Source organism: Eublepharis macularius, chromosome 9 (genome assembly GCF_028583425.1).
Source record: "Eublepharis macularius isolate TG4126 chromosome 9, MPM_Emac_v1.0, whole genome shotgun sequence".
NCBI classification, from domain to species: domain Eukaryota; kingdom Metazoa; phylum Chordata; class Lepidosauria; order Squamata; family Eublepharidae; genus Eublepharis; species Eublepharis macularius.
This window is the reverse complement of record NC_072798.1, coordinates 25,041,006-25,101,953: the sequence shown is the minus strand read 5'-3', so window position 1 is coordinate 25,101,953 and position 60,948 is coordinate 25,041,006. Positions and strand designations below refer to the sequence as shown.

The following is a 60,948-nucleotide window of genomic DNA, read 5'->3' as shown; positions in this document are numbered from 1 at the left end:
AACCCACTGAGTTCCACCACCTCCTTTCCCAGAAAAAAGGCCGTGGATATGACCTTACATGATCGAGGTCCACTCTGATATAAGAATGTTTTTCCGAAACATTCTTCTCTGCCTCTTCAGATTAGTGAGAGAGAACATGTTCCATGATAGTCGTTTGTCAGGTCTAAGATTGGTTGTGATGAAACCATTTTCTCCAAGGGCAACCCACTGAATTCCACCACCTCTTTTCCCTGAAAAAAGCCCTGATTCTCATCATGAACAAACAAAACCTTGGCTTGTTTGTGATGTCTTCCTCAGAAAGGCACATGATACAACAATTTTAAAAGCCAAAAGTTCACTTGGAGAACAAAATTGAGGATTTATCTTCAGTGATCTGATACATTACAAATAGGATGTCCAAAAGAACTTTAAAATTGTACTACAGAATATATCAAGAAAAAAATTAATCCATGGACAAGTTTTCCCAATGTATTTGTTTGAATTTCTTTCATGAGTCTGTAACAGTCCATACTTTTAATGGTTGGCAAGCTGGAATAATTATAGGAATTTCTTTTCCCTATAGCCAAACCACATTAATACTTATTGTAAAACAGCACCATTCGCACAACAATAATTTAAATTCCCTGTGGGATTTCTTTTCCCCATCATACATGGGGTAAAAGAAGTCAAACCATCCAGAAACTGCTAGAAGGTCCCATGGCAATGTGGTGACTTCAGCAGGCAGATTCTCCAAGTCTCGGCCATTCTCCAAAGCCACATTAAGATTTCAACCCATTGGCAAAACTACATAATCTACACATACACAGAGAAGGCCAAGCCATCATCATTTGTCACTTGGAGGCTTCTTCCTTGCTTCCACATCTCGTTTGATGTCTTCAAGCTTCTTCGCGATGTTTGGAACCTATGAAGAAAGAAGAATTGTGTCAGAATTGTTCAGAATGACAAAACACAGTAACTCAGAGGATGATCAGGAGAGACAAGCTTTCACAAAGCATTCCTAGGAAAACCATAAACAACAAGAAGTTTACAGTTCTGTTTCATCTTCGCAACATAATAAACATTCATGCCATCTCTCCTATTTCTGCTCGTACTCCGAACCAGGACTTTAAAATAGTTTGAAGTTGAGTTTGCAACCCTGGTTTGAAGAGCAAGCAATAACCATAATTTATTTTGGATGCAACAAACTATGGTTTCTCTTAACTAAACTGAAAATAACTAATACATTGAAGTGCGAGCTAGGGAGAGTGTAACAGTATGGCTTAGCATTACAGGTAAACCAACAGCGTGCTTGTCTGTATCATTTTTACCAAAGCAAGAGTATTCCAGATTCCTCTTATCCAGTTTTCACTATGAACATAAATATTAATTGCCAATTCTGGCAGTAACTGAAATTAATGAAGCACTCTAGCTCTAGTAATTTACATAATCCAGGAGTATTGTGAGAAGTAAAATCTAATCTGTCATATCTATGGTAATCAGTGTGATGCTGTAGTTACAGAGTTGCATTAGAACTTGGGAGACCAAGATGCAAATTCTCATTCTTTAATGAAGCTCACAGGCTGATCTAGGGCTAATTACTCTACCTAACCTGTGTGGGTGCTGTCAGGATAAAACGAGAAGGGTATACACCTTAAGCCCCTTGTAGGAAGACTGGGATAAACATAAAAATAAAATTTTAAACAGAGATTGAAATATAAAAGAAATCAAATGCAGTAGTTATCCTAATGGTAACCTGAAATTATCACAATTGAGATAATATACCCAATAACATCTTACCCTTGTAAGATGCATTTTCTTCTACTGGGGTCTTGCACCACCACATTGAGCCTGGATTCAACACCCCCCACCCCAGGGTTCATTTCGTAGAAAAAGAGCTGGAGGAACTCATTAGCATAACTCATTAGCATATGCCACTCCCCTTGACATCACCAGAAATGTGTCATTAGCACAACTGATTTGTATATGCCACACCCCCTGACATCAGCTATCCTGGCTGTTTTGGACCCAATCCTGGCCATTCAGGGCTGAAATTGGGCCCAAAATGGCAAAAAGGGGCTGAAAATGGCCAAAAAGGGGCCCAAAATGGTCAGAACTGGGCCGCTGCTGAGCAGGAGTGATCCATCACCCGTCAGAGGCCCAATCCGGACCATTTCAGCCCCAATCCAGGACGAAATGGGCCTAAAATGGCCGAGAGTCAGGTGGGCGGGGCCACCTGACATGTGACCTCTCTGGAGAACTGCCGGAACTGCATTCCTGCATGTTCCTCCTCGAAATGAGCCCTGCCCCACCCCCACCACCTGGTTACAAGTTTGACTGAATATTTCAACTTAGAAACAACATATTTCCAGATGTTTTCTGAGATTGTTTGACTGAATCTTTCTCCCAATCAAATCTAAACTTCTATTCAAGCCCAGCTGAATCCCAGCGTATGTCAAACTTACAATATTCTTCCTTTGGAATGAACACAAATGTGTGATACACTCACATAAGATTTTTTTTTTAATTAAAACTTTGTTTGTAGTTCTTTCCTTGAATTTATTGGGAGCTGAGCTGAAACTAAAAGCTGGATATGGCCCAAGAGACCATCACTTGTCATCTTCTTCTGTAAGCTTTTTTCAAGTCCTTCTGATTTCTAAGTATATCAGGTAAGGTTGGCGTTTTCTTCTAGCCTAGCATCCTGGGGTGGGAGCAGACATTCAGGGTCCCAAGCATGAGTCTTTTCCATCCTTAACACTTGAAGTCCTTTTAACAGAATAAGCTAGTGACTGACTTTTATACATAAACTCCACTATTATCTATATTCTTTCTCTACACTCCCATACTTTAGAATCAAATTAACAGGCGCAATGACTTCGACTTAAGCTCTTAATACTTTAACACCCATTTGGTTTTAAGGGAAAACAAAGCTCCTCTTAACAAAATATGACAATTACTCTCAAAATGAATGAGGCCCAAAAGTTTGTGAAATACAGGTCAAAGTCCCATCCATTTCCTGATCCTGCTATCATACCCATTTAAATCTGGTTGGAATGCACAGTGAGCCAAAAACAGCCATTCAGGGTCCTTGGAAACTTGAGAGTAGATGAGAAGGAGAAGCTGAAGTAAAATATACTCAAAATGTTTTTCCTTTAGAGTGGGTTAAGCAATGAGGCAAGGTAGGGAATTCTTTGTCTCAGGAGGAGTGTTCATCTCACAGTCTGACTTCTAGGAAAGCAGGCTGTAGAGTCACGCTTCATGTTTAATTATCTTTTGCTAGTCTTCCAAGGTTGCAGATTTAACGTACTGTAGTAGCTCTCATCTATGATTCAATAACCTAAGGTCCAGTCACTCACAATTTTGTTTCAGAGTGCAGATTGGTTATTTACTTACTATCCATAGAACACATTGTTTTATTAGTAACTGTTTTTTATGCCTTGTGCCCAGCAGAAAACTAGAGCTACATTTGAAAATATTTACAAGCCTTAGTGTTCTTTCTAAGCCTTTAACCCTTTCTGGGGGAGTAAATAAAAGGAAACATGTTGCGTTTGGGAATTAAATGGGAACAACAGGTCAGAAAACAACACTGTATAGAGTTTCTAACAAAGCTTTGGGCTGTGATCACACGGATAAACCCCTTGTTGACACACAAGGTCAACCACAGCAACATAATGAAAATACTTACGTCATAGTTCTGGGCCAGATACATCCCAACTACATTGCCAAGTGCAAAGCCAACCTAAAGAAGAAACAAGACAAGGAGGATTATACTTTTCTCCTGAATTTGCTTGAGAAACAGAACTTTTTCCAGTTTATGGATTCTTTTAAAAGCGTTTTACCAGCTTCAAAACAAATCCTGCTTCTCATTAAAATATCTATCATACTCTCCGCCAGTGCTACTGCCAAATGGTTTCCACTTTTTAGAATGCTTGCTTCCATCTAAGCCATAAACTATTCCTTCAAGTCAATATGCTATGCAAAAACACAGGGAGCATGCCATTTTGAACACTCTGTCCCATTCAAACACCCATGAGAAAGAACTGAAAGTGCAGGAAACTATGCTGGTACAGAGAAAACACTCAAGGACAAACGTTATATATATATTTTAGGATTTAGGATCTACCAAAATAACACCACAGAGTATGCAAACTTTTGAGCACTTCAGAACTCTCCATCATCTGGGATATTTAAAAATCCTACAAAAACGGAGATGGGGGAGAAGATGTTTCAACTACTTAAGACCTCCTGCCTGCATTCTCTTCAGAATACCAGACATATTTGAATAGTTGTACCTTTGCCGTCTAGGAAAAACAGGGGAAATGGCAACCTTCAAGTAATAATCTAAAAAACAGAAGTTGATCAAATGCCTCTCTGGCACCAAAAGGAACACACTGGTCCCTTAAAAGGCTAAGAGCAGAGGGAAAACAAAACGGTCATTCTATTAACAAAACTGGAGCACCCTCAAAACAAGTTAGACCAAGCAGCAGCAACACACTCTTCTACTCAGCAACCCCATTCCTGCTAGACCTAGCTCTATTGTTTGAACGAAAGGTGTCTTCAGTGACCAAAAATGCATATTATCAATTACATTTGACCTGTAACCTTCCCCCCTATTTAGAAACTGTTGATCTGGCCACACTGATCCAAGCAACCTTGAGGCTTGACTACTGTCACGTACTCTACCTGGGGCTGCCCTTGGAGCCAATTTGGAAACTGTTGGTTATTCATTTCTAAATCCAGACCTTCATGACCCACAGAATGCCATTCATGAGCCTACTGAAGCTACCTCCAAATACGTGCATGATCTGGAACCTTTAGACAACAGAGGATGGCAGTGAGCACTGCAAAGAGTGGAGAGGAAGAAGAGGAGCGACCGTCACATGGCATGACGCCCAGAAATTTGATGACAGAAGCCAGGAAGGGGGGCATCCAAACTGCTGGCTGGCAGGGCTAAAAGAAGGGGCTTTTGTAGGGAAAATAATAAATGCAGGACAGCAATTGGTAACACCGGCCTTTATACAATGAACCAAGGCGGATTCAGGGTGGCTCTCTCCAATGATGAACACTCAGCAGAAAACCACAACCTTACCCACACAAAAATTCCATATCCATTTAGCAGGTCATAACAAATTTTGAAGAACTGTCAGATGGTTAGCAGTCAGCAAGCACAATCCTTAAAAACTCACACTACTACAAGATCACAGCTTGTTCTCATGAAGATGTTTAGGGGCTGTAGCAAAATGAAAATATGAACACGTACATATACTTCCAGACAGGGCTTTTTTCTGGGAAAAGAGGTGGTGGAACTCACCCCCTGATCTCGACACAGCGGAATTTAGATTGCCCTCCGTGCCGCTCAGCGGCAATCTAAGCTCCCCTCTGTCTGGAGATCAGGGGGTGGGGCCACCAGCCATGTGACCATTTTCAAGAGGTTCCGGAACTCCGTTCCACTGCGTTCCAGCTGAAAAAAATCCCTGCTTCCAGATATAGATACTTGATTCTACTAATCAATATCCATCTAGAAAGAAGATACAATAACACTGAATAATACATACAGTTTGTGCTACTCTCACAGCCACACACGCATGTTCCAGTTGGCAAACGCTCTCTAAAAAGTTTTCAGGAAAATTAAAAGTGGTTGCTCATTTTTCCACATGGATACAGTTATTAACTTAATAAATGACCTGTCAGAACAATGACATGGCATTTAAATCCTCCACTCGGCCCGCACAGTAACTAGCAACATTTTAAAACATGTTTTTGTGTAAGGGGTTATATTTTACTGTAGAAGTTAATGAAACCTTCCCCACCCCTTATGTGGAGAGGAGAGATAATTAATGCATGCTACACTAAGATAAGGAGGATTTAAGCTGCATTTCAATTCTGAAAGTCAGAGACTAGACATGCAAGGAGTGGGTAGCTATTTGACTGCACTGCTCCACTGATGGCTGAGAAATTGCCTATTTTAAAAAGATGTACTAAATCTATGTTATTTCCTATATTTGTTTATCCCATTCATGCTCTGATTTGACTCAAGGAGCTCGATGCGGCTCCCAGGGAGACCCCTGTCTAAGCACTGCTCAGCATTAGTGGCCAAACTAGATCCTCTTAATTCTCTCTAAGACAATAAACCCAACATAGAGCCCAACTGTATGCTGAGTCAGACCATGGCTTGTCAAGGTCAGTACCTACTCTGACTGGGAACTGCTCAGGTAGATAGTTTTCAGGTCACCTTTTACCTGATGCTTTTAACTCGAAATGCCAGGGATTGAACCTGGGTCCTTCTGCACACAAAGCAGATGCTGTACCACTGAGTCACAGCCCCTCCTTCATATGCTTGCTTGCTTGAAAATGTCCATTTAACTCAGTGGGACTTATTGCCAACTACAGTTACAGGGCAATCCTTAGCAGAGTTAATCCCATCTAAGACCACTGATTTCAGATTTCAATGAGCTTAGACTGGAGTAACTCTGCTTAGGAATGCACTGTTAGTTACTATCCTTATTTAAAGATCAGCATGTCTGCACCGGCAAAAGTCCAAGGGTTAGATCCATGTTAGACTTATTCCAGGGCACATCCGACTTCCATGTTCCACATATTCCAGGACACATCCGATAAATAAAATATTTTTTTGGTTTTACTTCTTGTATCTTATTTATGATTGTGACCCGCCGTGAGCCTGCTTGCGGGGAGGGAGGGCTAAAAATCCAATAAATAAATAAATTCTATGTTACGTGAGAACATTATTCGTGTTCTGCCATCTTTATCAACCATTTCAGGCAGAGAGAGCACTGTTGCAATATATGTTCTTGGAATCAGAACTAGGCAGCAAGGAATAACTCGGGTTTTCCAGAAAAAGCAGGAATTGGAATACTTTCCAGTTCCCTAATTACAGAAAGATCCAATTTAGCATACTTATTTTGACCGCTATTGGTGAACAAAAGTTTAAAAGCACCCATGTCAATGTTATGTCCTACTAGCACAAATACTTGAATTGAAATATTCAGGGAAGAAAATTCAGGAAAATTTATTCAAGTGAGGTTCAGAAGATATATTCAAATCCTAAGCTTCACATTGGAAGAATACTTGTAAACATTTAAAGACAACATAGCATATACTTCCCTTACATTGTTTAAATTTAAAGGCAGGAAAGAACACAGAAAACTATGGACACACTAACAGTGTGTCAATGTCGAGCCACTCCACAGACCAAAACTATTTAGGGCCTTAAGGAACTAGCGCTGTGGATTGTGCCCAGAAACAAACCAGAAGCGCATGCAGATCTTTCAGAACACAGGCAGTAGGATCCCTGTATCCAGCCCCTGAAAGAAGCCTGGCTGCTGCCCACATTTTGAACCAGCTGAAGTTTCCAGGCAGTTTTCAAAGGCAGCCTCAATAAAGTTTGTTACAGTAATCTAATCTGGACGCAACCAGAATATAGATCACCAGATCATGCTTTTCGAGGAATATGTGCTACGGAGGGGACCTGAGCCTCCAACTGCAGGCCAGGATCCAGCAGCACCCCCCAAGCTACAAATCTTCTCCTTCAGGGAGAGTGCAATCCCTCCAGGACAGGGTGGCTCCTCAAGCAGCTTTGTCACTGGCCAACAGTACTTCAGTCATTTGTTCAGTTATATCTCGATTCAAATTCAAGCATTCTGCAGGGGGCTGCCTTTGAAGCATGTCCAAAAACTACAAATGGCTCAGAATGTGATGGCCAAAGTATTAACTGGGGTCAACTGCATTCATTGTATTAAGACGGTTTTACCTCTTCTTCATTAAAGGCCTGTTCACTACTAGGCCAAGTTAAGATGTTCTGCAGAAGCATTTGGTGATGTGGTGGGAAAGCACCCTTCCGACAGCCCCTATGGAACTCTCCCCCAAGAGAACCAACCCTGCTCCTGAGCATCTGGTGTTCAGGTGGTAGACTTTAGGAGAAACTTTGGGGCTTTCAGTTAGATTTTTGCTCCTTGCAATGGCGTTCTGTCCCATCTATTATGGTGGTATTTCTGCTGCAACTTTAGTTCAACAAACACAGGACTTAAGAGAACATGCCCTGCCTAGGATTTGCTGGATCCAGGCGGACATGAACATGCACTCACATACATGGTATACCAAAAATTCATTGCCACACTCTCTGATCAGAAACAGTTCTTGTGTTCAGACAGGGCCAGGAGCAGTTTTGCCTTAATGACAACTAGGGAAGTCTCTGCTTCCATCTCCCTACCCACAAAAGCAAATATTTTACATCAACTTGGTGTTAACTGACACTCAACAAAACTCTTTATGATCCAACTCCATGCTAAAGAAAACCCTTAATCCTGACCAAGCGTGCTTCACTGCTTTCTGCTCTCCATCACCATCTGGGCTTTCAGACTTTTACTGTCTGTCCTGAAAATTCTGTGGTTTCAGGACAGCCTTCCTATCATCCCTGAATCCTCCAATGCTCAGAGCGAGCTTTCGAGACCACAATGTCTTCATCCTCCTGAACATATTTGGGGCAAGAGGAGTGGCATCTATAAGCTACATCAACACAGTGTTCAGAATTAAGTCCAGCTCATCCCAGCTAGACCAAAGCTGGATTCTTTGCTGCAGACCAAATAAGCATAATACGCATACCGGCATTACTCCAAAGATTGGTGGTTGGAAAAACTGACTAATGTTTACAGGAAAATGTAAGCCAAGACACAAATGAGGGGAGGGAAACCTGGCCTTCTAAGCTGGACACACACATGCCCATCCCAAGCCTTGCCAAAGCTGCACACACGCCCAGTCTTTATTTTGTATCTCCCCCTACCATTCCCCCTTCTATGCCACATACCTCCGTTCTCTCCCAGTAATTTCTGAATACGCCTGCCAGCGGCTTGCGGCTGCCCGCATTTTGGCTGTGAAGCCTGTTTTGCTGGTTTCTGGATAAAGGGAAGAGAGACAAACCATTCTGACTGCTCATGAGCCAGCGCTCTCTGAGAAACTGTGTGCAACCGCTAGGATTCTGTTCCCCAGTTTGGAATCCACCTCTGAGGGATAAAACAGGCCCATAGATGTGGGAGCAGTTAGCAGATTGCCTCGAGTCATTCCTCAAAGATGAGTGACGCGTAAGTTAGAATCACAGAACCATAGAGTTGGAAGGGACCTCTAGGGTCATCTAGTCCAATCCCCTGCACAATGCAGGAAATTCACAAACACCTCCCCTCCACACACACATACCCGGTGACCTTTTCTCCATACTCAGAGGATCGGTATCCCATATCAAACTGGCCTGGGGGAAATTGCTACCTGACCCCAAGATGGTGATTGGCCTAACCCTGGGCATGTAAGAAGGGGCCATGAGAACTAAGCACTGATGTAATCCTTCTTGCCTCCCCCCTCATAATCTGCCTAGGTTCAGAATAAGCACTGCTGTCAGAGGCCATCCAGCCTCTGCTTAAAAATCTCCAAAGAAGGAGAACCCACCACCTCCTGAGGAAACCTGTTCTACTGAGGGACCGCTCTGTCAGGAAGTTCTTCCTAATGTTTAGCCAAAAACTCTTTTTAATTTCAACCCGTTGGTTCTGGTCCGACCTTCGGGGGCATAGGAAAACAACTCTGCACCATCCTCTATTTGACAGCCCTTCAAGTACTTGAAGATGGTTATCATATCACCTCTCAGTCATCTCTTCTCCAAGCTAAACATACCGAGCTCCTTCAGCCTTCCATAGTCTGGGCTATGGCATGCTGGTTTTGAATTTTTACACACTCAAGATTAGAAACTTCTTTACCTTGCCAATCCAAATGGCACCAGGATTGCAATATCGAAAATACACAGGAAAAATGGGAGGAAATATGGTAATCTTCAATATTCACATCAAAAGTAATTTCTGTAAGACTGCAAACATTTAAAATTATTCACAGGTGGCACCTGACGCCTAAAAGATTGTCTACAATGCCATCCTCTTGCACTCCCCCGTGTTGGAAGGGTTGCAATGAGGTAGGTTCCTTCTCTCATTGTTGGTGGGTTTGTCCACAGATAGCCACATTTTGGAAAGAAATATTGGAAGTAATAAAACAGATTACAAGTTACGATATTCCAATATCGCCTTCAATTATATTTCTTGACCAATGGAATATTCCGCAGATCCCAAAAGCTATCAGGAATCTTATAGCAATATTTTTTGTTGCAGCGAAATCAGCGATAGCTTCAGTCTGGAAACTAAAGAAAGTGCCAACAAAAGAGATGTGGCTTTCTACGATATGGGACCATTTCATCCTGGATAAGATTAATGATAATATCCTCAATGCTGAACGCTTTCCTGCCAGGTCTAATTTCTATGAGAAATGGTTCCCTTTTCTTGAATTTATAGACATGCATGATTTACATCCAAAAATAAGAATTGCTCAGACGTTGACTCAGTTTTCTGATATTTGGTAATATTATGTATGCTTTGTTTAAAAGTTATTGTAATGTTCATATTCTTCAAAACTTATAAACTATTGTTGATTAGTTGTTGTGTTACAGTGATGTTCATTGTTGATTTCTATTTGTTGCATGTTATAAAGCTTAATAAAAAAAAAGATTAGAAACTTCTGAGGTTAGAAAGTCTTTAAACCTTGACTTTGCTATCTCAGCCCTCATACGGGGAACCATTTGTCTGTAAACAACCAATTGTGAATATCACTGCAAGTACCACTTCAGGAAGACTTCTTGTTTAAAAAAGTATTTTCTCTGGGGTGGTAAAGTTTCAAGCCATTTTCATAGGACAATGATTTGGAAAAGTAACTGGGCAATGGTTTTATATTGTTTCAAAAACAGAACCAATACACTGGTCAATTGAATGACCAGTGTCAATTTACAATCTATTATTAAAATAATCAAGCTAATGTATTGATGGCAGGTAATCTTTTCTACTTATATGGTGACAACTGTAAACACAAGCAGAAGTAATAAAACCAGCAGCAAAGTAAAACTCCTAACGGCGGTCCCAAGCACTTGTTTTTAATCATTGCTGCCATTTTTCTATTATTTCTAATTTAACTGCCTTTAAAAAAATAATTTTATACCCATTGTCTGATTCTGGCGTTTTGGGAGAAAAGGCATAGAAAAATAGCTATGCAGTTAATTGTTCACATTTGTAGAAACCTTAAATAACATTGTTAAAAGTTCTAACGCTCCATCACGATTTTTTTCTTAAAGTCAAGACTGCTGATTACAGATAAATCTATTAAAGCACACAATACTAGCTTAAAAAAAGAATGAATGAATGAATGAATGAATGAATGAATGAATGAATGAATGAATGAATGAATGAATGAATGCAGAAATCCGCTTCATACATCCCCGGCTTGTGGAAAATGCTCCCACCAGATCGTATTTCATGTTCCAGCACATGGATCCATCCAATTAGCCTCCCTGCCGGTCTCCTGCCAGTGGCGGGGAGCATATGGTCCATCTGCCTCCCCATGCTTGAGGAGTTCACCAACCCACACCTCCACCCTTTTCTTCCCTTGTGTATGGTGGACAGGGAAAGGGGAAAGGGTGCACTACCTGGAATGCTGAAATCCATGTTGGTACTGAGTTGTATTTTACTGGTTTTATTTGTTGTAATTTATATCTATGATTGTAACCTTCCCTGAGCCTGCTTGTGGGGAGGGTGGGCTAGAAATCCAATCAATCAATCAATGGATAGAGCTTACTGCGTAAGTCAATTCAAGAGAATCAAACTTGTCTATGCCTCTGGAAAGAGCTTGTGCAATTATGCGGATTCTTGCGCTAACCACAATAAAGCGTTACCCCTGCCATGCTGAGCACCCAACAGGCCACATCGAACCAATGACTGGTCCTGCCACGATTCCTCCAGAAACCCCCTACCCTACTCTAGACCTCCAAGAAGCTGATGTGCTCAACATCACGATGTTCCCACAGGTACGTAACTGAGATGCAAATCTGAGGTGAGGATTCTGCTTCTCACCCTTCGCTGTAGCTCCCCCAGCCATGCGTCTTTTCCTCTGGGTGGAACCACAAGCATCCGCTTCTCAGACCTCCCAGAGGTTGGAAGGTGGAAGGTGAAGAGAAGAGCTCTGCACCAGCAAGAGCATTCTGCTGCCACTTCCATACATTTCATCCAAAGCTGTTTCCAGGCAGCCTCCGTAAGTGGTCAGCAATGCAGTAGTTGCGTGACCTCACCTGATTCTGAAGTGTTGAGGGGAAAGCCAACTCTGAAGCCGAATCTCCCTTGAAGGGAAAGGTTTTGTGAAATGTTTCAAGTGCCTGGCATCTTCTACCTCTGAATTAAAACATTTTTTAAGAGAAGTGGGGGTGGAAACTGTCAACACATTTAGCAATCAGCAAGAAAAGATGAGGGACAATGTATAGGGCTTCCCATAGTTCCCCTAATTTCACGCAGAGCCATTTGAAAAAATGCACAGCTACTCCCGCCTTTTGAAAAAACGGAAAAAAAAAACAAAAACACATTTAGAAGATTATCCCTTTATCTCTCAGCAGCAGTCTTAGCCACAGAGAAGGCAAGCCAGCCTCTTCATCTACCTAATAAGACAGCATATAGAAAGCTTTTCCTTTTTCCCATTCTCCCAGTTCTTAAATACTCATCAGAAAGTCTTAATTAGAAATGATTTCTATTTTAGATTTGCTAGAGTTGCAGGCAACTACAGAGTCTGGAAGCATTTAAGACTGTGCCCTCTATGAAAGGGCCTTACATCTTATTCATTGTTGTCTCAGAAGAATGAAATGTATCTTGAAGAACTGAACCTAATGATAGACCAAAATCATTTTTTAAAAATCCTCTAATTTTGTTTTGGACTGTGACAAGTGTGAAACAACTGATAACACCAGCACATGCTAGTTCCCACCAAAGATGGGGAATCTGAGCTATGCGGCCATATATACAAAGACAAAACAACAAATTAAGAGTACAAAAGAGTCTGATTAGTTTTGAAAGTTCACACAATTGTTCAATTGACAGGACTGATAATAATGAAACACTAAATCAATACACAGTGCATCGGCCAGTGATGCCTAAATTGAGAAAGAGGCTGAAGTGTGCCTTGAAAGGCACTGTCACCAGAAGTAACCTATGGAACTCATTGTCATAGGATGTAGTGGCGACTCACTACAGGATAAGAGTAGACAAATTCATGGAGGATAGATCAATGACTATTTGACACAATGGCTGAACAGAATCTCATGTCCAGAAGATGCATGTCTATCAACACCAGTTGCTGGAGGGGAAAGGTGGGGGGGCTACAACGGGCTTTTGATACTTTGCCCCACTTGTAGGTCTTTTGGGGGCATCTGGTGGGTCACTGTGGCAGAGATTTGAACTGGGACGTCCAGCACATTCTCTTAGCCACTGCACTATTAACTCTTTATAACACAGTTGCTGGACTACATGAACCACTGGTTCGTTCCAGTGGAATATCTCTTAGGTTCACAGTGGAGGTACCTATGTCAAGGCGGAAAGGTCCATGTAACACTGATCTACAGATCTCTGTGCCACTCTTAAGAGCCATATTTCCACTCTACCATGAAGTTCACTGAGTGACATTGGGCTAGTCTCTCACTGTCTTGGCCTGACCTAACATATGTTGGTTGCGAGAATAAAATAGGGTGGTATTTCTTAATCTCCACTACTTTGGGTTTCCTAATCTCATAAATATAATGTATTTATTTAGAAAATTTGCACACTACCTCTCCCGCCCTGCTCAAGGCTGCATAAAAATAAAACAAACTCAAAAACTCAAATAAAACAGCTCAATAACATAAAACAAACCAGGGCATAAAAGCACATAAAATGATACCAATAAAACAGTCATCAGGCTAGCGGTAGGCCAGAAAACAGCTTTTTAAAAGATGGAAACCTTTAATTAAAGCCTGGGTAAAGATCAAGATGGGTAGTGGAGTTAGTCTGTCTTTAGCAGTGGAAAAGAGCAAGAGTCCAGTAGTACCTATAAGACTAACAAAATTAGTGGTAGGGTATGAGCTTTCGTAAGCCACAGCTCACTTCTTTAGATACCAATCTGAAGAATACATATCTGAAGAAGTGAGCTGTGGCTAACGAAAGCTCATACCTACCACTAATTTTGTTAGTCTTATTGGTGCTACTGGACTCTTGCTCTTTTCCCCTGGATAAAGAGAAATGTTTTGACCTGGCACTTAAAAGAAAGTACGACAGGTGCCAGGCAAGCCTCAAGGAGAAAGGAATTCCAAAGGTGAGGAACCGCTACTGAAAAAGCCTCTCCTCTTGTTACCATCTGCCTTGCCTCTGCAGCCAGGGGCACAGAGAGCGGGGCTTGTGAAGAAATTCTTAGCTGGCAGCTGGACAAGACGGGAGGAGGAAGTCCTTCAATTACCTGGACCCAAGCTGTTTACAACCAGCACTTTAACAGTGAAATCCTAAACAGAGCTACTCCAGTCTAAGCCCACTGAAATCAATGGGCTTAGACTGGAGTAACTCTTCTTAGGATTTCACTGTGAATTGTGCCTGGAAACAGATGGGCAGCCAGGACAGATCTCTTTCAGCACAGGGGATGATACAGTCCCTGTGTCCTGCCCCTGACAGCAGCCTGGTTGCCACATTTTGGATTAGCTGAAGTTTCTGAACCATCTTCAAAGGCAGCCTCATGTAGAGTGCATTACAGTAATCTAACTTGTATCTATATCAATAAGCAAAGTACTTCATTTCCATATTGGCTCTTAAGAAGTACAGACATTATCACCAAGACTCTTCTGTACGCAATCCCCAAGACCTTTAACCCTTTTCAGCTGTTCCCTGAGGTAAAAGTGAGAGGGGAGGGGAGAAAAAAGCTTAACAAAAGCAAGTCAGCCATGTCCAGGGTGGATTTGATTTAATCAAATTGATTTAAATCATGATTTAAATCACGATTTAAATCACTAGTCAGTAAGACTAGATTTAAATCAGTTTTCTACATAAAGACTCATTCTTGCTGCTATAACCTTAATATACAACTAGATGAAAATTTCATTTTTAGAATAACAACTGTCCATATTAGTTTTAGTTATATAAAAATACTGATTTTAATACTATTAGAAGCATATTATAGATAATTATGAAATTATTGTGAGGTGAATTATCTCCAGTTTCACTCATTTTTACTGCTTGCCCCTCCCTCCTCACACTTAGTTTCTTCTTGTGCAGATCTATTCCACTCCAAACAATCTTTTTCTATTCATTGAACTTTTTGAAACTTAGCACTTAAGGGGTTGATTCTGTGTACATAGGTTTGTAGAACAATGGGATTAAGGTTTTTCTCAGCTCTGTTCATTTTATAACATTTTTGCTGTGAAGAAGAGGCATGTGATCTCTGCAGACATAAATTCACAGTTTTGAGAACTGCAAAACCAAGCATCTGTGATAGTATCTTGTAGCCAGAGAAACTGCCCAGTAATCTTACAGAAACCTCTGGAACAGCATGACATTGTGAATGGATTAATGGAATTTATTAACCAAAAAATTTAAACATATACAGCCATATGCTACATAATTAAAAACTAATCCTTATTTCATGATGGAATAACCTTTGGATGATAATATATTTTCCTCAAAAAGCATTTTATTTAAAAAATCCTATTTAAATAAAAAAAATCCGATTTAAATCAAAAACGATGTTTTTGATTTTTTTAAAAAAATCATTGGTTTTTATCCACCCTAGCCATGTCACAGACTATCAACTAGGCCAGGAGAGAAAGCCCCAGCAAGCAACCATGTGGGTGAAAATTTATAGGGATTTTAAAAGATATTGTAACGCCTACAGGGATAGACTTCGGGGCTTAAAAGAAATTGCACAAGCTCTTGCTATGCCACGCAGTCCCAAATGGACCAAAGTTCAAGCAATACCAAGGAGAGATGAGCCCAAAAATTAGCTGTCGCATTGGCCCCAAATAACAAGAAACACAAAATGCATGAGGCGGCTCCCTGTACAGAACCTGTACAGTATTTGCATTTATGGCACACTTTCTCTCTTTAGATCCATCTGGGTCTGCTCTTTTGACATTTAGGTGCCGGGAAAAACATTTCTATGTAGCCAAGGTTTTTACTCAGTCTTTCTCCCACCTTTGAGATGGTCATTTTAGCATGTTCCTGTGGATGTTTTTCTGGAAAACAGAAATACGACTCCTCTAAATAAATAACTAAACACACAATCCAAAGCTACTCTGTAAGTTACTGAGAATCCTTCTTCAGGTGTATGGCTGGGGGGGGGGCGGGAAGAGCGGGTAAGGAAGGCTAAAGGGAGAATGGCCAGGTCCCTGGTTATCAAATCAAGTCTGCAGAATGAAAGAAGAGGAGGCAGGGGAAAAACCCAGGGCTTGCTCAGCTAGGTCCCAAAAAATGCTATCCTGGCATCCAAGAATAGGAAACTTCTGTTCATCTTGATACTAATCAGACGATTAGTAAACTGGTTCCTAAAAACTCTGAATCTGAACTATTTTTCTAGTTCCAATCACATTAAATTTGTCTCCCATTTGGATATGTGGTGCCAGAGGAAGGGGCAAACAGGACACCCGTGGAAGTTTACAGGGAGAAAATGCTGCAAAGCCCCTCATCCCGTACCTCATTTGCAGCCAAACAGAGAGTTTTTTAAAGGTGAACTACTTTGCATCCTTCATAAACAGTTTAGAAAAACAGGGGAAAGGGATTCAGGGATACAATAATTTGTTTTTAAATCATTTTAGCAAATATAGAAGGCTATGTTTTCTTTAATAGGTATCAGGGGGCTGTTTCCCAAAGCACTTCCCTGAAAAGAAATTGAAACATGGCTTTCAGGTATTAATCTCCTTTCAAACCAGTGCATCCCTATTGCTTATTCAGTCTTTGGGCAAAAGAGGAAAAACTGGCAGAGGTGGTGGTAGTTGAAACTTGTTAAAAAAAAACTTTATCCTTTCAGATAGGGTAGGTATCTGAAGAAAGGAGCTCTGACTCTCAAAAGCTTGCACCCTGAAAATCTTGTTGGTCTCCACTGGACTCCAATCCTGCTCGATCCTTTCAACCTTAGTTCCTGGTTTTAGTTCCCCCTTCACTTATTTGAGGAGGGAGGCATTCTTAGTTCACTCCAAGCCCTTCTTCCCAACACCCAGTTACGATTTCACCCTCTCAGTACACTTCACGTAGTACAAGCTTACACAGAAGTAAGCCCATTGAGCTCAATGGAGCCTCTTCTTTAGTAAGCACATATACAGCTGCAGCTACAGTTCTGGAGAAAACAGCCAGGCCCAAAAAAGAGGCCCCTGCCCAGTCTCCCAGTCCTGCTTTGCCAACACTCACCAGGAACTGAAACATGGTGGCTCGGCCGCCTCCTTCTCTTCCAGCAAGACTCGCCCCAAACACTCCGCCGCTGCCCTTCCGGGTCCCCGCCAGCCAACCCTTCCGCTGACTGGCTCGCTGCCTTGATAGACTCCTCCTTTGCCCTATCGCTGCTTCGTCTGGTTTTCCTCGTAGCAAACCGAAGAGTTCCCGTTTCCTCCGCCTCCCATTGAAGAGACTGAATCATCCCAACGTTAAAACGATGAGGCCCGATCCGACCAAAATGTAGAGGCTGCATGCTATTAAACTTGTGCAATGCAAAGCGCTGCCACGTTTACGGAGCCTATTCATTGGCGCTTACTTCCCAGGAAGGGGTGCAATTGCATAGGATTGTAGCCGAAAAGTGTCCGATCGTTAACTGTTTGCTGCTGGCTGTTACAGTATTGTACACAGCATGAGAGTTTGAAACTCAGCTTGCTACATTTTAGATACAGTAAAAAGCAATAGTAAGAAGTCATACCTAAGATTGCTTCAGGTGGGTAGCCGCATTGGTCTGTAATTGAAGAGCAAGAATCGGGTCTAGCCAAAGCTTTGACTCTCGAAAGCTCACACCCTAGAAATCTAGTTGATCTCCAAGGTGCTACTATACCTAAGACTGAGATCTTGAAATGTAGTGGCTACTAACAGTGCGATCCTAAGCAGAGTAACCCCAGTCTAAGCCCATTTAAATCAATGGGCTTAGACTGGAGTTTCTTCTTAGGATCGCGCTGTAAATCCTAAACTTTGCATTAAAACAAAGCCAACCGATCCATTCCTGACAATAAAACAGGGAATCTTAGCTCTTGCTCCCGAGCAGTCCTGGAATCATCCTATTCCTAAACTATACTCCCGGTGATCGCTGCCTGTACTCCCCATAATAGCTTCAGTACAAGCTACTTTTAATTAACATTTTTAAAAGAATAGAGTAAAATTGGACTATTTGCTATAATAGCAGGCAGAAAACGCACTTCCCAAGTTTTGTGCACTCTACAGCCAATCACAAAAGAAGGGGTCTTGTGGCAAGTTAAGGAGTGAAAACCGCTTAATGTCATAAAACAACCAGCTAGTTATCTTCGACGACAGTCAGCGTGAATGGTCGCTGCGTTTATCTTGGATTCTCTTTTGAGTTTCGTCTAGAGATGGCACAATCTGACTGCAGTTCTTCTGTTTCTTTCCCTCTGCTTGTGTGTATATATTATCGTGAACGGGTATCCGTTTGATTCATGGAAATGAAGGGTATTTGATTAATGGGAAATGGGATCTAACCTATGAACGCTTCTCTTTCCATAAATTCGTTAATGTCTGAAATCTTCCCGTTGTTTGTTTTTCCCGCTGCAACCGTCTAACTGGGAGATCCCATTGGGATTAAAAAGTGGATAAAATTCTATCAAATGAACACTAGATGGAGCCAATAACTCACAGTTGTGTATTTACCTGAAAATTATGTTTTTGACGCCGTTGCTTTAATAAAGGAGGGGATACGAGAGAGAGGGATGAAATCAACTGGGATGGGGAATGCTCCAAATCTGCCCAATTATTTTTGTTAAAGTTTCTTTGTTGTTAAAAGTGTGAAAAACTAACCATTTCTCTGAGGCAATTCCCTGCTCCCCTTTCTTCACTCTTTCCTAGGCAGAACCCAACCGAACTCTCTTTCCTACACCTCTGAAGATGCCAGCAACAGCTGCTGGCGAAACGTCAGGAACTACAATGCCAAGACCACGGCAATACAGCCCGGAAAACCCACAACAACCATCGTTCTCCAGCCGTGAAAGCCTTCGAAAATACATCTCTTTCCTTCCCTTTTTTTCCTTTCACCTACCCTTTTAGAGGTCATTGGATGCTGGAGCAGCGCTCCCATAGGCCCATGTGTAAAAGAGCTGAGTGGTTGTTCTTCCCCTCAGAGGCAGAACAGCCTCCTGTCCGTCACAGGGGTCCCGTTGGGTACATCAGTTCCAGGACACAAGGGCTTTAAGCCCCTTGAACTGAGCCAGTGCCAGGCTTTTCAAAAAGGGTCGATAATGTGTACAGTGCTCTATGTTCCCCCAGTTATGCAGGCTTCATTCAAATAGGCATAGCACACCACTGGGAATAATTTATGGTATAAGTATGTATTGTCAGAAACGTGACCTGTTTTTAAAGTCAAGCATTCTCAAGGCTGCCCACCTGAAGGCGCTAGATTCCCTCCTTGTGAAACGCAGACAGGCATAGAGGCTACAAACTGTGCAGAAAAATGGGTTAGTTTATTATGAGGATCATATGAGCAAATCAAGAGAAAGCCATACCTTTAGACATTACTTATATATTAATACTAGTAGCAACAAAGTTTGTTGTGGGGAAAAATACAGTGGGCTCTAGAAAACTGATTTGGCTGCGCTCTGCAGCAAGCTGAATCGGCCTCAAATGCTGCTGGGGGGGCACAATGGGCCATAGAGCACAGCTGCACTCCACAGTTGCCCGATTCAACCCTGATTTGGGTGGTGCTGGAGTACTCCTGCACTTCGCAGACACCCAGCCCTGATTCAAGCCTGATCGGGCAGCTGGGAGCACTGCGGGGGTGGGGGGAGAAAAGGCTCTGCACTCCGCAGCCACCCAATCTGGCTGTGATTCGGGCAGCTGTGGGGCCCAGGAGCTCTGCCAGGGGGGGTAGAAAGGTCCTGCACACAGCAGCTGCCCAATCCAGCCCCGTCTCCAGCCAATCTGCTGGGGAAGAAAGGGGGGGAAACCCCCCACAGGAAACCACAAACACTTCAACTGATAAATTCTTATACCAAAGTGTATTTTAAAGTGCAAATGCTCAATACTCAGTACCTCTCAATAATTCATTAGTTACATAAATAGAAAATCATTCCATGTTCTCTACAAGTACATAATTCAGCATAGAAAGAGTGCAATAACAATCCGGGTGTAATAAAAGTCCATTTTATATAAAGGTCCCTATAGTCATGTCTTTCTTCTTAATTTCGTTAGTTTCTTCTTTATTTCGTTTATTTCCTCCACACAAGCATAGATGTAATGAGGCAGATGGGAGGCTCCCCCTCACGCTCAATCTGGGACCGGCTACAACGAACAGATTTCATGCCCAATTCCTCAGGAGCGTGTTTTAACAACAATCAGGAGGAAAAATCATAGTCTTTACACTCCGGGATGGCGGCTGGGGAAGTGGCAGACTGGCCACTTCCCCAGCCAATCAGCTGGGGAGGCAGGCTGGCTGTTTCCCCACCGATCAGCTGGAGAGGGAGGCAGTGGACTCACCCATTGCAGCTTCTCTGATGGATCAGCTGGAGAGGGTGGAGGAGACACAGGTGCCTGTGAGGAAATGGCTGGGGGGGCTGCCATTCTTCCACTCGCAGACTGTGCCTGTGCCAGTAAGTCACCGGGAACATGGCTTGTCTTTTATATAGTAGGATTCCCTACATTCTTTGAGGGCACCCTTTCCTTCAATACATCCTGTCCACCATTTAAGATCTGTCTCCTAAGCTCTGCTTTCTCTGTGCCTTCACGTGCAGAGTTGAGGTGGGTGATGATGACTAGATGGATCTTTTCAGTGGTGGCACCTCACCTTTGGGCTGCCCTCCCCTCTGAAACTAACCTGGTGCCTAACATACTATACCATTCTAGAACATTTATTTTTACCCAGGCTTTTACTTTAGGAATTTAGCTCTCTTTTCAGTCTTTTATGATCTGTCTTTAGCCCAAGAACCTTTTATGAGTTTTTAAAAGGGTTCTCAGTATTCATTTATTGCTGTTTTATCCCCTGGCTTGTTTTTAATGATTTTTATATGGATAATTGAATCACATTTAATGTAATATTATGGTATTATTCTAGTCATGTCCCAAATAGGGAGTGGAAGTATATAAATATTCAGGAAGTAAATAAAGAATTTGCAGAAACAATCAGACAACTCAGAGAATAATTATTAGAAAAAGTAAGAAACATATTTTTAAGGAAGAAGCCTGAATAATGTTTTATGCTGCTCTGTACCTTTACAAGAGAGTATATTGGGAAACTTTGTAAGTAGCTGAAAGAACAGCGTTCTTGTCTAGAGGAGCAGTCCTGGTTCATATTGTCGAATACGTCTTAGATTAGCTCATGGCCCAAGGAAACCTTTTGATCATTTGATAATAGCTTTTGCAAGAACAACAAGAAAATTTCTTTCTAGCAAACAGTATCTTCAGCTAAAGTAAACTCTGATTAATAGGATCTTGTGTTCTGACAAAAGCTCCATCTTCCTGTAACCTTTTCTGATGGGGAAAGCGAGATTCAGGTCAGATTCAGGCCAACCAAGTCAAGGCCTTTCATAGCAAACATAATATGAACAAGCTGAGTGCCTACAAGGCATTGTGCGGGGGCAGGGGGGGGGATCAATGGCTGAGAACTTTTCTCTGCCTCATGCCCAAATGTCCCTGTCTTGGATTCCATAAGTTGTCAGGAGCTTGCCGTGAGCAGGCTAATGTCTCTTTCTGGTGGTGGTGATGATGATGATGATGATTTAATTGCTCTCCACAGCTTCCAACACATCTTGCCTACTGGGTGCTCAATCCACATCAAGGCATTTTGGATGTTTTCCATTTTATTTTAGTTTATTTACAAAGTCATGTTTTCCTGCATTGCAAGATTAAGTCCCCGAAACTTATAGGAACGGCTGCTTTGGGTGGCTTGCTTTTGCTGCTTTAGTGATAGTTATGAGTCATGCATTTTACCAGTATGACATATTATGTTTTCCCTGGGGACACCCCCCAGCTTTGCATTCCCAGATGTGTGGGATCAGGAGGATCACGGTGAATGATGAGATGAGGGATCTTAGAGTGCAATTTTAATACAATAAAATAATATCTCTTGTTATTCAAATCTCCTGGTGATGCAATAGAGGTACTGAGTTGCTGCTTGACAGCTCTTATCAACTGGCTGAAGGCAAACAAATGGAAACTGAACCTGATAAGACAGAAATGATGCTGGTTGGAAAGGCAACCTTTGAGGGGGTTCTGACCTTCGATGGGGTTCAGTTGACCCTGGCTGACTCAGTTAAGAGCCTTGGGGTTATACTCGATCCACCACTGCTGCTAGAGAAGCAAGTAAATACAGCTGCAAAAAAGATCTTCTCCCAACTTAGACTAGCCTGGAAGATGTCCCCCTACCTTGACATGGCTGATCTGGCCACCGGGATTCACGGCACAGTAATAACAGCAGCAACAACAACAACAACATTCTATTATATAATACCACCCTTCAGGAAAACTAAACACCCACTCAGAGCAGTTTACAAGGTCTGTTGTTATTATCCCCACAACAACCACCCTGTGAGGTGGGTGGAGCTGAGAGATTCTATTACTTGTACCCTTTTTTAAGGGGAACACACAGGAAGCACGCTCTTGCTGCAGGGAGATTTGCATCACCTTCAGTCGTTCTTTACAAGCCTCATTCAACTGCTCTAGAAGTTTGGGGAGGAGCGCAGAGGAAGGAGTGCTAAACCCTTCCTTCATGTGCCTCTTCCATGATTTAAATGGTCCCCCTGAAATCATATTCAGCTGCTGATCTTCTGGGCAAACTAAGGAATTTAAATTATGAATGAAGCGCAGGACAAAAGGGTCGAACATTCCTCAGCATCCCTTCCCTTCCCCAGACTTTCAAACCAGCTTGTAGGGTTGCTAATTTGCTTTTTAAAAACCTAGAAGTGATCCCAGTTGTGCATTCTGGAGTCACATCTTGCTTGATCCTGAGACCTTAAAGAATAATTGCTGTTGGAGGAGATGACAGTTCTGCATTAGATCATCAATATTATCTCCCCACACATTACAGAGTGTGCAGGTTGGGTTTAGGGGCCCCAAGCTGTGTAATGCCAGTTCTTCTCAATCCCATGCACATGGTGCCCAATTCAGTCGTGGTGCATGGGAAGAAAGGGTGTCAGCCTTCCCCCTGTGCCATTTTCCTGGTCCCGGGGACACATTCTTTGACCTCTTGGGGAAACCCACTCATGGTGGTGGTAGGAGACTGAAGTGCCTTTTCCATACATGCCACAATCACAATCAAATCAGGTGCTGAATGCATGGGAATCGAGGAGGAACCTGTAAGTCAAATATGACTGCTATACAAGAGTGGAGAACCTGACCTGACCCCGTCCCCCTACGTATATACTCTGTAATTTGTGAATACTCTGAATGTTTAAGCTGTTCCATGCTGAATGAGGCCATCGTAATGGTCAGATTTCTGAGAGCTAGTTTGGTGTAGTGTTTAGGAGCAGCAGGACTCTAATCTGAAGAGCCAGATTTGATTCCCCACTCCGCTTGATGCCAGCTGGGTGACTTTGGGTCAGTCACAGCTTCTTGAAGCTCTCTCCACCCCACCCACCTCATAGGGTGATTGTTGTGAGAATAACAATAACACACTTTGCAAACCACTCTGAGTGGGCATTAAGTTGTCCTGAAGGGCAGTATATAAATCGAATGTTGTTGTTGTTATCATGGTGTATCCCGATTTACAGATACATTTCTTTTTGTATCTTTAAAAGCTTATGTTTTTGGATATGCAAAAGCAAAAAGAATGAACTCAGCTCATGGAAATTATGAGTCACAGAGACTAGGTGGCAGTGTCTGCCTTTGCAAGGGGTTTAATCAGTTTTCCAAACCATTCTGATCCTTTTCATAGAATTCTTCTTTTCCCTATCAATTTGTATAATGTGGTAGACAGAGTTTAACTAAAGCTGTAATATAAGTATTGTATTATGCACTTAAAAATGCCAAATTTTCCATTTTATTTCTGATCAGGAAACAATGTTCCAAATATAATCGATAATGACAATAACCCAATAGAACAGATATATAAGAGCATCTATTGATGTACAGAACCCAACCCTTTGGGTGTCCCTCAATTTTCCATGTACATTTTGTCAGAAAAAGCTCGCACACACTCCTGCCATTGCCAGACCTTTGGATTTTTCTTTGGGAAACATTTTAATGGTATTATGTTCATTTCACATGCCCCTTTGTCTAGGCTGCAAGTTTGTCATTTGCACTTTTCTTGCTAGTGAATTGGGCAACATTACCCCTTCCGCTTAAAAACTCATTTCCTGTTGGTTTTCTCCTGGAGCAAACTTGTGGGTCTTATTATTTTAATACCATTTTCTATTTCTTTGTATCAGATATTCTCCCTTAAATTAACACAATGTGAGCGTTATTTTTTTTTAATCTTATTTTGGAGTATAAATGGTGTGTTGATGGGATCAATTGACATTGCAGTGAGGTAAAAGGAACAACAGATTTAGGAATACCAGCAAAAAAAAAATAGGCAAAAGGAAAAGGTTTGCAGTTCAACATATGAAAACAAAAATAAAGGGGCATTTTGAACATCCCTCCCTTTCATCAGCAAATGGTTATGCCAGACTGGGTGCATGTGATGCTGGCACCTTGCAAAAACATTTTGATCCAACCTAAAAGACCACAGAGGTTCAACAGCCTCACTAACAGGGCATCCTGTGATGAGTTGTTCCAGTCTAAGCACATTGATTTCAATTTATTGCTCTGCAATGCTAGGAAATGACAGATTTCTCCAGTGTTACTCCCTAAGTTTTCTGCTCTTCTGGTGTTCTTTTTATTTGGAGGTTCATAGCAAATTTCACTAACAGTTTATTATTATTATTATTATTATTATTATTATTATTATTATTATTATTATTAGTTCATGAACCATTTAGTGTTGCCATAATTTTCTGTTTTGTCCTCTCATTTTCAGGATTTTTTTTTAAACCTACTAAGCTATGTGCACAATTACTCATGTGCATTAAAACTATCCATTGTTTGTTTGTTTCAAGCTGTTGTCCTACCAGGGGTCTCAGTCCCCTGGGTCTCTGGATCACACTCACCGCTCACCTCTTGGTGGAGAACAGATATAGCAAGACATATGAAGCTACGGCCTCTTTTTTCCCCTGCACAGGAAGAAGTAAAAAGTGTGGAGGTCCCAGGATAAACGAAGAGGGAAGAAGGAATGCATGTTTGGAGATGAGTTGTGTTTGTTTAAATTTGTTGTGGCTGCTAGTGAGAACTTTTGCTCCTACTCCCATTCCCATCTGTAAGCTCTGATCACATGGGTTGCCTGGATCATCTGATTATTTCCCAGGCCAGTATCCTTTGATACTATTGGAGCTGGCACAGAGTGTAACAATATGATCTGGGTACTTCACTTGTTTAGAGTTTCCATTTGTTCCAGGGGAATCAAGGAATTTGACTATCAGGAAATAGTTTTCCTGCAGCATTTGATGGAGATTAACAAAGGATAAGGCAGAATGGAGCAAATCAACATAACCACTGTTTGCAAGTTTAGAGGAACCTCTAAACTCCCATCAACGTCAACATCAACTGAGTGAAAATGTCACTGTGGGACATTTTGTTGATCCTTCTTCAACACAGTAACATCTATATTCCTCATGCTGACACATCATTGAACCCTTTGTCTAAATACCCTCAACTCAATACAGCAGTTCTGCAGGAAAAGCAAGCAATTCAAGACTTCAAGTATAATGAGTCTCATTGTATTGTACAGCTCAAGTTAACTTTCTAAAGTTCTTACTCCAGCATAATTTTCTTGTCACATCTTTGCCTTCTCAATGTAATCCCATTCATATTCACCCAAATATGTGGACATGTAAGTTCTTAGAGTTGTCTAAATAAGGGTCCATCAACTGAGCAAAAGAGATTCCAGAGTGAGCAGGCTGGCATAATTGTTTTGTAAAAAGGCAGGAGAATCTTTCATCCAACATAATTTTTCCTATCAACTATTGTTATCTAGGTTTGTGGAAGGGCTTGTGGTTTTGAAGTCATCCTTTCCTGACATGCTAATATAGACAGTTGCTGTCTAATTGGAGATGGTGACTATTTAAAACAAAAACAATTCCGAGGCAAAGAAATAAGATATAATTGATGTGCCTCTTGCTTACTATCACCCACCAACCTACTGGGAAAGGCTGGACCGGAAGAGCTGAATCTCACTGAATTCTAGGACAATTCTCAGTCAGTTTGAACATTCAGATTTCTTGTATTTCTGTTCATGGGATGAAACTCCAGTCCCTGAGCAAATGAATGAAATGTTATTGAAATATTGCCATTAAAAGTGACACTTGTTTTTCCAGCTGGAAGTGTCTTTGGCCTCTCTGGACCTCTGAGTAGGCCTTTTATTCCCCAAAGTATCTCCTGGCTTTCCTCTACTTCATTAAAGCAGGAGTTTTAATATACCTGGGACCATTAAATCTTAGGATTTCAGGTCTCCACCCTAGCAAAGGGTGGGAGGGGCAGTAGTTACCAGGATCAAACTTCCAGAATGTTCTTGTTTTTTGCTTTTGGGACTGAAAGTAGCCTTGCATGAAGCATGGGCGCACACCCATGGACAGTGCGATGACATCACTTCTGGAAATGACATCTTCATGCCCGGCCAGGAGTGCGCACATTTTCCGTTTGCCTGGGTTGCCTGGTCAGCTTCTCTGCCTTAAACAAAATGAATCTGAGCAACAGGACTACGATCAGGAAGCTAGGACCATGTTGCAGTCTTTCCACAATAGGAACTATCCGCTATCCATTTTGAATAGAGCTCAACAGAGAGCCGCGTGTGTACATAGATGCGATCTTTTTACAGGCAAGTCCAAGAGAAAGGACGAAGGATTGAAAAGGACATTGGAATTTACACCTCAGTTCCAACAAATTAGATGAATCATTCATAAATACTGGCCCCTCCTCTGTAATATCAAGAGGTGTGAACAACCCCCTTCTATTGGTTTCAGGAGAACCAGGAACTTAAGAGATATTATGATTCATTCAGACTTTAGATTAGAGAGTGTAAATCCCAACCTCCTGTCAGGTCACTTCAAATGTGGACATTGTCATCTTTGTAATCTAGCATTAATTGGGGGACATATTAGGATCCCAGGCATAAATTTCACTGTCCTCTCGAAACAATTCACCATGTGTAACTGTAATATGCTTTATGTGGGTAGTATTACAGGGACACTAAAGACTCGCCTGTTGGAACATATATCACGCATTCGCAACAAGATCTTGGAAGCCCCTCTAGTGGAACATTTCGTTCAGTATAAACACAAAGACAATGAGTTTAAGTACACAGTGTTACTTTCAGGCCAATACGTTTCCCATCGGGTGTTACAAAAAACTGCATTTCAAAAGGAGTCCTTCTGGATACATACTTTGTATTCATTAAAACCAAGAGGCCTTAATCATGTAATCGTGCTTTTTATAACTTTTGCAATAACTTATTGATAATATTTTTGTACGGAACATCTTTGTATAGAACTTTTATACATATTCTTTTAACATACGTTTGTTATTTTAAAATTGGGGTGCTATCACTTGAATGTTTAGTTTCCATATGTAATTGCGGGCTCTTTAAATGGTTGACGCGAAGCTTTGTGTAATGCAGCCACCGCCATGAACTAATTTACACTGTTGGACTGTATGATAGTGAATGAGTTTCTGTGATAAGCTTTTAACTTTTGTATTTTTTTAACATTTACTCTTTGATCAAATAGAATATGCTATACTAGTAACAAAGCCCATTGTGGGGAAAATTACAATGGGCTCTAGAAAAGGGAGGGTGGCCAGGCAGGGTATTGCCTCCTCCTCCTCTGTGACTGATCCTGGCTGGGTGAAGGGGAGGAGTAAATTGCCACCTGCTCCACTACTGATCCCAGCTGAAAGAAGGGGCATAGGCATTGCCTCTTGCTCCTCGCCTGATCCTGGTAAGGGGGTAGGCATTGCAACCTGCTCTGCTCCTGATCCTAGGTGGGTGAAGGGAGGGCAGGCATTGCCACCTGCTAAACGCCTGTTCCCAGCCGAGTAAAGGGGGGAGGGCATTGCCACTTGCTCTGCGCCTGATTCCATCTGGGTGAAGGGGGGAAGGTATTGCTGCCTGCTCCACGTCTGATCCCGACAGGGTGAATGGGGGGTGGGTGGGCACTGCCACCTGCTCTGTGCCTAATTCTGGCAGCTCAGACTGGGAGCAGGCATTGCCACCTGCTCACTCCTGATACCAGCCAGGTGAAGGGGGAGTGGGCATTGCTGCCTGCTCCACATCTCATCCCAGCTTGGTGAGGAGGGGCAGGCATTGCCTCCTGCTCCACGCCTGATTCTGGTTGGTTGAAGGGGTAGTGGGCATTGCCACATGCTCTGCTCCTCATCCCAGCTGGGTGAAGGCAAGAGGCGGGCATTGCCACCTGCTCCACTCCCAATTCCAGCTGGGTGAAGGCAGGGGGTGGGCATTGCCACTTGCTCTGCTCCTGATCTCAACTGGTGAAGGGGGGCAGGGATCACTCCCTCCTCCACGCCTGATCCCAGGTGGGTAAAGGCAGGGGCGGGCATCACCACCTGCTCCATGCCTGATCCCAGCTGGGTCAAGCCAGCAGGTGGGCAATGCCACCTGCTCCGCTCCTGATCACAGCTGGATGAAGTCGGAGGCAGGCATCACCACCTGCTCCATGCCTGATCCCATCCTGGTCAAGCCAACAGTTGGGCATTGCCACTTGCTCCACATCTGATTCTAGCTGGGTGAAGGCGGGGGCAGGCATTGCTTGCATGCAAATTAGAGGGGAGGAGATAACTTTTTCATTGTGCTTTTCCTTCTAGTGCTCAGGGTGACATACATGGTTTTCCCACACACACTTTATCTCAACAACCCTGTGAGGTAGATTTGATTATGAGAGATCAATTAACCCAAGATCACACAGAGAGTGGGAGTTTTGAACATAGGTTTCCCAGATTCTTGTCCAAATCTATAACCACTACACCAAGTGGGCTTTCCACCTTTTTGGTTCATATGTTCTCTCATTTGTCACACTAGTGCAGTTACACTATTGCCTTGCAGAAGGGGTTCAGAACAAACCGTTTCCTTACCAGTTTTTTGTCTCCACAGTCCACCTCTGCATGTATTCTCATGACTTAGGTGTTGGAAGAGAAGGATTTAACACTGTCCCTTTCCTCAGGTTTCAGAGGGGGACAAACCAAAGAGTTAGAAAGATAGAGAGGCCAAGGCACTCTGTTTACTGTTTATTGCTCTGACTGCCCTTTGATATGTAGATTGCTATTCTCAGGATTTCCTCCACTTGACTTCCTCCCTCTTACTTCTTCTCTTCCTGGCATTCTTCCAGGCAACACCTCTCCTCCTCCCTCCATCTTGGCAGCATGGATGGAGGTCTTGCCCTGCAATCCATGTTCATCCTTAGACTAGATAGGTAGTTAGGATCTGTCTCTCCTCCTTTCCTATCAGAGTATGGAGTTCCTACAATAAAGAACTCTCATTTCTTTTCCAAATATAAAGCAAGTGTATGAATTTACTTTCATTCCTGCCCACACACCAGCCAGCAGAATCAGCTCACAACTACCTATAATCATGCTTCCTATGCCAAACAATAGACTCTGCTAACGGCCCAAACATGGAATCCTTTAATTAGGTCTCTGGGGCCTACATAACAAGTCATTTATCAATAGGTCTTAAGGAGACCCACCAATCTGACACATTGTGATAAGAGCTTGCTCTTCGCACTTGTTTGTTAATCTATTCTCCCCACCCAGCCGACAAGTTCTTAAGCAGCTAATACTGGCTTTCTGTCAAAGCTCCAATCTAGGGGCCAGAATAGCTTCCTTATACAAATCCACCCACTCAATGTGCAATTTTAAGCAAATATTTGTTGGGACTGATCATTGTTTTAGAAGCTAGTGTAATGCAGTAAAGGGTAACACCTGCCTGAGGACATAATGACGACTTTAAGAAATGTCATTGCTTATTTCCCCCCCATAAATCTGCTAGGTAAGTTTCCGTTAGGCTGTCTAAAATTGGCCCAGAAGTGTGATGCAGTCCAGTTGTTCGCAAGGTCCATTTCTACAATTATAAGACATCACCAGTACGTACATTATGCTGCAAAGATTAGTACTTAGTAAGCACTGAATGCAAAGCCCTAGTATTTTCTGTATAAAACAATTATTGTCTTAAAACAGACGGAACGCAAGGGCCAAAGTAGACCAGTAGAGATACTGTATCAAAGTAGATACTGGGATTTTTTAACTGGTAAAATAGCCACTGCAAAGAGCTCTAATTCAGACCCATGAAATAATGGTTGCGGGTGGTACCCTTCCCATGCTCATTTCCCCAACTTCAAATGGAGCTGCTATTTTCCCAGTTAGGAGAAAAATAAAAAGCAGCATTTAAAGTAGATCCTTATAGTGTAACTTGCAGTTAGGAAAAATGGTACGGTGGGTGTTAAATGCTATACCATGGCTCAGATCTGAATTGAGAACTCTCACAGTAACAAACGCTTGCTAGATCGCAGCGCTCCTATTTTTTATTTATTGTATTTTATTGTATACAAAATTTATACCCCACCTTTATGCAATCATATGGGCCACCAATTAAAAACATCCATAATAAAATCACATCTTAAAAACTTTAAAACCAAGTCGCGCATCTAATAGTAATACCAAATCTGTTACTGGAACTGCTCTGTTAATAGGATGGGGAGTTAGCTTAGCAGTCCAGAACTAGAACAGCGCGGATCTAGCCAATGTCTACCAAGGTCCTGCCAAACGGAAATCTCTGTGACAAAGAGGCAAACTACAAGTATTCAATCAATAACGTGTATTTTCTAATAGTGTAGCGTATGCCTAATCTTCCACACACATACAAGATTGCATACAAGAGCTAAGGAATACAGAGTAGGATAATTAGAGACTAATACATAAGCCGGGTATCACGATGAATTGGGACAAGCTCACCTTTCCTGAAGTGGAGTAGAAATCTCAGCAGCGAAGGGGGGGGGGGTCCAGTGCCTGCACCAAGACCCCAGGTAGATGGGTAACATGGAAATTAGGATAGGAATGACGCGCGCGCCCTCGGATTCGAGAGGCTAGCTTATATACCCTCAGAGCACCCAGGGGCTGGCGCCTTATTCTGTGGTTCTCACGACTTAAATCAAAGAAATTGAGCCCATCGGGACTGCCTTGATTGGACCATGTTTGAAGTCTGATTAATTTATAAATGACTCCTTTGGGGAGAGGGGCTGGAAAGGAAGAAGGGGATCCGGGCCGTTTGCTCGTTCCCAGCGCACATCCTGGTGCCTTCAAGCCCGGAGTTCAAAGGTTGCTTTGATGTGCGCTTGTTGATTGCCCTGGCTGACTGATGATCAATCTCCATTCTGGCTAGGTGTTAAGAAATGCGGAGGAGAGTGGGATTCTCTTGCAGCGTACGTGATCTGCTCGTTCCTTCGCAATGGCTTCCCAAAGCAGGCTGTTCCCCTCGGCTTCTTGGCTGTTGGCTAGGGCTTACCCGCAGATTGCCTGGCAGTGAGAGCAACCAGCCCACGGGAGGCTCCCGGCAGGAGCTGGCCAGGGAGCGCCTGGCCACCCTCGCGGAAGGTTTCCCCTGGCTGGCATCTGGCTGCTGGCAGCATAGCTGGAGCCCAGAGTGAGGCAAGCTCTCATGGCAGGCAAGGGAGCAGCGTTTAAGACACAGTCCATGGTTGGCAACAGGGCAGCATCACACAGGAGAGTCCAGATATAAGCTTGAGCAGGGCAGTGCCACGTAAGAGTTTTGAGAGCAATTGTCCAGGAACTGTCAGTCTGTTGCAGCATCAGATATGAAACTGACACGTGTATTAGAGGAACACAGGCACGGCAGTCTTTTAGTGTAGAACTCAGACCCAGTTCGTGGCTGGCCTCTGGAGGGAGGGGGGGCTGCTCGGTAACAAATCAAGGGGGCGGGGGTGGGGGTGGACAGTGACACAGCTAAAGATTTATCCATAATTTTCTTTCCATTTTCGTGCTGAATTTTCATTTAAGCAAGTTTCCTATGCTTCTTTTCATCCCTCCATAATATTGTTGAGGTCCTTGTCTGGCAACTGAACTTTTCTCTGATGTTCAAAATGGAAGGGTTAGATGCAAAACAAAAGGCCATTTTGCACGCTGTGCGGAGCAGACACAAATTTGCTACCAAAGACATACACTTGACAGAAAGTGTCCCCAGCTACTTGAGAATTATACTGCCTGCAGACTTGTGGTTCTCTCATTCATATTATACATTTGGGGAATTCTGAGTCTCAAAAGTTGTCCTTTAGCACACATTCCTGGGACCTTTATGACAATATCACTTCCAGTGTGGCTGGAAGCAACATCATCACGCCAGGGCTGATTCTTTAAGAACCCACCAAAGCATAGAGTTTTTGCAATGCTGTTGCTTCTGGTATAACTGGAAATGACATCATCATGCAGGATGTGGGAGTGGCTTCTTGCCAACAACAGGTGATCTCCAGGTGGCCTGCCTCCTCCCACCAATCACCAGCAATCAGAGGACTGAGAGTCAAATTGCTGGGAGTTTCTTCACCACCATCAGGTAGCTGGCAATCAAGTGGTGCTGGTGGCTAGGAGGAGGAACAGTAGCAGTCCCTTGCCTGGTTCCTCTCTCTTTGTGGCTGCTGCTGCTCCTAGCAGCCATCCACCAACAGTCCCTTGCTCAATGGTCGAGCAGTCAAAGCAGGAACTGTTGTCCTCTTTCTGTGGGGTGGAGAAAGATCAGGTGATGGGGGTATCTATGCCCTTAGTAGTGGATGCCACTAGAGGGTATTTTGCTCAGGGCCCCAAAGCCGGCCCTATTTTACAAGTAAATTCTGTGATTCATTTTTGGACAATATGTGCTTGATTCTTCTCTGCTACAATCGGTATGCAAAGTACAGTTGCCCCAGGCTGCAATGCCTAAAATGAATTCTAATGTGGATTTGGAAATACCGCTGGGGCAAAACACACAAAACTTTTGAAGGGAAGGCAGTAGAAGTTTGTAAGACTAGCAAAGTCTCTGAGCTCTTGAAGGGGAGGGATCACCAGATCTCATCTAACAAGTTCCCTAGGAACTAGTCCTAGGCATCTTTTCAACATTGCAGCAAATACCTAAAGAATTTCAAGGGAAGTTCAAGGAATATTGATAACAACAAGACATTTACAAGTCAGATCTTATAAATCCCTAATGTGAAATCTGTTGTTTTTCAAACCAGTTTCAGTTCTAGCAATCCCTTCCCCGCCTGAAATCAAAACTTTGAGTGGGCTGATTATTTCATACATAATTGCTGGATTATATCAAATTGTGGTTTAATGACACTTGATTACCATTCCAAATTGTGCCCAATGCAGCAGTTATACATATATGTTTCTACCAAGAGAATAGTACTAGCTGTTTCTTGGGCAGTTTGCCAGGTGAAATAATGGGACAAGATGTGTTTTAATGATATACAGGATTTGATCCTACTGTTTATGAACAGACTGTGAATTTTAGGAAGGTAAAAACAACAAAGAATCTCCATTTCAATTTTTAAAAAGCAGTGGTAGGCAAAATACTGTTCTGCCAAGTAAAGTGGCAATACCCTTAAAAGCAAGTAATACGGCATTACTATAAACTCTTGTCAAGCAGCATGTTGATTATTCAGTGGGCTGGTTGCAGGTGTGTTGCTCTGGAACATCCATGTGTAATCAAGCAGATTGATGGGATCTCACATGAATACGGTGTATGTGCATCCCTGAAGCCATGCACACAGCATTATTTATTTCTTTAAACATTTAGTCCAGTCTGCTCATGTTGTTTGAAGTGGCTTAAAATAGAAACATTTTAACACCCCTCATCAAGAGTTTGATACAGAGTCAGTCTTTTACCTTTATTTTTCATAACACGTATAAAATATTTGTAAAAAAAATTTTAAAGCTCAATAGCCCAAGATAATCAGAACAAATAATATGAAATAATCCATGACTTCCTTCTGTGAAGTCTTCTTTAGAGAATAAGAACTTGACTACCTAGGAGATCCCCAAAGATGGCACCCTATGTATAGACCTCCCCCAGGAGACTGATCCAGTTTGGTGACGATCACTGACCACCAACAAGATCTGGCTACAAAGGTTTGCACTTTCTGAGCAGCTAAGACTGACTATGGGAAGAATCTATGCAGGACTGTGGATTGATGCATGAAGCAAATACGATCCTCCATGGATGAAGTCACAGAGGCCAGAACTGGTTTAGACTTCCCCCATGGAGTATCTGAGAATACTCCTTTACTTTCTCCCATATGTGAACCACTGAAGTTCACTCAGTGGAGAAAAAAACAGTATCACATTTTAATGTACTGTTGCAATGAGGGCACAATCTACTGTCCACTCTGGTGGACCAAGTTGGGTAGCAGTATACTCTGGGGTCATGAGTCATGACTAGAGATGAGCACGAACCGGAAAAAAACAAACCATGTGGTTCGTGGTTCGTCAAATTTCACGAACCATGAACTTTCACAAATCTGCCCCTGGTTTGCGAACCAGTTTGTTTGGTTCGTGAAAATGTCACAGCCAGGTCAGAAAACCATCACTTCCAGGTCAGCAGAAGGTCACTTCTGGGTCATCAGTGTCAGGGGTCTGGGGCACATCCCCTGGACTTACCGGGAGGAGGAGATGGGAGCCGGCCGCCCAGTCCCCCCAGCAGGCACCCTCAGCCAGAACCTACCTGCACAGGAGGGAGGGAAAATAACACCCACACCTCAGAGGATTAGAAGGGGCAGGTGGAGGCCAGCTAGTCCCAGCCTTCAGTGGGAGTCCAGGGTGCCAGGCGGGCAAACTAAAGCCTTATCAGCCAGGGAGGAGAAGCAGCCTCAGCAACCCAGAGCCACACCCCAGCCTGCAGCCCAGCTTGAACGCAATAACCTAGCCCAGGGGAGGCCAGGAACAAAGAAACACCAGGTGGAGCTGCCTGAGGCAATCTGGGGGAGAAGATGGGCAGTCAGCCAAGGAGACTCAGCTGGACCTGCCTTCAGCTGTCAGCTCAGCCAGAGAGGCTGGATAACCAGCCAATGAGGCACAGGTGGCCTGGCCCAGGCCTTCCAGCCACACAGGTGCAGCTGCCTAGGCCATCTAGGGCCATGGTTAGAAGGCAGCAGGAGGGCGTGGTTGGTAGGTGGAGCATGGCAAGGCTGAGGGGATAAAAGGGAAGCCCTCCCACAGGGTGTGGTGGGTTGAGTAGGAGTGATGGAGTGGAGCAAGAGAGTGAGAAGAGGCAGGGAGGAAGGTGGATGAGGGAGATGGAGGAGATCAAGGGGGAGGACTGGATCAGGTTGAGCAGGCCAGTGAGTGGACTGAGAGGGAGTCTGGGTGATGTATACTGCCCCTCCTTCCACAGAGCAGGGTCCTGCAGTATCCCTGACACCCCTTTGATGTTAGGGCCAGGCATGCCAGTGCCCTGCCCAGCGGTGGCTGCAGCAAGCCCTGACAATCAGAAGATCTGCAGGAAGTCCATCCCCTGTTGCCTAGGAAACTGGTTGATTGGTACCAGGCTGTCTGCAGTGACGAACCAAAAAATGAACCAAACAAACCAGCCTAAAGTTCATGGTGGTTTGTCAGAAATGGGATCTGACGAACCGTGGTTTGCAAACCACGAACTGGCCTGGTTTGTGCTTAATTTTGGTTCATATTTCGGTTTGTGCCCATCTCTAGTCATGACCTATCTATATGTGTGTCACAGGAAATAACATAGGTTTATTGAGAAGGAAGAGGATTTCCAGTGCATATCTAAATGAGTCACAGCTCTGGCCAGATATCTTGCCATTTGGGTTCCACTGGTGTTAGGCAATTTAAATACATCTGTCTCTGTATCAGCTGTGATTGGCTCATGTAATTCCCCCCACCCCATGAGGGGATTAGTAAACCACTCACAGAGGATGCTGTGTGATTTGACCTACATTTTCAAACATAGAACCTACCTTTTCTAATCTATATTTTTATTATTGTTGTTGCTGCTGTTGTTTATTTATAGTCTGCCTTTCTCACTGAGATCCAAGGAGGATTACATACTGTGAGTAATCAATAGGTAGGACATTCACAGAGCAAAAATACCATATGATCAACAGTTAGGAAATTCAATGAAAATAAATACAATAGGGTATGGTAGCTGCACATTTGAAAACTAGCATAAAGCTGAACACATAGATGAAACCTTTCTGAATTAAAGCATAAGTCATAACATGACATCTTTAGCAACATCAAACTACCTAGCAGGAGCATATCTACATCAGCAGACAGTACCTAATAGCTTAGTCTATAATCCCTGTCCCTTATCAAGGCATCTATTTGAGCTATTTCTTATGATGCAGCCCTATAATTTGATTAGAATGCTCTCCTGAATAATGTGCATCCTCTCCCTCAAGCCGTCTTAATTTGGGCCCAACTTAAGCCAGAGAAGGAAGGAAGGGTGTTAACAAATACCTGCATGATTTTTCTCCCTCCTTCCCAAAACTGCTCCAAGAGCAGCACAGAAGATCTTTCCTCATTCCCTCTCATTTCCTTTTCTTATCCTCCTCCTCCAAATTTGTGAGTCACCCTTGACTGATGAATAGACCTTTGGTTAGGGCTTCTTTACCAAGAGAGTGCATTTGGCCTTAGGGAAGCTACCAGAAAGATATGGCTCCCTCTGCCTCCACAGCTGGGCTACTGTTTCCATTGCCATTCTCCCAAATCAGCCTCCAACCGTCTTCTCCCTCTTTCCCGTCATAGATCTGTGGCTCATGACTTCAAAGCAGTGGGGAGGAAGCCTGCAAATGTCTTAAACTTGATCCCAAAATGAAGCAATACCACTGGAGCAATCCACATTAGGTCATAACTAGAGATGGGCACGAACCACGAAAATTCCAAACCATGTGGTTCATGGTTCGTTGCATTTCATGAACCACAAACTTTCACGAACTTGCCCCGGTTCGCAAACCAGTTTGTTCGGTTCATGAAAACGTCACTTCCGGGTTTGCAGAAGATCTTCAGAGAGCCCATCCCCCCATTGCTTAGGAAACTGATGGATCAACGTCAGGCTGTCTGCAGTGATGAACCAAAATATGAACCAAATGAACCAGGCTAAAATTCGTCACAGTTTAAGAAAAATGAGCTCCTACAAACCGTCAGTTCGCAAACCACAAACTGGCCCGGTTCATGATGAACTTCAGTTTGTATTTCGGTTTGTGCCCACCTCTAGTCATGACCCATCCATTGAAGACCACCACACTATTCTACTGCCTTACATTTATATTCTACAAAGAGAACCCATCTGGTTATTTATTTTATAAGCCTCTTCAGCTTAAGTGATAGGGGTTGGGAAGAAATAGAATGGAAGGGTCATTTAAGTAAGAGTTAATTTTATTGCTGTTCATTCTGACATGTCACTTCTGAGCAGTGGGTAACATAGCAACAGGCTTCAGCTTTTCGTTATCATCACAATCTGCTACCTTTCTAACATCCAAAGGTGACATTTAAGTCAGGCCGAGCTTTGTTGCGAAGCTAGCAACAGCTTTACCAGTTTCTACCCCCCAAAAAACTGGAGCAAATCTCAGACAGGCACATTTTGCAAAGCACAAACAAGCTGTGTTTCCATAATACTGATACTGTGATGAAAAGGGATTTTAAAAAATAATTACACTTAAAAATAGTAATTACGAACCCAGCAGGACCACTGTGAGATTAGGGCAATTTGCCCACCAGACATATAAAAACCTAAACCAATATTAGCCCCTCTGTTGGCAATTTTCAGAGAATGAACATACAGAATATCTAATCAGAGGGGAGAAATATGCAAAACTTTAAGAAACTTGATTTTTCTTTAAATCTGTTTAACAGAATTCACTAAGCAAGAACACAAACTTCAGAGAATGTTAACAAAGTCCTGTAAATGCCTGCTTTGGGAATAATTTAGCCACTCTTTAGAACAAATCTATACATGAAACTCATTGGACATAGAATAAGAAGCACAATGCCAGTGGAAAAGGGGGAAAGGAAAGTCCATTGTGTCTTGGGAATCTATAAAACAGTAAAGAATTTGGGGAAAGAAGACATATTTTATAAGCTGAATTTAACACAATTTTCTGACATGCAGTACATTTTTTAAAATCACTGTCCTAGAAAGAATCTTATTTACTGTGTAGTCGAATAACACAGCCTGTAATCTATTGGGGTTACACGGTTTACACATGGTTGATTCTAGTGTAAATTAGGAGTACCCAAACACCCACTAGTTCAGCTCCCTGCCTGTTTGTAAAGAAAAGGGAGCCAATTGTCCCACTATCAGGTAATTGTGGTTGTTGAACAAGGTACCTTTGTTGAATTTGTTTGATGCATGATTTGCAGCATCTCTAGTAGAAACCAAACAACCTACCTACTTCCTGAAGAGTAGCCAAAGCACATGTTCTGAAAATAATGGTGGAGGGCCGTTTCACACTGATGTCTGTTGCTCACTGGAAGCGACAACACTGATGCAGGAACTGTTTAGAAGAGGAATCCGATTAACATGATAGACAGCACTACAGTGGAGTATGTTAAAGAACATAACTAAGATCATGAGAAGCATCCTGCTGAATTAGGGATGCTAAAACGGCCATTGGTTTGGGTCATGTCCTCTTCACTAGTTGCAAACGGGGAGCCAAAGACCATTTGTCTGTTCACTGACCCGTTTGTGGCCGTTTGCCAAGTTAATTCAGCTATCCCATCCTAACAGTACAATACAGTGCAATTTTTTGAATGCATGTGTGTTCTCACATAGCCTAATGGATTTCTATTTCTCCCCCTCCTTGCTGGGCCACGGTTCCAATAGACAGGCAATTGTTTAAACAGACTGTTAAATCAGTTACAAAATGTATAATTCTGTGTGTTTCAAAAAGCCTACCATTTGGTGTTCCTCTCATGTGACATTAATGGTTGCTGATCTGTCTGGGTCAGCAGCATTTTTGCACATGCATAGTTTTACCAAAAAAAACGTGGTGCAAACTGGCTCAGCAGACATTAAAACTGTTCAGTCCTGGACCCAGCAGACCTGGTGATCAGCTCACAGTCCAATGTGGCAAGTTTGACTGCAAAACACATTTACAGTGAACTTTGTGGTCAAATACCAAATCAGACCCATGGTCTATCTAGTGCAGCTTCCTGTTTTCCTTAGTGGTCAACCGGATGCACCAGAAGACCCACAGCAGGCACATACATTTATACTTAGGTCTCTATCAAGGTCACCCAGCTGGCTTCAAGTGGAGGAGTGGGAAACCAAACCCGGTTCTCCAGATTACAGTCCTGCCACTCTTAACCACTGCACCAAACTGGCTCTCAGAATAAGAAAAATAAGGCCTTCTCTATTTACAGGAAGTTCTTATAATAATGTTCCGCCAGTTCCTAGAGCTCCCCAAAAGTAACAAAAGGTAGCTCTAGGAAATGCTCTATCGTGAAGCCAGACCTTCTTATCATACTTCCAGTAGCTCTGGGAATCACCAGAACTCTATGATAAGAACTTCCTGTAAGTCATGAAGGCCTTGTTTTTCTTTTTAATTGTCCTTCTAGGGTGCCCCCAGCCAGTTCCCACCCTTCACCCCTACCCCGCTTACCTGGCTAGTGGGGGAGAACGCACCTCCCAGGGCTCACTCCCAGGTGACATGGCAAGCTCCTGCACACTGCAGTGGCCCAATTAGGACCTGAGTCAACCTGAATTGGGCCGCTGTGGCATGCAGGAGCGCTCCTGTGCTTTGCAGCGGCCCAATTCGGGCACAAATTGGGCTGAATTAAGCCCAATTTGGTCCCCTGCAGAGTGCAGGAGTGCTCCCATGGCAGCCTGCGGGCTGCATGATGATGTTACTTAAGTAACATCATTATGCAGGCCAGGAGTGCACATGCGAGAAGAAAACAGAACAGGTAGGTGTTGGGCCACCTACCTCCCACCTGGGGGGTACGGGGACCTGGCAACCCTAGCAATGTGGATCCCAGTACATGAGCCACCCACCTTTTCCTGCTCTCCAGCAACTGCCATTCAGGAGCATATTGGTCTGAATATGGAAGTTCCATTTTGCCAGCAGGACTAATAGCCTTTGCTGGATCTATATTTCATGAATTTAATCCCTTTCTAACCTACTGTACTGAGGCTGTTTCCTGTATCTCAATGTGACCGTCAGAAAGCTCCTTTAATAGCAAGTGAACATTTAGCTGGTGTGGCATTTCCCTTCACTGCCTCTGAGTTCTGGAGGGAAAACATCAGATGTTGAATCTCTGCCTGCCATGCAGCTGTCATGAAGATACATGAGTCTTGCCAGGAAAAAAGTTGGTCACTCTTTTTTATGGGAAAATGTGAAATGTGAGGCTTATTTTAGAGCCAAAGTATCAGCAAGCTGTTTATATCTCCTCCAAGACTAGGGGTGAGCAAAAGTTCCCTAATTTATTTTTGTTTCTACACAATTTGTCAGTGGTATCAGCTCCCTGTTTTGTTCTGTTGGTGCTATTGATTTGTCTGTATTGTGTACACATGCTGTTTGCTTTGTGTACAATGTACGTGCATTTGTAGATATAAAGTGCCAATAGTTAATAATGCTGATTTAATAGGGAAAACTGTGAACAATATTTTACAGGGGAATTTTGGTTGCAAGGAAACAGAAAATGGTGCAAAAATAAATCAGGGGTTTGATTTGCAACAGGGAGGAGTGAAATTGAAATTTTGGGGATCTTGGGGTCAGAACAGCACGGGTGAGAAACTCAAAATCATCCTTAATGTAGACACAATTAAAAAATATCCACTGGAAACGATTCCGATTCTTTCCTCTCTCGATAGATGTTGTAATATTTCTGCCTCTTCAGAATGAAGAATGGCTTAATATAAAAGGAACTAAAGTATCTTGTACTGCAGTTCTACAAGAAACTTAGGTCATGGGATCTTAGAGCAAGTCCCCAAACTACCAGTTTCCTAAACCTGTTAAACGGGAGAGCCAGTTTGGTGTAGTGGTTAAGAGTGGCAGGACTCTAACCTGGAGAACCAGGTTTGATTCCCCACTCCTCTGCTTGAAGCCAGCTGGGAGACCTTGGGTCAGTCACAGCTCTTCCAGAGCTCTCTCAGCCCCACCCACCTCACAGGGTGTTTGTTATTGTGGAGATAATAATATACTTTGTAAACCACTCTGAGTGGGTGTTAAGTTGCCCTGAAGGGTGGTACATAAATCAAATGTTATTATTGTTAAATTTAAAGGGATGTCTCTAAATTATAAGTTCCATCAGTATAGATGTTTTTCCTTTTTCTCTTTCTGAAAAAAAATATTTGGAATGAGTACAAACAACAGCCACTTCCTGTATCCCACTGGACCATGAGAATGTACAGTGGCACATACTTCCACCCTCATGTGGCCAAAAACCATGTTGTAAAGCAATATGCAAGATCTCTTTTTAAAGCTACAGACAATACTATCGCAAGATTCAGGATAGCACCTTAAAGACCAAGGAGATTTCCAAGGTAGGAGCTTTTGAGAGTCAAAGCTCTCTTCATCAGATATGAGGAATGGAAAAAGTAAGGAGTCCTAGCAGAGGGTGGGAGGGATATTGTAAATTAGAGTGTCAGGAAGCTAGCTATAGTACATGTTGTAATTAGCTTGATAAAGCATAAGTGCAAAGTGCAGCAGATTAGCATCTGTAATGTGAGAAAAATCCTATGTCCAAATTCAACCCTGAGGGATCCATTGTTCCAAATTTGCAAATAAACACAATTTCAACAATCCCACATTGTAATTTTCCTTTGAAGTTTCTCTCCTTGAGAACTACTCTGAGTTAGCAATGGAATGTCCTGGCAGATTAATATGTTCTCCCACTGATTTTTGAGTGTAGGATATAGGAAGTTATTGATGATCCTTGTATGCTAATCTTTGTACAGGTTTGGCAAGTGGATGCTTTCTTTGTTTAGGAGTTCTACAAGGAGAGCCTTCTGTGGATGTCAAGGTGAGTATATGTCACCAATACACATCTTTTTGATGTATTGTCGAAGGCGTTCACGGCCAGAGAACGATGGTTGTTGTGGGTTTTCCGGGCTGTATTGCCGTGGTCTTGGCATTGTAGTTCCTGACGTTTCGCCAGCAGCTGAGGCTGGCATCTTCAGAGGTGTAGCACCAAAAGACAGAGATCTCTCAGTGTCACAGTGTGGAAAAGATGTTGGCAGGTCATTTGTATCTACTCAGGAGGGGTGGGGTTGAGCTGAGTCATCCTGTAAGAGTTTCCCAGGGTGTGGAATGCTAATGGCGGGAGGCTTCACTGTATCCTGAGGAGGTTCTTTTGCATCTGGATTGGTGCTTGATGTGCTAATCTTCTCTGCAGGGCTATTGTCGAGTATAGAGTGTTTTGTTAGCCTGGTGTTTTTCAGAACTGGAAACCATGCTCTGTTCATTCTTAAGGTTTCTTCTTTCCTGTTGAAGTTTTGCTTATGCTTGTGAATTTCAGTGGCTTCCCTGTGCAGTCTGACCAAGTAGTTGGAAGTGTTGTCCAGTATTTTGGTGTCCTGGAATAAGATGAATCAAACAACCAAGGAAAAACAGTCTCCTACAGGAAAAGTGTTTTTGCCATATATCAAAGGAATTACTGATCAGATGGGAAAGCTTATGAAAAAGCATAACCTTCAAGCAGTATTCAGACCCACCCGAAAAATACAACAGATGCTACGATCAGCAAAAGACAGTAGAGACCCCCTCACCTCTGCAGGAGTATGCCGTATACCCTGCAGCTGTGGACAAGTTTACATCGGGACCACAAAGCATAGCATCCAGACAAGAATAAAAGAACTTGGACAACCTGAAAAATCAGCAGTGGCTGAACATAGCCTAACTCAAACAGGGCACAGTATCTTATTCCAGGACACCAGGAAGTGGTATCAGCCAGGCATGTGGGCGCTTTCATGCCCATTTCTCTGGCCTGCCTGCCAGTCTCTATCAATGGCAGGCTATCTTTGGGTGGCCTGCCTCCTCTCCCCAGTTGCCAATGATCAACCAGCAGAGACTGCAATCACCAGGAGATAGCCCACCATCAGCAGGAACCTCGAAAGGCTACTAATGAATAAGGTATTCATAAGGAGGACAAATAAAGGTTTCAGGGAAAGCATGCAGCTTTGCAGAAGTTACTGTTACAGGTGCCTGGTTCATATTATGAGCAATGAGGATGGATCTTCCACCTTTTGTACACCACAGCAATGTAGACCTGGTATGACAGTGTATTACAACAGTAACAGAAAACTCAGTAGTTACAGATGTGGGAAAGTAGCTGTGACTGTTTAAACTTGAAATGTACAAGTTAATCCTGATAGACTATAAATGGAGTCAAGAATTGGCATTTGATTGACCTGTTCCAAAATGTATAATGCAACATGTGGTTCAAAAGTAAATAATTTCTCTAGAGAAACAAGAATTACAGGCTTGTTTTTTTCAGATATTTATTCCTGTGTTCACAGCCACCTGACCCTCACCTCCAAAATATTCTTTCTAGTGCTCACAGTAATTGTGTCACTTTCTCAATTCGATTCTTCCAGAAACCTGGGAGGATGGCGGAATCATGCAGCTGCCCCGAAGAATCTCATTTCTCTTTGTCACCTTGGTGTCCCTGACCCCACCAGGAGCTTATTGCTCCAAATTAAGCTTGTCAATCAAGGGAACCTCTCTGTCTCCCATGGGACAAGAATGATAGCAGAGAATTGGCAGAGGCTATTATAGTGATGGCGTGCTCAGGTGTATGTGCTGAAGTCATAACAGAAGCCTAGCTCAGAGTTCCCAAACTAACACTTTACCCAGGGCTTTTTTTTCTGGGAAAAGAGGTGGTGGAACTCAGTGGGTTGCCCTTGGAAAAAATGGTCACATGGCTGGTGGCCCCGCCCCCTGATCTCCAGACATAGGGGAGTTTAGATTGCCCTCTGCGCCGCTCGGCAGCACAGAGGGCAATCTAAACACCCCTCTGTCTGGAGATCAGGGGGCGGGGCCGCCAGCCATGTGACTATTTTCAAGAGGTTCCAGAACTCCATTCCACCGCGTTCCCCCTGAAAAAGAGCCCTGGGTTTACCTGTTGTAAAAGTTATCACAGAAAGCATCCCTGTAGAATACACACAGCTATGAGGAAGTGATTCCTTAACTTGCAGAACTATGGTGGCCATCCTAAGGACACTTTTCTGTGAGTAGTAAAGAGTCCAGTAGCATCTGACGAAGATAGCTGTGGTTCTCGAAAGCTTATGCTACAATAAAGTTGGTTAGTCTTAAAGGTGCTACTGGACTTTTTTCTATTTTGCAACTGCAGACTAACACGGCTAACTCCTCTGGCTCTATTTCCTGTGGGTAAGTCCCACTGAATAAAATTGGGCTTACTTCTGAGCATACCCACTTAGGTGTTCTCCCAAGGTGGACAAGCGCTGCTTCTTGCAGGTGATATAAATGTGTGCAGAGGGCCTGTTTTATGCTTGGAAAGCAGACAGGCATTGCATAAGATGATAAGAAGAGTTCTTCTAAATCAGACAATTCATCTAGCCTATCTAGCACCCCAATGTCCAACCAGATGCCTCAAGCAAAGGCATAAAAACTCTCCACATTTTTATCCCCACCCCCAGCAACTGGTATTCAGAGGCATACTGCCTCTGAACAGAAATATTTTCACACCTATTGGGAGGCTTAGGGGACATCATTTACCTCTCCTCCAAGGGAGTCGAGTTCTGTAATCTAAGAGTGGTGAAAAAGCCCTCCTGATGGTTATGGAGAACGGCAATGTCCCACAGTAGAACACCGCCTCTCCCTTTTTGATAGCAGTCAGTATCTGACAGCATTTTATGCAGAGCAGTGAACATTTGACAATAGTTGGAAGTTACATGCAGCAATATTTAGAAACTGCCCAGGCCTGATACCTTGCCTCCTTCACTGCCTTGTCTTGCCTCCTTCACTGTAGGTGGGCCGCTATAGGCCCCTCCTTGGCCTCCGAGCTTTGGACTCACAGCCAGCCTTTTCACCCATGGCCCTCCTGCCTGCCTCCTCTGGCATGCTCTTCCCTTTCAGTGACTGCTACTGCTGGTGGTCAGACGGTTGGGGAAGGGAACAAGCTCTGCTCTCCCAGGAGAAACAAGCCCCTTGCCTTCGCAGCCCTCCTCTGGGCCTCTTGTTCCTTCAGTCCCCTGCTGAGCCTTCAGCTGGATGCCTCTACAGTCCAGGCACCTGTTCCCACTGCAGCCTCTGGAACGCCCTCACAGTTGGCGTCATTCCAGTCTCACCACCACCACCCAGTCTGCCATTGCCAGTTGTTCCAGGCAAGGAGGAAAAGCATCTTCCAACCTCCGTCTCACTGCCACTGCTGCTTGAGCCCCAGGGCCATTTAAAGCCCTTGCTGTCCATGTTCAACCCTGCCCCACCAACAGGGTCCTGGCATTTCTCACACCCCAAACGTATTTACCTCCAGTTGGGCCATCAGGACCGTGGAAAGGCCACGTGGCACCTGCAGGGTGGTCCAGGCCACCAGGGATTCTATAGAAACATTTACACTCAATTCCTTACATCAGTGAGGAACAATCCTCTTCAATAAATTATCATATTTGATTACTGAGGTCAAATTTTGACATATACATCCAAATTTTAAATCATTGCAAATTTCCATTTGCAGCTCTAGGAGAACAGACATCTGGAAACAACACCATTTATTCATGCCTTGAAATCATTTCAGAACTTGCTGTTATGTTAACTTTGTGTTCCATTTTTTTTTCTCTCCAAGCATCTGCACCAAGTAGATAACTATCCAGATTCAGAGAACAAAAACAGAACCATGTAGCAATTAAGACAGCGGAGATAAAAAAAAATTCCACTTAAGACTGTGTCCTGGATGGGACCAATGATGCAGAATATCATATCTTGCTGGCTTCTTAAGGAGAACAGCATTCATCTAACAACATTTTTGATTGCTTTTCAAAGTTCTACCACAAGAATGCATTGATTGTGGAGTGGGGTGGGGGAAGACTTCATTTCTTTTATTACATGGTTTGGGATTATTATCTCAGCCTGGCCTTAAGTTTTCTCAAGTGACAAGCACAGAACAATCCTTTCTAATCTGATGTATCTTCTCCAACAATGATTTTTGGGAAAGTTGTCCAGGCCACCACCTCTGAATCTCCAGGAATGTGAATCAGCATGTGCTGTTGCTGCTGTGGCAACCCACCATAGTAGGTAAACTCTGGCCATTATTTTTAATTTGCAGTTTTTTGACAGGTTACCCCCTCCCATATTTTGACAACTATAGATTTGACTACAAACCTGGGAGTTTCCCTGGATTCGCAGAACTCTGCATGTTAGTCATGGCCGGTTCCATTACACACATTTCAATATCTACACAGTATCTATGATTATTCCCTTTTGCTCGATTTGGCTAATTTATACACAATTCAGAGCATCTGTTTTTGGCATAAAATCTAGAATGCCTGAATGCAAACTTCATGGAGCATTGAGTATATACAAATTCCTGAAGTGTTTACAAAATTCTTGTAAGTTAGGTCAATATTATTGTTGACATATTGCTGATTAAGCTAATGCCTAGTTTAAGGCTTCTTACAGTGTAATCCTAAGAAGAGTTACTCCAGTCTAAAATTGTTTTCAATGGGCTTTGATTGGAGTAACTCTGTTTAGGATTGTACAGATAGTGAGTTTGTGCCAAGGAGGGATTTGAACCAGGGACTTCTTGACCCACAGCTAACATTCTTCTTCACTTTTTAAGTACACAAGCTCCTGATTAGAGATGGGCATGAACCGAAATACGAACTAAAATTAAACACAAACCAGGCCAGTTCATGGTTCGCGAACTGCGGTTCGTCAGATCCCATTTCTGATGAACCGCCATGAACTTTCAGCTGGTTTGTTTGGTTCATTTTTTGGTTCGTGACTACAGACAGCCTGGTGCCAATCAATCAGTTTCCTAGGCAACAGGGGATTGACTTCCTGCAGACCTTCTGCTGACACAGAAGTGACCTTCTTCTGGCCCAGAAGTGACCTGCTGCACCGGAAGTGATGGTTTTCTGACCCGGATGTGCCATTTTCACAAACCAAATGAACCGGTTCACGAACCAGGGGCAGGTTCATGAAAGTTCATGGTTCATGGTTCGTGAAATTTGACGAACCCACGAACCACATGGTTCGGTGGCTCATGCCCATCTCTACTCCTGATCTTGTGTTTCAACATTAATGGAGCCACATTGGACATGGCATTTGGGGAATAGGAATCCTATCTCCCCAGTAAAATAGTATTGAGTCCAGTAGCACCTTTAAGACTTACCAACTTTATTGTAGCATAAGCTTTTGAGAGCCACAGCTCTCTTCATCAAATGCATATGCATATGCATGCATATGCATATGCATGATAAAGAGAGCTGTGGCTCTCGAAAGCATATGCATATGCATGATGAAAAGAGCTGTGGCTCTTGAAAGCTTATGCTACAATAAAGTTGGTTAGTCTTAAAGGTGCTACTGGAGTCTTTACTATTTTGCTACTACAGACTAACACGTCTAACTCCTCTGCATCTATCTCTCCAGTAATATTGCTTTTTCAGATTTCTCTACAACCTTTGCTTTAACTATTAGGGTTGTATGGACCCATTGTAGAGACATTTCCAGGACATGGAACCCTTTGTGAGATAATTTCTCAAAGTTTTCACAACAAGATAAGCTAATATTAGATTTACTTATTAAGACTCATCTGTTGTAAAGCCAGGAATCCTTCAAGGGACTCCCTGAAGAACCTAGGGGAAGCATAGCTAAGTGGTACACATTTCTTTGGAGGTTAAGACTGTAAAGCATCTTCAGCTGATGAAAGCATCGTTACCTTATTACAAGATAGTTTGGCCATATTAGATGGAATTGGAGGAGAAGTTATGGAGAATCAGAAGCCCTTGCATATTATATTGTGCCACCTTTTACTTTTGACAGAAATTCCTCTGGCTTTTATTTCAGAAAAGTTATGCAGGTAATAATTTATTAGAAGCTGCTGGGAAGTTTTGTGCCACTGTTTGGAATTCTTGTCCATTGGACCCAGAGAGTAAGATTTCTATATAACCTTGCCATTGAGAGAAGTAGAAAGAGCACTGAGAATTTCAGACCTGAGAGTGCATGCTCACAGAGGACAAGATGCTTAGGGTCAGTTTACATCTGTTGTTTCCAGTTGGAGCTTGGTTGCTGCTTGAGTATGGTTAAGGAGTCACGGATCCTTCACATTTGACAAGGCACACATCTGTTTTATAACAACAACAACAACAACATTCAATTTATATACTGCCCTTCAGGACAGCTTAATGCCCACTCAGAGCCATTTACCAAGTGTGTTGTTATTATCCTCACGGCAATCACCCTGTGAGGTGGGTGGTGCTGAGAGAGTTCCAAACAATTGTGACTGACCCAAGGTCATCCAGATGGCTTCAAGCAGAGGATTGGGGAATCAAACCTGGCTCTCCAGAATTATAGTCCTGCCACTCTTAGCTGCTACATCAAGCTGGCTCGTATTTTGACTGGAGTCTCCTTCAGCCTCTCCTCATCCATCACATGAGCATTATATAATGAACAGTTCAAGTAGGCTGGCATGTTAAATCAGGAATTTTCTTTTATGATTGGAACTGTGCCCTGGTTTTGACCTGAGCTGCCAAAATAGCTCTGTGGTTGCAAAGCTGGCCCAAGCTACCCCCAAACAGTTGAATGGTAATCAGGCCTAATGTCAGGAGGAGTCCTTTACAGGACAATCAAGCCATCACACCCACAGAGGGTAACCTGCTGCTACCAGGGGAAAGACAAACTGGCCACAAGCTGGCAGGCTGCCCCTTCTATTGTGATGACTTCCCTACCCATCTAGGTATTAGAAATAGTTACATTTTGTTTGGTAGCAAAGTTGCCCTATCAGAAATGTTTTCTCTAATGTGCAGTAATTAATCCTCAAGCAATTATGTTGTAGAAAAGATAAGAACTTATACTTTATTAAGGTAGACTCCATTCACAGCATTGCTTGTAGAAAACAGAAGAAAGAATTCTAGTCCAAAATGATTACTTTCCCTGAACCACAGCTGACTAGTTCAGCATCGTAGCTGCTTGGATGTAAGAGGGAAAGAATCTCTCTCTCTCTCAATAAATAAATAAATAAATAAATAAATAATAAATCAATGGAGACAGGAAGAGAGGAGGAGACAGAAGGCATTCCCACCTTAGACAAAGAGGTATTTTGTTAATCAGGAAAATAACACATACACAGAGAGAGACAGGCAGCATCTCCCAATGTCCAAGGCAAGCTGAGTCGCCTATTACAGCAGTAGGAAGGGTAAAGTGTTCGTGGAATGGGGATGCCTCTGATTTCTGATGCTGCCATGCAGTACCCAAAGGAGGCCAAACAAAGAAGCCTCAATAGAATGCTCAGAAGAGAATGGCGGGAGATGGTGGGGGCAGGGAGGCAAGGGGAGACAGAAAGGAGGAGGAGAAATGGAACTAGGGAATCATCATTTGGAGCTTCCAAGAAATCCCTGAAGGTCCAGGCTTCTTCAGAATATAGCCAGACAATGAGCCATCTGTTGTCTGTCTGACTTCAAAACTGAGGTCCTCATAGTGTTGCAAGATGGATACCTGGAATCTCCAAGAGATTTTTCTGGGTAGGGTCATGGGGAGAAGGACACTGGCAATGCATCAATATCACTTTCATCTTGAACCCAGATGTAGCATTACTGATGCTTTAGGATTTCACCCTATTTCTATGGCAATAGCCATAAAGATTGGGAAGATTCCTAGAACATTGCTGATGTCACTTCTGGGTCCCATCCAGAAGTGACATTGATATCATTCCTCCCCATTCTGCCCCTCCTCAGTGGACAGGGTCAGAGGAACTTTAGTGGGAGCTTGCCTACCAATAGTGGGCAAATGGCAAGCCTAGGCCCTGAAAATCTTACTGATCAGTGGGAAGCATTTTGTTTTCTCCTGACAAACTTGAAGGATCCTCACAGGTTCTGGTTAAAGCACAGGTTATGCACAGGCTTGGGATTTGCACTTTATGTGTATCCTTATAATCATAAGAGTCTTCCCCTGGCTTCATTCAACAATTTTTACTGTAGGAATTCTGAAATTTGGGCACCAGGTAAGAATATATGAAAAGCCCTGCAGGATCAAACCAATGGTCCATCTAGTGTAGCATCCTGTCCTGCACAGTTGCCAGCCAGTTATTCTGGAGGGCCAACAACAGGGTATAGAGGCTGAAACCACCCCCTGATGTTGCCTCCTGGCGCTTGTATTCAGCGGTTTTCTGCCTCTGAATGTCAAGGTTCCTTTCAGTCAGCATAGCTATTAGCAGGGCTTTTGGGGGGGGGGGGAAGAGGTGGTGGAACTCAGTGGTGGAACTCAAGACCGCACAATGATGTCTCTTTGGGTCAGCTGGAACAAGGGAGGAGTTTTTTAAAGTTTAAATCACCCTCGGCAGAAATGGTCACATGGTCGTGGCCCCGCCCCCTGATCTCTAGACAGAGGAGAGTTTAGATTGCCCTCCACGCTTCTCCAGCGATGCAGAGGGCAATCTTATCTCCACTCTGTCTGGAAATCAGGGGGAGGGGCCACCGGCCATGTGACCATTTTCAAGAGGTGCCGGAACTCTGATCCACCATGTTCCTGCTGAAAAAAAGCCCTAGCTATTAGACACTGATAGATCTATCTTCCATGACTATCTATTCCTCTTTTCAAGTTGTCTATGTCTGTGGCCTCACTGCATACTCTGGCAGCAAGAATGAATGTGAGAACATATATATAAGAAAACCCATGTGGCCTTCCACGTGCCCAGCATCTCACTGAAAGGGGGACACCTCACCTGTACCTATGACTAGCGTATCAGGCATTCATGGCTGGGAGGATGCAGCACTGGGATGCTCATCTAGAAGGGATGGTGGTTTGTGGTCCCACTTTAAAGGTAAACTCAACTGTGTGGGATACACAGTTTATGTTGTTTGAGTGCCCGGTATAGCTTTCATTTGCATTTAGAGAACATGTAGTACATACTCTTAAGTTAACCAATCTGGCTATTAGGAAGATGGGACAATTAAATGCAAGTGACAGAAGAAGTGTGGGGTCTGCAATTTGTGAATTATGATTGTACCAATCACATTGGATCTCCTATAATTTCTCTCCAGGTTATACTCGTCAGAAATTCATTTGACTAACTTAGTTCTTTTGGATTTCATTAATAACATGTGGGTCCAGTAGCACCTTAAAGACCAACTAGATTTCCAGGGTATGAGCTTTCAAGATTCAAAGTTCCCTTCATCAGATACAATGAACTCTTGAAAGCTCATATCCTCAAAATCTAGTTGGTCTTTTAAGGTGTTACTGGACCTGAATCTTGCTTTTCTACTGCAGATCCACATGGTTGCCCACCTGAAATTAATAATACTGACAGACATAGCACAAGCATTTCAAAAAAATCCCATCAGCCACCTTGGGGAAGCAATCGTGCAAGAAGAGAGAGCATGAGAGAGATGTGATGAGAAATAAAAATGCTTCTTTCCATTTCCCCTTTACCGTCTTCTGTAGTAATGTGTGGATTCCAGCACACAACTGGAGCTTCTTCCTACAGACTTTTCTACTTGACTGTTGTAAAGGCAACCAGAAAATTGAGCTGTGAGAAAATTGACCTGTCAGTTTAGTATCTGAGAATGGACACTTAAAGGAGCACCCAAAGACCTGGCTGCGGTTGCTAGCATTATTGCTAAAAGAATGTGACATGGTAAATCATGAGAAGTCACTTCCAGAGGGCAGGATCATACAGGTGCCTGTTAACAGCAAAATGAAGTCTCTGAGTGGCTTCTTTGATATTTTTCCTCATTCCTGAATACCTTGATTTTTGCTGGATATCATCCTAAAGCGTGTGGAATAACTTCTAGGCTACCAGCATTGTTTTTTTGCAAACCTCAGGTTTCTTTAAACAACATGACAATATGCACTGAAAGCTGTTTGTTGTTCATTTTGATCATTGCCATATGTGTGATCTCCACAGTGGTGCTCTCCATTGCCATGGCATTTGTCAGTGTGTTTCCTAGCTCTCATTTCCCATAGTTTATCTTTCCTAAAGCAATCTTGGCTTTTATTCACTTTATTGGACTAGGAAGTACTTCAAAAGAGCCCAAGGTTCATAACCTTTGTGTCTGCATGGAGCACCCATGGCAAATTATCCCTAGTAAATGGAAGCAATTTTTAAATATTATCTTTGCATTGGGTATAAATGCGCACATGTATTGTATAAGTGGCTTACAGGAAATAGCAGCATTGGGAAGCCCAGCAATGGAAGTGAACAAAACAAAAAAGTTCACAAAGAAAGAAAGAAAGAAAGAAAGAAAGAAAGAAAGAAAGAAAGAAAGAAAGAAAGAAAGAAAGAAAGAAAGAAAGAAAGAAAGAAAGAAAGAAAGAAAGAAAGAAAGAAAGCTCATTTGTACATTCCTATTCTGAGGCAAGGGAAGTTGGTTCTGATGATCTGATCCAATGACTGGACTGGTATGATGAACATGCTGGGACATCTAGCATATGGGTCACAGGCACAGTGTAAAAACTTTTTGCTTTAGGTCATTTTTTTTAAAAAGGCAATGACCTGCACTCTACGCAAGTGGCAGTGATGTGTCACACAACACTGGCAAGATTGGTTACTATTTTTAAACGCCAGCCACCAATGATTTCACCAGGTCAAAGAACTCATGGAAAGAGGTTCTTAGAGCAGCCCATCAAAATCACCAACATGGTTTTCCAACTCTATCTATGGGTACTGCAAGGCTTAATAGAAGCACAGCTGCCTCCTCTTCCTACTGAGGTGCCCTTTAGACATTACAGCAGTGTCATGGTGGCTAGAATGCCATGGATTTATCCAACTGATGTAAATTTTAGACATCTTGCAGAGATCAATTCAGTCACATGAGTTTTTACCAAGCCATCGTCATTCAGTGACAAGGAAATGGCAAACAGGTAATAAGAACCTGTGGAATTTATCCCAACAACATGTTGGCTGGCCTTTACAGTGCCACAAGATGAAGTCATAGATTTCTTTTTTATTATTTACATGATTTATAGTCCAGCTTTATCCCAGAGATTCAAGGTGGATTATGCAGTGTAAATCAAAGGTGGATTATACAGTTTAAATCAATATGATATCAATGGCTAAGACAATCAATAAATGATGAGATAGGATATGGATTACAGAAATTTGAAAACAGTAGAAATCCGATACAGAGAAGCAATGCTGAAACAAAGCATAAGCAAATAAACATGACATATTAAATGTTACAGAAGCTACCCAGTAGTGCACAGTAGTACAGTTCATAGGAATAGCAGTGACTACTGTATCTCAGCTGCCTAAAGGGCACTTATATTCCGAAGTGGAGTGTGATGGACTCAGCTTCAGATGCTGAGATTTCCAGAAGTAAAAGTATGATTGACATGTTTCCTTCCCCCCTCCCCATGTGGCTAGCCTGAAATGGCAGTTGGGGATGGAATGTTGGGGAAGCTGTCAGTTGGAGTTGGAGAGAAAACAAGAGAGTGAAAAGGAGTTAGAGCTCGGCTTTAGACCAGAGGGTCAGCCAGAGAATCCTCTGTGAGATGAAATAATGTTTGTGAACCACTGTTAGTCCTCGGACTAGACTGGGAAAAACTAGCACTAACTCCTGCTTAGACTTGAGAGATCTGGGAATTATAGAGGGCCAAGGAAGTGGGTAGAGAGGTGTCTCCCCTTCAGTGCCAGCAACAGGGTTATAGCTCATAACTATAACACCTGCCCAGTATCTAGCAAGGGTTTGTCTCAGTGGAGCACCCTTAAGTCTGGAGAGGAGGGAAAGTCGTGCTGTGTCTGTGCTTTGAAAGAAGAGCATTTATTAAGCAGTGTCAACCTCTGAAAGAAGACAGCAACCTAGTGTTATACCAAGTGTTTTGTGCCTCACACCAGTGAAGTTCCTGTACAAAAACCTTTCTGTTTCTTCAAGCACCTGCCTACTTGCCTTTTGACTTTAACCTACTGTAAATAAACCTTCAGTTACGTTTTGAACCTCCCCAAGCCTTGTGTGCCAGTTTCTGCTAAAGGGAAGCATGAACCCCTGATCTGTCCCCTACTAAGACTTGGCTGGGTAACCATTTTTAATAATCCTTAAGGGTGGGACAAGAAGGAAAGTTGAAGCTTAACATCAACCATGCTACCAGAGGCTTCCCAGCCCAGTATACAGCTTCATAGGCTTAAAGAGGAGAAGTTTTACCTCAGGATAGGGAAAGGTCAGCCTAAGCCTGAGTTGGACGTGGGTTTGTGGCATGGAGCAATGGGGAAATGAGGAAAGTACAGAGAACTAGCAAAATCTTACAGAATCCTTCAAAACACTCTTCTTCACCCTTGAAGTTGGAGTACTCACAAAACAAACACTTTCATTAAGCCAAAGCAGGTGACAGGCAAGCTTATTACTTCACTTGCTCCATTTCACCGTGGGACTTGCAACTCCAGAGCCAGGGCTAGCTCATATGCTTGGCAAGTAATTTGGGGGCATGATGCAGCAAAAATTCCTCTGACATCTATGGAGAGAAGTAAGTACATGCTGCTGGCAATGACCAGAAGAAATGGCCTCTTCAAGCAGTTTCCATCGACCATAGCAGGATGTGGTCACTGGTCAGGTTCTCAAGTGTTCTTCTGGACCACAATACTTCAGAGCTGAGATGGCTCCCTGCTGAACTTCCTTGCTACCTTTCCATGGAAACTTGTTCTTAGAAAACAGCTAAGTGAATATCATTCACAGCTCTGTGCTTTTATTTTTAACTTAATACAAAGGAGAGTTCCAGTGAGGTTGAATGTCCTGTACTGCTGTTTGAACTGCCAGGTTCCTATGCAGTCTATTAAGCCTGGCAGCCTGAATTCATCAAAGGTATAATTTTGTACTTATCTCCATGCAGTAAATGCTGGGTGGTTGATGTTGAAGCTTGTTCTTAAGAATCCCTGTTTACTTTCATGTGAAGTAGAAGTCAGGCACGTATGACACTCGCAGACTCCTATTTAATAAGAATATAACAACTTTTTCAAATTACAGAAAGGCCAATTCTAGAAGGTTTACATTCGATGCAAGAACAATCAGAATATCATCAAGATGATAGTTGATTTCTTGTATTCCTTTTGTACAACAGTTGACTAAGAAAAGATGTACATCTGGCCCACTAATTTTGTATCACTCCCTTGCCTTCTACAAGCGGCAATTGTGGACTGCAGATGTAGTGCGGATCTCTCACTATCCTTTGCTGTTTCTTCAATCCAGACTCGAGTCATCTAAAAGCTTGAGGCAGCAGTAGCTAAATTGGTATTAAACCCTATACAAAGAATTGCATAATCCTTTCATTTGTCAGTGACCTTTGCAGCAAGTGGAGTCTGTTGTTTATTTGCCAATAATCTTTGTTAGAATAAGCTTGTCCACTAATACAAACTGTCTAACAAGAAGACTGAATTGTTTTGCCACCGTTTTCTCATTACCGGTTTTCCTATTTAAGTGCACTAGAAGAAACTGGCTTGGCATTAATTCACTCTGTTAGACTGGTAGAAAATTGCCTTTTTGTTCACAGTACTTGGGTTTCAGGCACCAAATGTTCTTCCTCATATAGACAGTTCTGATGCTAAAATGTAACATCTGCTATAGCAATACCATAACATCACAAACAATCTCTGCTGCTCAAAAATTATCTGCATTTCCTGCTAAAGTGCATATGAGGGTGGAAAAAGGCAGTACTCTACTTACTATACATTATTTTTGTCATTGAACATGAAGCTACTATGGTTGAGGAGACACTGCAAGATCTCCTCATGTATGGCTGAAGGCTGAGGGCAGTATTTTTCAAAAGTGAATTTTAAGAGCTGCGCTGCAACTGGTAAAATCTTTAGGACCTCAAGTAGTGCAAACTCCTTAAGCAGCTACCCAGTGAATGGGCAATCCCACCTTGGTTCCTGTTGAGGCCTATAGCAAGTTGGAGTTCACACATTCAGGGGTGCTTAGATGTCACAGAGTTTCCCAGATTAGGTCAGTATCAGATGGGTCCTGAGGCTAGGTTGTGATAGTCCTTTCCCTGAATCTTTTCCATAGGAATAAAAACACAAAGAGACATCTATAATTATGTGGATCCGAAATGTACAGAAGTTTAAATGCAGCTAGCCTTAATGGAACTCTTTACCCCTTCCTCAGAACTCCCCAGATGTTCACAAGCTCAGAATCTTCCACAAAGTTTGCTTCAGAGTTTCAAGTGGGTGGCCGTGTTGGTTTGCTGTAGAAGAGCAAGATTCAGGTACAATAGTATTTTAAAGACCAACTAGATTTCCAGGGTATGAGCTTTTGAGAGGGAGCTGCGGCACTCGAAAGCTCATACCCTGGAAATTTGCTTCCAAGTGGACTTGGGTGAAGACCCTTGTTTGCACAAATCAGCTGCTAGGTAGCAGTAGCGGAATCTATCAAAACCTATGACGGTTTCCTGCAAGTCCACTGCTGGAATGCCTACTGTCTTTCTTCTAGCTGTTCTATCATGCATTTGTACTTTATGAATAACTTAGATGCGTATTTAATCTTTGTAGGGGGCCAGATGAGCTGCTGTGATTCTTTCAGCTTCTAGAGCTCCATGGTGGCAGTCAGTAATCGCCTTTGCAAGACCCTAATGCCACTTCCTTTGGTTGCTGTCAGTCTGGGTTAAAAGAAGCAGCCTCCAGCTAGGAGTTCCAAGTAGAGATGGGCACGAACTAGAAAAAAAAATAAACCATGCAGTTCGTGGTTCATCGCATTTCACGAACCACAAACTTTCACAAACCTGCCCCAGTTCACGAACTGGTTCGTTTGGTTCGTGAAAATGTCACATCCAGGTCAGCAAATTGTCACTTCCGGATCAGCAGATGGCCACTTCTGGGCCAGCAGAAAGTCTGCAGGAAGTCCATCCCCTGTTGCCTAGGAAACTGATTGATCGGTGCCAGGCTATCTGTGACAAACCAAAAAATGAACCAAACAAACCACCCTAAAGTTCATGGCAGTTTGTCAGAAGTGGGCTCTGATGAACTGCCAGTTCGTCACAAACTTTGGTTCTTATTTCAGTTCATGCCCATCTCTAATTCCAAGAAGAGGCGATGATTTAAAGAATCACTTAAAATCAAAGAAGACGAAGATGGGATAAAGCACTACACACAAATTGAGTGTGTCCCAAATGGAGGACAGTCATGCAACCATTAGATTTCCACAAGACTATGGCTGATTGAAAAGTGGGGAGACTTTTTGCCAAAGCAGTTACCTGCCATGAAAGGTACCCATGCTTTTGAAAATGCTGGGGGAATGGGCTGCAAACATGGTCTGCAGGACTGTGTTTTCTGATATGCTCTGCTGGGCAGTTTTGTCTTTTGAAGGTGCGACCCTGCAAACGAGTAAGACTGACAACTGCTCATACCTGAGCAGGTATCTGTTGTGGAGGATAAGATCAGGAAGTCTCACTGTGACCATCCTTCCAGGGGATATGTAAAATGGGATTGTTAAGGAGGGCCTTTTACAAAAGGAATTTTGTGTCGTTTTTATGTTTGTGAAAGATGTTCAAGTAGTTTTTATTGGATTGCCTACATCCAAAATTAACATTGTGACATCATGAATATAAAATAAAGGATGTTCTGCTTTCCTTTTTGTAATTAATTCCTGGTTAGGCATTACCCAATGTTCGGCCTTCCACTGCTTTTAAATTTGCGTGGAAACTTTCTGTCACTCATCTCTGAAGCATCGTGATTTGCTTTTGCCATAAATTCCCAGTCCTTTCATTCTATGAATTAGATAGCCCATGTGCAGGAATAAGTGGTCATGATCATTATCATTCATGTCTATAGAAAGTTCCCAGATTGTTGATTTGCATGATAATATGGATCCTTATTTTACATGGAAAGACTTTGTTTCAAAAATAAGAATTAAAGCACATATGAACAGATCCATCCATTTAAAAAATACTTTTTGGGGATAGGTGGAAATTGCTTAATTATGCATGTCCTCCATTTAAAGGCTGACCAGATAACTAGTGTTCTTCTAATCCCATATGTGCATGCCACTCTGACATAGGGTTGCCAGCTCTGCTTAGAAAAATGCATCTGTGCAGTTTAGACAGGAAATGTTTTACTCACCAATGGTTTGGATGTACATTACATGAAAGAGAGAGAGAACATTTCATATATAGAAGTGTCAAGGTAGAGGAAATAATGGATCCCAGTCTCCTCAGATGCCACCTTCCAATCAACTCAATGTGGTTTTACCACATTTGGAATGTCCTTTTGTTACATTTCAGTTTGTGCTTCCTCAGTGGAATTAGGTACCTCTCAACTATACAGTATTCAACTCCATAGATCCATCAACACTTTATTTTGACAAGTTTCATTATAAGGATGAGGTAAATCAGTGGAAGTTCAGAAGCATTCTTAATTATCAAGGAACCACATCTGATTGGATATAGCTCATGATGACATCACATTCATTAAGCAATGGTGGTTCCAGATTGGCTCAGATGTCTCAGGAAAGAAGAAAGCAGATGGGTGAAAAATGTTGACCTAGCAGCTAATAGGAGAAGGAGCAGCAGCAGCAAAAGGGTCTAGTCAAAGGGTTTGTGAAAGGGGGACATTTCAGATCCATGGAAACACCTTCTTGATGCCTGAAATTTATCAAAGTGCTATGTAAGACATATTTTCAGTTCAAGTCTACTTGAACCATAATTGAAACAAAGAATAGCTAAACATAATTAATTTACTGATCCGACACGTTGGACTCGTAGTGTATACTGCCTTCAAGCGGGGTAAACTGTAGAAAACAAACTGATTATTAGCCCTCTGTACATTACTTTATTTCCTGGAAGGAACAGAGGCTTACCTTAAACATGTTGCTGTTTTCTCAGAAGGATCCAAATGCATTCCAGTAATTCATTCACAGAACAGCTTTTGAAGAAGATACACATCAGCATTTGGCCCCAAAGTCTGAAAGATTATTGAGGAATAACATTTGGAAGTTGACACCATGGTGCAAATTATTGGTAAGTAGCATGGTAGCCAACCAATGCAAAATATATACTATATTTTAATGGCATCCAAACCGTCAATGTATCTTTCAGCAATACTGAAGGAATAGTATAGTTTGAGATAACCTGTACTTCATTAAACAGCTCTCACATTGGTTTGGATCCAGCAGAAAAACTTCTAGAATGAGTAGGCAGAGCGGATCTTTCCCTGCATTATTTCTCCTATTCTGCACACTTGCAATTTTGCCTAATTTATTTGGCCGCTACTCATGGACAGGGATAGGGAGCTATGTGGGGTGCAGAGCCCTCCTCAGCCCTCCTCAGCCCAAACCCTGTTTCAATAGGCTCTTTTGTTTTTTGTGTCTATGAGGGCCAGGAACATCTTTTTAAAATGAAAACTCAGAGTCCCTTGAGGTTGAAGCGCATGCTTCACATTCTATGTTCCTTTTTGAGCTCCTGGAGGACTGCAGATTCGATAAATCAGATTTTTGGAGCATTGTGCCTAAAATACTCACAGAGGTTGAGCCTCCTGGCTCAACAGCTCTTTTGTTTGTGAAAGTACTTAGCCATCTGAGGAACAGAACTGAAAGGAAAGCAAGAAAGCTGTTGCTATGACAGTATTCACTACATATTTACATGGTTCTGTATTGCAGCCATATCATATCTGTTTAGCAAGAGGGCCAGTTTTCATAAACTTTTCTCCATTTCTGATACTACAGAATAAGGCTACCATCCTAAACACACTTATTAAGGAGTAAGTCCCTCTGAAGTAAATGCTTATCATTGTACTGTTAATCTACTCAGTAGTCAGGATTGCCAACTCTGTTTGGGACATTCTTGGACATCTGGAGGTAGAGCCTGGGGAAGGCAGGGTTTGGGAGGGGAGGAGCCTCAGCAGGGTATAATATTTTAGTGTCCACCCTCCAAAACAGCCATTTTTTTCTCCAAGGAAGCTGATTATAGACTGGAGACAAATGATAATTCTGGGAGATCTCCAGGCTCCACCTGGTGGCTCTCAGCCCTATCAAAGTAGTGAACTATTCCAGCTTCTTGATTAAATAAGCAGATTGCTTGATACCTTATCAGTTTGTCTACATATAAAGAAGTTGCTGAACAGATTGGTCAAGCACTGGATCTGGGAGGGGCAGTAAATATTCTCTGCACATCTAATGTTGAGCTAACTGACTTGGCAAGTGACAGTGAACAATCTTCCTCGAGGAGATTATACTCCCTACCCAAACAGTCTTTTTCTGTGTGTCCCCCCCCCCCCCCCGCCACTTTTCTGCAATATCTGGATGAGCAGATGTTTAATTTTTGTGCTTCATTTGTTTTTATATGTTGTCACAGGTTTAGCTTTCTCTCATTTTCTTGCTGTTGATGATTTTTTTGTTCCTTTTACACTCATCAGTTTGCTTCTCACAACATGTTCTCTTGACAGCATGTTTCCCATGATTTGACTGAAAGTTTTGTATGAAAGAAGTCTATGATGCTAATAGAAGAAACCTAACATTATATTCAGTATACAGTTCTTTCCTTCTGTATGTTTCTTCTAGCTGCATCTTGCCATCTAGAGAGCTCACAGCGGCATACACAGTGTTCTAAGTCCCAATCAAATCCACTTTTCAGAGGTGGCATCACAACCTTGTGGGTTGCAACTGCTTGTTATTCCTACCTCTGCTTTCCTAATATTGAAGGCATCTATAAGTGGGATACACAGGAGTTATCTCGGTCCTTTTAGCATAAGTTTTTCAGGACCTCAGCCTGCATCCTAGCATTCCAGTCAGCAAAGTTTGAAGGTTTCCTCCAATTTAAGTAGTTCTTTCTGCAACTTATTTGGT

The 60,948-nt window shown here is 42.7% G+C and overlaps 1 protein-coding gene across 1 annotated transcript; it reads right to left on the bottom strand.

Moving 5' to 3' along the window:
- Positions 1-333: 333 nt before the first annotated feature.
- On the bottom strand, positions 334-17,278 carry STMP1 (short transmembrane mitochondrial protein 1). The gene is made up of 4 exons (XM_054989023.1): positions 17,250-17,278; positions 16,041-16,081; positions 3,662-3,715; positions 334-901 (listed from the first exon to the last, which is right to left on the bottom strand). Exons 2-4 carry the CDS (start codon positions 16,053-16,055, stop codon positions 824-826), a joined length of 147 nt encoding a protein of 48 aa, XP_054844998.1. The 5' UTR covers positions 16,056-16,081; positions 17,250-17,278; the 3' UTR covers positions 334-823.
- Positions 17,279-60,948: the final 43,670 nt, after the last annotated feature.

Bases quoted from the DNA above. Each gene is read 5' to 3' on its own strand.
- STMP1 (XM_054989023.1), bottom strand. The intron at 902-3,661 runs GTAAGTATTTTC...CTTTCTTCATAG, and splicing joins ATCTGGCCCAGAACTATGAC to GTTCCAAACATCGCGAAGAA.